Genomic DNA, 72,089 nt, shown 5'->3' with positions numbered 1-72,089 from the left:
TACAACGATCCCTCTCCCACTTGAACAGAGGCAGTGGTGCTGTAAGAATTATGTTTCTGGACTTCTCTAGTGCCTTCAACACCATCCAACCTCTGCTCTTTAGGGACAAGCTGACAGAGATGGGAGTAGATTCATACCTGGTGGCATGGATCGTGGACTATCTTACAGACAGACCTCAGTATGTGCATCTCGGGAACTGCAGGTCTGACATTGTGGTCAGCAGCACAGGAGTGTACTTTCTCCGGTTCTGTTCAGCCTATATACATTGGACTTCCAATACAACTCAGAGTCCAGCCACGTGCAAAAGTTCACTGACGACACTGCTATCATGGGCTGCATCAGGAGTGGGCAGGAGGAGGAGTATAGGAACCTAATCAAGGACATTGTTAAATGGTGCGACTCAAACCACCTATAACTGAACACCAGCAAAACCAAGGAGCTGGTGGTGGATTTTAGGAGGACCAGGCCCCTCCAGAACCCTGTGATTATCAGAGGCGACTGTGTGTAGAGGGTGCAGACCTATAAATACCTGGGAGTGCAGCTGGATGATAAATTGGACTGGACTGACAATACTGATGCTCTGTGCAAGAAAGGATCGAGCCGACTATACTTCCTTAGAAGGCTGGTGTCCTTTAACATCTGCAATAAGATGCTGCAGATGTTCTGTCAGACGGTTGTGGTGAGCACCCTCTTCTACGTGCTGGTGTGCTGGGGAGGCAGCATAAAGAAGAAGGACGCCTCACGCCTGGACAACCTGGTGAGGAAGACAGGCTGTATTGTAGGCAAGGAGTTGGACAGTTTGACATCGAGAGTGACGGGCGCTGAGCAGGCTTCTGTCAATCATGAAGAATCCAATGCATCCACTGAACAGGATCATCTCCAGACAGAGGAGCAGATTCAGCGACAGACTGCTGTCACTAGCCTGCTCCCCTGACAGACTGAGGAGATCATTCCTCCACCACACTATGTGACTCTTCAATTCCACCCGGGGGGGTGGGGGGGTTCATGGGGGGATGGGTAAAGGGTAACATTATACAAAGTTATTGACTGTTTTACCTGCATTTTTATCACTCTTTAATTTAATACTGTTTTTTATCAGTATGCTGCGGCTGGAGTATCTATCTATCTATCTATCTATCTATCTATCTATCTATCTATCTATCTATCTATCTATCTATCTATCTATCTATCTATCTATCTATCAAACCACCTAGGGAGAGCAACAACTAAATTATTATATCACTGCCACTCTACTTGTTATAAACCACTCCACTAGGGGGCAGAAGACTTGAAAGAAAGTGAGTTAAAGTTTGCCTCCCTTATCCTAATAGGCACTAAACTGTGAGAACTGCGCTGGCGCAAATCTCAATGCTGCTCGCTCTACTACTGTGCGGTTTTGGACTCATCAGGACTGCTGTGATGCCGATTGCCCAGGCTCTGTTGGTGGCATTGGCTCCTGTAAATATTAAGCTGTCTTAACCTAATAAAGTTAACATAATCTGAGTTATGATGCAGCGGCTTATCTCAGGAGAAATTCATTGCCTGCTGCCGCACATGAGAGTAAGACTGAACACAGCATTACAAATCTACCATCCTGCTGAGACACTGGCAGCCGGTTTGCTTAATAAAATTCACAACCTGTGTCGGAAATATTAGTCAAGAATTGTGGCATGGAGAGGGAATAATAAAAACAGCAGTAATGATGAGTACAGGGTCTGATCCTGGAAGCTGACACTTTCTGAGAATCTGCTAACATAGCAATGGAAAGGAACTTGGTGATCCCTGCCATTTCTTTTTGGTGTTTCCTTGAAGAAGATTTTTCATTTATGGTTTAAATCTTGGGACTTTATTTTTATTACAAAGTTGTAAGAGTTTAGATCAACAATGCAGGTTTCTAATTCAAAACAAAAAAAAGGTTTCTACTGTATTTTTTCAGTGTTCTGTAGCTGCATAAATATTTTTTTTCTTTTGGCATAGATCCCCAATTTACATTTTATTTAAAATTCAATACAGAATAAAATATGTTGGCTCATCACAGCAGAGTTAGCAGGTGATCACCGAACTGTGACAGACTTTTCTTTCTTTTTAGGCAGTCCTGCCTGAAACTCTTAGCTGAACAAAGTAATCACCTGGTTATGCCGCACTTGAGCAAACAAAGAATGATGATGGTGATGATAGTGTGTCAGCTTTCAGCAGAGTGGCACAACATGTCCCCCCAATTTGTGGGCAAACCTTTTTGGAGAGTCAAACTTAAACAGGATCTTCACATTTATTACTTTTCGAGCCAGTGCTCCTTGTTCATTATGGATTTTCTTTGTGAGTTCTGCCCAGTTTTGCTTTTCCACCTTTTCATCTAAGGCTGATTGGACAAGTGCCGGCTCCTGACCAAGATATGAAGGTTAAAAACTGGCTGAACGTTTTGATAGAAACAGCACTGTATTTGTTGGCTCTGTGATGCGCTGTTATGGTTTGGGTTGGCTCTATAGCTTGGGACTGCCGTTACTCATGATAAACCAAGATGAGCCAGGGCAATGAGGACAAGTAAGAGGAGGTGCAAAAATACAAGTACTGCTTTTATTAATCAATCCAGGCTACAAAATCCCAGGGTGCGAACAGTGCAGTGCTTCATAACAAAACAATCCAAATAAAATTTGGTATTTAAGGTGAAGGTTAAAATCAATAAAAACTCCAATAAATAAGTTAAACATCTGAGGTTAAAAATCACATTCATTAAACCCACAAGCCTCAGTACATGCTTTTCAATCCATATTCACATTTGCTGCTGTCCTCATGGTCTTCTCCGCAACAGCAGACATCCTCTGGCCTGCCATGCCTCCTAGTCGTTTGCCTGTCCCTTCTTTCTGCAACATCCCAATTTGTCTTTCTTACTCTTCTCCCCAGCTCACCTTTTTCAGGTGTTGCAGCAGGGTGGCTGAAGGTGTTCCTCACCATCTACATGAAGTGCTTTGAGTAGTTAGAAAAGTGCTATATAAATGTAAGTAATTGTTATTATTTATTTTGTTGAATTTGTTTTGCAGTGTTACAAGTCTTTTGGATTTGGCTTGAAATATAAATAAATACACTCTGGTAATGTTTTGTGTTTGGGATGAAATGTTACTTATGTTTAGCATTTGATTTTTAGTGTTATAAAATACAGGTTGATAATGTTCTCTTAGTAATGGTATTGGATAACAGATTGTAAGGCTGAGGATGCGGAGGGGTCCATTAGCATGGCTTTGTGTCCTGACATGCTTAAGGTGCCCCTGGTCAGTGCTACACACTGTTCTGCTAAGTAGAAGCTAAGCAAACCAGTTTCACTTAAGAAAGCTCATTTACAATATGGGGAGAACGGGCACACTTCACACAAGAGGCACATTAGCCCAGAGTCTAAAGAGTGCCCATGACACTAACGTTAGCCATAAGGTAATAAAAACGCGGTCAATGGAAAAAGCTACTGTATACATTAATAATAAGCCAAAAATCAGGAAAGTCTACTCCATCACGGGGCGAACCCTGCACACACTGGAAGCTGTTGTAGAAAAGGGGATGTGGGCAAAACTGGATGCCATCATGAAAAATACCCTCTATCCTCTCCAGGAGGCGCTCTCTTAGAGCACTTTTAGGGACAGGCTCATTCCACCATGGTGTGATAAGAAGCGTCACTGGGGGTCTTTTCTGTCCACTACTATCAGGCATTTTAATGCTTACTTCCAGGGCACTTGTTAAGTTTATTCTTAAATACCATTTTGAAACATCTAAATATTTATTTATTTTTAAATATTGATTGATTGATTGGCTGTAACTGGGCAGCATGGTGGCGCAGTGGTAGTGCTGCTGCCTCGCAGTAAGGAGACCTGGGTTTACCTGTGTGGGTTTCCTCCGGGTGCTCCGGTTTCCTCCCATAGTCCAAAGACATGCAGTTTAGGTGCGATTGGCGATTCTAAATTGTCCCTAATGTGTGACTGTGTGTGTGTGCCCTGCCCAGGGTTTGTTTCCTGCCTTGCACCCTGTGTTGGCTGGGATTGGCTCCAGCAGACCCCCATGACCCTCTAGTTAGGATATAGCGGATTGGATAATGGATGGATGGATGGATTTTCATACAAATAATGCAGTTCAAAGTGCTTTACATGATGAAGAAAGAGAAAAAAGACAAAATAAATAAGAATTAAAATAAGGGTGCACTAATTAACATAGAATAAAAGTAAGGTCCGATGGCCAGTGCAGAAAAAACAAACAAAAAAAAACTCCAGACGGCTGGAGAAAAAGAAATCTGCAGGGGTTCCAGGCCATTTCATGTGCTACCATTCCAGCCACCCAATGTACCTAAACCAGCTCAAGAGCAATGGATTTGACTCCTCAGAGAGTCTGCTGTCTTGTGCTCTACCGCTCTTTGATGCTTTCAATTCAGTTTATTTTGGTATGGTGATCTTCACTGAGTGCAGGATCAGAGCCCTGCAACAATTCTGAGGTAAAAAATAAATTACAAACTTACAAACTTCCTAATGCACACATGTAAAAATTCAGAATCAACCATTAAACGACACACATCACAGTTCATTTGATGGCGTCATTTTATCAATGACATAGGGCAACCAGACCTTAGATCATCTTTGAGAGATGTCCTGCCTTGACAGAATTCTCTTGTCTGTGTTGTATAAAGAGTAGTGATCCTAGTACATGCTGAGTGGGTGACAATGAATCCCCAAAGGTGTATTCTTTTCTAGCACTAGAAATTCAGTAATACTTGATGTAGTACTTTTTAGCATCTGTGTTGACTTGGTCTTAATGCATGACAGACAGAGGACAAACCAGTAATGAGTAATGAGACCAGGGTTCGCTTACCGGGTCCTCCCTGCGTGGAGTTTGCATGTTCTCCCTGTGTCTGTTTGGGTTTCCTCCAGGTACTCCGGTTTCTTCCCAAATTCCAAAGACATGCAGGTTAGGTGCATTGGCGATCCTAAATTGCCCTTAGTGTGTGCTTGGTGTGTGTGTGTGTCCTACAGTGGGATGGTGCCCTGTCCAGGATTTGCTCCCGCCTTGTGCCCTGTGCTGGCGGGGATTGGCTCCAGCAGACTCCTGTGACCCTGTGTTAGGATATAGCGCATTGGAGAATGACTGACTGATTGGCTGTAAAATTTCTCCTGTCAATCTGTATCCCTGTTTTTATGTTTCTGCTGCTATATGCATGTGAATTTTCCCTTGGGATTAATTTAGTTTATGTAATCTAATCTAATATCTAATCTAATCTAAAAGTAGTACAAGTCTGATGCAATATACAGCTGCCAAAACTGATCTATAACTTTATTCAGATGTGATAAATGTTACTGGTCAGTGAAAGCACATAAACATTAAAACAATCAAAACTGTCTAATAACTGAGTCCAAATTCAAATTGACAATGCAAACAAATGCAAACAAAGACACGCTATAGCAAGCATTATAAGTGAAGAAATAAGCAAATGAATGATGAATAAAACCAAATGCCAATTAACAGGTCCATATGTCGATTCTGTTAACTCTCTTGGCCCATGTTTATATCCACAGGGACTCAGAGTTTCCCCTAGAGGTACAGGATGCAAAAGTAGAAACTGACCAAGGATGAGAGGCCAGGTCATCACAACAAACTGACTGAAATAAATGCTACTTTACAAAACTAAGTAATAAATAGTAAAGCTGGACATGCTAAACAGCAAGAGAAGTAAAACTATCAAATCTGAAGAAGTGAATGATTATATAAAGATTCAAAACCAATTAAAAACAATACAATTTTACATATATTAGAATTAATTAGAACAGAATGATCAAAATCTTTATTTGTCATTATGTTTGTGTAGAACAAAATTTGGAATGAAATCAAATCAAATTATTTGGTTTGTCACAAACAAATGCTAAACTCCAATGACTGGGCATTTAAGAATATAAACTGACGATAACAATAATACATGACTTTGTAAATATCAATAAAAATTGTTAATAGATAAAATATGTGATAAATAATATGTATTAACTGAATGAATACCTGGCCGGGATGCCCCAACAATGGAAGGACCGGGGGAGAGTGCTTTTTTCAGGACATTTTCTCTCCCAGACCATTAGAGGGCCGCTCCCTTGGCTTGCACTGGGGCTACGGGTTTGAAGCATGGAAGCTTAACTCTGCCGGGGCCTGTGGCCACCTCCTGGGGGCCCCTGGACGTTTGCTGGGCCCTGTTTAGCCGCACTTCCATGACACCAGGAAGTACTGCTGGAAGAAGGTTGTTGGACACCTGGAGTTCATCCGGGTGTCCTATAAAAGGGGGCTAGTCACCACCACTCAACGGCAAGAGTCGGGAGGAAGAAGGACAAAGACTATGTGGAGAATTGAAGGCGAAAAGGACTGTGCTGTAACTGCTGGCATTAGTTGGATTGTGCTAAGAAGTGGGGCGCAAATAGAAAAGCACTTCCTCATAAAGGAATAAAGCTGTGTGTTGTGCTGGAACTTGTGTCTCTGCCTGTCTGTGACAGTTTAGGGTGGATGTATGCTCCCGGGCTACACACTTGATAGATTAATGTAAGAGAGTTAAAAATAAGGTATCATGTAGTCCTGGACATGCTCCTCCTCAGTCTCTCTGAATTGGACTTTAGGCAGCAGTGCTGTTTACCTGACTGCAGCACAAGGAAGTGGCCAGTTTTGGGTTGACTGACATCACTTAGAATTTTACTTGCCCTGCTCCAATATTGCATGGTGAAGATGTTCTCAAACTTATACATTCACCACCCTCTGTAGAATCTTGCAGCCCCGCTGTTGTTTCCAAACCAGGTCATAAAACTTCCTTTCAGGATACTTTCAATGGTGGATATCTGGACATAATTGGGAAGGAAGCCTGAAATCACCGTGGCATTTGAGATGATAAAGACATTGCCATGGTTTCTTCACTGAGGTGTTGTTATGTTTGGACCAGTTCAGGTCCTCTGTGATGTGAGCACCGATGTATCTGAAAGTGTCATCCCTCTCTACCTGAATGTTGTTAAAACTGAGGGCGTAGTAGTGCTGTTTTCTCCCAAACTTCACAATCAGTTTCTTTGTCTTGCTGACATTCAGAAGTTTACTGCTGTCCTGACACCAGTATGACAGACTCTCCACTTCATCCAGGCCAGCCTGGTCATTGTTGTAAGAGATCAGGCCCACCACAGCTACAGTGGTGTGAAAAACTATTTGCCCCCTTCCTGATTTCTTATTCTTTTGCATGTTTGTCACACAAAATGTTTCTGATCATCAAACACATTTAACCATTAGTCAAATATAACACAAGTAAACACAAAATGCAGTTTTTAAATGATGGTTTTTATTATTTAGGGAGAAAAAATCCAAACCTACATTGCCCTGTGTGAAAAAGTAATTGCCCCCTTGTTAAAAAATAACCTAACTGTAGTGTATCACACCTGAGTTCAATTTCCGTAGCTACCCCCAGGCCTGTTTCAATCAAGAAATCACTTAAATAGGAGCTGCCTGACACAGAGAAGTAGACCAAAAGCACCTCAAAAGCTAGACATCATGCCAAGATCCAAAGAAATTCAGGAACAAATGAGAACAGACGTAATTGAGATCTATCAGTCTGGTAAAGGTTATAAAGCCATTTCTAAAGCTTTGGGACTCCAGCGAACCACAGTGAGAGCCATTATCCACAAATGGCAAAAACATGGAACAGTGGTGAACCTTCCCAGGAGTGGCCGGCCGACCAAAATTACCCCAAGAGCGCAGAGGCGACTCATCCGAGAGGTCACAAAGACCCCAGGACAACGTCTAAAGAATTGCAGGCCTCACTTGCCTCAATTAAGGTCAGTGTTCATGACTCCACCATAAGAAAGAGACTGGGCAAAAACGGCCTGCATGGCAGATTTCCAAGACGCAAACCACTGTTAAGCAAAAAGAACATTAGGGCTCGTCTCAATTTTGCTAAGAAGACTTTTGGGAAAATACCTTGTGGACTGATGAGACAAAAGTTTAACTTTTTGGAAGGCAAATGTCTCATTACATCTGGCGTAAAAGGAACACAGCATTTCAGAAAAAGAACATCATACCAACAGTAAAATATGGTGGTGGTAGTGTGATGGTCTGGGGTTGTTTTGCTGCTTCAGGACCTGGAAGGCTTGCTGTGATAGATGGAACCATGAATTCTACTGTCTACCAAAAAATCCTGAAGGAGAATGTCCGGACATCTGTTCGTCAACTCAAGCTGAAGCGATCTTGGGTGCTGCAACAGGACAATGACCCAAAACACACCAGCAAATCCACCTCTGAATGGCTAAAGAAAAACAAAATGAAGACTTTGGAGTGGCCTAGTCAAAGTCCTGACCTGAATCCAATTGAGATGCTATGGCATGACCTTAAAAAGGCGGTTCATGCTAGAAAACCCTCAAATAAAGCTGAATTACAACAATTCTGCAAAGATGAGTGGGCCAAAATTCCTCCAGAGCGCTGTAAAAGACTCATTGCAAGTTATCGCAAATGCTTGATTGCAGTTATTGCTGCTAAGGGTGGCCCAACCAGTTATTAGGTTCAGGGGGCAATTACTTTTTCACACAGGGCCATGTAGGTTTGGATTTTTTCTCCCTAAATAATAAAACCATCATTTAAAAACTGCATTTTGTGTTTACTTGTGTTATATTTGACTAATGGTTAAATGTGTTTGATGATCAGAAACATTTTGTGTGACAAACATGCAAAAGAATAAGAAATCAGGAAGGGGGCAAATAGTTTTTCACACCACTGTATGTAATCAGCAAACTTGACAATAATGCTAAAGTCATGTGCAGCCATGCAGTCATACATGTATAGGATGTACAGTATAGCCGAGGACTCAGAACATAGCCCTGCGGAGCACCTATGTGAGGGGTGATGAAGTGTGGTCACCTACTTGAACTACCTGGGGTCTGCCTGTCAGGAAGTTAAAAGTCTAGCTGCACAATGAAGGACTCAGATGCAGGTCCCTAATCTGGTGTTGAGCTTAGATGGTTGTATTGTGTCAAATGCAGAACTATAGTCTTTAAATAGCTTTTGCACATAATTCTATCTCTTGTTGTTCATGTGGGCCAGTACTAGAATCAAAGTAATGGTATTCTTTGTGAATTTACTGGAGTCATATGAAAATTCTAATGCAGGGCTCCTCTGGAGAGCCACAGTGGCTGCAGGTTTTTGTTCTAACCCAGTTGTTTAATTAGAAAGCAATTCTTCCCAATGATTTAATTTCATGGCTTGTTAGTGCTTTAACTCTGCTATGTCATGTAATTTTCACATCCTAGATTTTCTTCCCCTTTCTAAGGATATCATCCAAATGATTCGAAGGCTAAAATGGAGGAGTAATTCTCAGTCCTTCACTTTTTTCTCTTTCCTTTCCTTCTAAGTATTTAATTAAACCCAATAGTGCACGATAAATGCACACAGGTTTAAATGGTAACAAGCTAAATGGAGAAATGCTGGTCTCGTTTGTCATTTGCATGTTATTGCTCATTAGGAGCAATTAAAAACCAAGAATACAGCTATTTAAGACTAAAATAAACAATTAGGGTTCAAAATCTTAATGAGTGAGGCAACAACAATGAAGCAGAGGTGTTACATGAGCAATAAGTGCTTCTTATTAAGCAATTGGGTTGGAACAAAACCCTGCAGCCACTGCGGCCCACCAGGACCATGACTGAGGACCCCTGTTCTAATGGATCTAGTACTTTTGGCAGAGAAGAACATATTTCATTTTTGACTGGCCTCTCAAAACACTTCATTGCTATGGGCATTAGTGCAATGGGACCATAGTCATTCATACTGGTTGGACTTGCTGTATTAGGTACATTAAAAATGATGGGTATTTTAAAGCATATTGATACAACAGCCAAGGCTAAAAAGAAATGAAATCTTACCCTGAATATTGGGGCAAGCACATATCTTAAACAAACATCCTGGAATGCCATCCAGACCTGCTGCCATCCTGGGGTTCACCTTCCTGATATCTGTTATAAAAGCAGCAATATATCAAAGAGAAGTAGCTCAAATTTAACCACAAATCTTACATATATGGGAATCAAATAAAGAAACTGGGTGTAACACCAACACTAACATGATTTTTGTTTGCTTTAGCATGGGGGAGAATGAGGGCCAGTGATATCACTTCCTCCTGAATCAACGGTTGCCCCACCTCTTCTGCCTTCACCTACTTATAAACTACCTGACCCAGGGAGACCTTTTCAGTCTGGACCTACAGCTCATGGAGATTGGAAGTCTGTAAAAGAGCTGAACCCTATACATCACGTTTGACATTATTATCATTTTTTCTCTTTTATTCAAACAACCCGGATATTAAATGGGGAACACCTGCTGCTGTCCTACCCCTTCTTTTCATGTCCTTTCAGCTTTTCACAAAATATAAAAGACAGAGCAGTAAAATAGTATCCAGCAGTAAATAGTAAATAGATTCATCCTTAGGGGGGTGAGTTGCATGTATGTATAATAAACCTTCGAAGGTGGGGTTTTAAATCAACTCTCAGTAGTGGGACAGGGGGGTGATGGAGGCCACAGCTCAGGGACAAAAGTTGTTTTTCAGGCTGTTAGTGTGGGATTGGATCACCGTATAGGGCTTACCAGATGGTAGCAGATCAAACAGTGAAAAACTGGGATGTGTTTTGTCTCTACTGATGCTGCTAGCTTTCTTCTCCAGTCAGCTAACATTGAAAGTGTCCAGATGTGACAGGGCTGTACAGATGATTCACTGAGCCACCTTCATCACACAATCCAGATCCTTCTGCTCAACGGCTCTGCAGCTGCCATACCACACTGGCATAGCATGGGTGAGGATGGTCTTGATGGTGCTATTATAGAAGTTCACCAAGATATTTTTTAAGATGTTGAGCCTGTTTCCATTTCTCGAGGAAGCACATTGCCATGCCCACATCTGCATGGATTTTCTTGTGTTATACTGGTTTTATGTGCAAATTGCAAAGTCATGTGAGAAATTATATTTGGAGACTGTGACTGTAGTAAATGTGAGTGTACAATAAATGTGCCATGCAACTATCATGCAGGAATGACGAATGGTTTGGCACCTGCAACCTTACACTGGATTTATCAAGTTTAATAATGAACAAATATTATTCAGTAAGGACAATCTTAATGTTGATTAGAAAGATAAAAATATAAACATGTGAAGAGCTGATGATGCTAGCAAGCCCCAGAAAAGTATCAACAAAAGTGAGCCAAAGTAACAGCTAATAAAAAATAAAACTATCAATAAAAAGCTTAGACTCAAACTTGAAAAAATGATATATAATGAAGTATTAAAATAAAATAACTATTAAAATGAATAAAAATTGGAAGTGAAAAGGAGACAAACAATATGCTGCTATAAATAAAATATAGTCTACCTTGTGGACCATAAAAATAAGAGCATCTTTGAATCACTCAGAAAATGTGTTGTAGTATTTCGGGGTGGGGACACTGGTTCAATCAAAACGTTCTTCACCTGATCCAGAAAATGTTATTCTGTGGTGCTGATTTTGTAAGTGGCCAAATGTTAGCCTATGTGTACTAACATTGTTTAGGTTTCTAACATGTGTGGTTTGTCCTCTGTCTGTCATGCATTAAGACCAAGTCAACACAGATGCTAAAAAGTACTACATCAAGTATTATTGAATTTCTAGTGCTAGAGAAGAATACACCTTTGGGGATTCATTGTCACCCACTCAGCATGTACTAGGATCACTACTCTTTATACAACACAGACAAGAGAATTCTGTCAAGGCAGGACATCTCTCAAAGATGATCTAAGGTCTGGTTGCCCTATGTCATTGATAAAATGACGCCATCAAATGAACTGTGATGTGTGTTGTTTAATGGTTAATTCTGAATTCTTACATGTGTCCATTAGGAAGTTTGTAAGTTTGTAATTTATTTTTTACCTCAGAATTGTTGCAGGGCTCTGATCCTGCACTTAGTGAAGATCACCATACCAAAATAAACTGAATTGAAAGCATCAAAGTGCGGCAGAGCACAAGATCTGGGGAGTCAAATCCATTGCTCTTGAGCTGGTTTAGGTACATTGGGTGGCTGGAATGGTAGCACATGAAATAGCCTGGAACCCCTGCAGATTTCTTTTTCTCCAGCCGTCTGGTGTTTTTTTTATTTTTTCTGTCCTCCCTGGCCATCGGACCTTACTTTTATTCTTTGTTAATTTGTATTCCCTTATTTTAATTCTTATTTATTTTGTCTTTTTTCTTTTTCTTTATCATGTAATGCACTTTAAACTGCATTATTTGTATGAAAATCCATCCAACCATCCATTATCCAACCCACTATATCCTAACTAGAGGGTCATGGGGGTCTGCTGGAGCCAATCCCAGCCAACACAGGGTGCAAGGCAGGAAACAAACCCTGGGCAGGGCACACACACACACACACACACAATCACACACTATGGACAATTTAGGATCGCCAATGCACCTAACCTACATGTCTTTGGACTGTGGGAGGAAACCAGAGCACCCAGAGGAAATCCACGCAGACACGGGTAGAACATGCAGACTCCACGCAGGGAGAACCCGGGAAGCGAACCCGGGTCTCCTAACTGTGAGGCAGCAGCACCTACCCACTGCGCCACTGTGCAGCCCATCCTGAGCTAATAAATTCAAACTGGGAGAAACAGAAGTAAAGTTCAATAACTGGGTGAAACTTGGATACATCAGTCTGACCCAGAATCAAAGGACATTTGAAGCAATGGGAGCAGGGGATTCCTTCATCAGCCAAGATGTTCAAAGCTGTACTGGCAATGCATGATTTTTAATAACACTGAGAGTTTAATTCATATTGCTTACATGCATCAAAAAGACCACATGTTCAGTAAATATATCTTTTAGTGTTTTTGGCACTCAATCAGTGAAACGTTGTAAGGAATTCTACCAACCATACCTCCATATGATAATGCTTCTGCTCGCAGTGCACAGGTTGCAAGGGCTGTTCTGCGAAACCAAAGTGGTGATAAACCCACCATGTTCTCCAGACCTGACCCTGTGTGACAACCACCTGTTTCACTGTACAAAGAGCTACCATCATCAGATCAGTTCTACAAAACACAAAACAGTGAGATGACTAGGATGGTTACGAAAAAGAAGAAGAAGGCTAAATGAGGACATCCACCCACCTAATGCCCATTTATAGATGTACCGCCTTAAAAGGGAGAGAGTACTAAATCCCCAATTAAACTGTTTTTCCATATATAGGATAAAAGAAAATGTAAATCTATTAAAAGGTCAAACTGAGTCACCTTCATCACATGATCCAGATCCTTCTGCTCAATGGCTGTGTAGCTGGCATACTACACAGGCACGGAAAGGGTGAGGATGCTCTTGATAGTGCTACAGTAGAAGTTCGCCAAGATTTGTTTAAGATGTTGTGCCTGTTTCCATTTCTTGAGGAAGCACATTGCCATGCCCACCTCTGCATGGAGAATGGCATTAACAAAGATGATTAATTGGCACAAAATAAGCACAAAATAAAAAGAGTCTGGCAAAAACTGGCACGCAGGCATGCCTCCAGCATGTAAATTGTAATAGATGCCTAATACTGGACTGAAATGCAAAACTCCCGCTGTGGGCTTTGGAGCACCACGCCAGAACCCCCCTAATAAAAGAGGCCCATTCTTTTGGTTTAATGCCGGCATACAGAACGCATAAATAAACGCCTGTGCTTGCATTCCAGCCCAGTCAACTAAAGGAGATAACCACTCTGACTGATCGTCACCATGAGATTTACTGGGAGCTTTTGCGTAGTACGCTTGTCACCTGGCATTTTACTTCTTGAATATACAATCCCGCAAGAGAAGCAAACCAATTCACGGGGGCATCCCAGTCCTAAATCTAGCTTTCAGCAGACGCAGATTGTTTTTTTTTTTGTACTGGTCGGTTTTCCGCATCGCTCAAGCCATCGGGGCACCCTGCTGCGCCACTGTCCACGCTCGCCTCTTTGCAGGGGCTGTAACTAGTAAGCGGTAAGCAGAAGCAGATTAGAATCGCTCCCGACAGGCAGCCAGGCACGCGCGCCCACGCGTGCACGCGCGCTCCTTGCCCTTTCATTCAGTCTGTCAGTGTACTGTCCTGGATCTCAGCGTGTCCCTCAGCTCGCCGCTCACGAAAAGAACTTCTTTTCTCTTTAAATGAATGCTTCTGCATAATTTCTAGATTTGCCGATTTTTCACGGTAGGCTTCAATTATACGTGACCTTGTTAAATTTCGGGAAATGTAATGTCAGCACTTTGAAAACTGTTAATGTAGTTATGAAATAGTTGAGAGTGGAAATATATACTGTGCCAGGTCACACTGGGTTAGCCAGGTGCCAACGGGTACCAGGTTACACGGTTTAACGAGTTTAGCGAGAATTCTCCAAATCGTGTCCCCGTTAAAGTAAATGAGTCGGAGTGACAACGACCTGCTATTAGAAATGGGGCAGTGGGGAAACGAAAGACATGTCGGGGCATGCCGGCTGCCGCACAAGGTGGGAAGTCAACGGCCAGACGTGCAAAACGAGCTTGCAAATCGGGCGTGGGGGACACCGGACAGGCAGAGTTAAGGGCACGAGAAAGCCGTGCAATGCAAGTTACCGAATAAGAGTTCAAAAATCACATTGATAAGAGTGCTGTTTTGAGAAAGTAAGTAATACCAGACCGATGCGTAGTTTTGTAGAAGTCGTTAAAAAGTTGAAATGCATTTGTAAAAGAGGTTAGCAATTGTAAAAAAAACTAGTAACAGTAATAATAAAAATAAATGACATATTGAAGGGAATCACACGTCCCTGGTGAAACGTTTGGCGTTCTGTCATTCGAAAGCTCTTCATGCATCGTTTATAATGTCTGTAATCTACTAATTGCGTCATTCAGTGATTACAGAGTGGTGAATAAATGCCTGATGAATTACGATCATCCAAATACCATCAGCCTGCTCTTCCCTACCGCCTGCTCTTCCCTACCGGACTACAAAAACGTTAGGGTTCGCTTGGCGTTTAGTCTGCTGCGTCTATTGACAACCTTGACGTTCGTATACATAACTGTAATTATGTTACAGTGGTAAGGAATCTGATATCACGAATATATTTTTCAAATATTGTGTTTTATATTATTTATTTATCTGTCTTTTATTTATTTATTTATTTATTTCCCGGCCCAATTTTCCTTACAATTACCGGATTCGACTCGCGTTGGGAGATCGTCTAACTCGGAAGCCGCGCTGACCGTGTAAACCGAGGTAAAAGTCGACAGGAACTGCGAGAGAAATTAAATTCAGTGAAGTTTATGAAATGCATTAAATCAGAAGCGTGCATGGGGAATAATTAATAATACCGCTTTTAAAGTGCTGTAAAAAGGTAACTGATTTAAAAAGTGTGATATATTTTGAAGGCATTCAATAAAACACTCTTAATAACTCTGAAGAAAGTTAAACGATCACATTTCACTGCTTGAAAACGTGATTACAAAAGTAAAAAAAAGTCACACGTAACAACGTATAAAAGTCTCATTAAACGAATCCGAATTAAAAAAAAAGTCACATCTTTAAAAGAAAACTGAAGAAATAGTAAAGTTCTGGAAAGTTATGTTGTGAAAATGCCAAGGCTGTAGATTTTAAAGGCTTCACATATATAAATGTAAATTATTTGTAAGGAGAGAAATGATAACAGGATAACAGGGATCAAAAATGTAAAAAGTTGCTATAAGATAAAATTTACACTATATAAAGCAAATGTCAAATGACAGCAAATTATACTATTTTAGGAAAAATAAACAGTAAAATAACTCCATTCAATTAAAACATATGACACAGTTTAAAGAAAATCACTGATTATAATAAAAATATGAGATTCTGAATAATTCTTTTCTGAAACACCAAACTACTCTGCATAGCTTTTCTTTCCCATATGCCAGTTTTCTTCAGAAACCCCTTAGCAACTGTTATTCATAATTAGGAAACAGACAATGTCAGCTGGAAATACTAATGGTTGCTTTATACGACTGCCAAATGAAATACAGTATTAATGCTTATGCAAATACATTGGAATCACAGACTGTGATAATAACAACCCACAGGACTGATAATCTGTCCAAAATGAGCAACACACATCAATTTTGATTCTTCTCTCAAATTTACCATTGATGCACCTTCCACCGCTCTTTTTGTCTGACATTATGTTTCTGTAGGGTCTTCTAGATAACAGGGCTCTGTTGTATATGACAAAATGCTGACCTTTTTATAAAGGCGCAAAGTTTGTAAGTAGCCAAATTAGGGGAGTAGCTAGAGGCTAGTTATTGAATGTGTACCTTATTATCATTTACTCTGTATCGATTTAGTCCACGGATCAGTTTAAACCAACTCACTCTGACAGCATATTGTGCAAGACAGAAAAAAAGCCTATGAAACAAACACAAGTTTATTTCAGAATACTAAAAGTACATGCACATGTCCACATCCTTTACCTGCTGTTTTAGCTCAAAGAAGTGCATTGAGATAATTCTGACTAAGAAAGATCTTTTAGGAAAAAAATGCATGAATAAGTTGACTTCTTCACTTCATATGCTTATCCAAAAGTAAAGTTATTGAATACATTTAATATAATTTAGTGGCATAAGGACCTGAAGTTTATTCCAAGAGAAGTAGGTGCAAAAAATGAACCAATACTGGACAGGAGGCTCATGCAGTCCCACAGTACTATCTATCTATCTATCTATCTATCTATCTATCTATCTATCTATCTATCTATCTATCTATCTATCTATCTATCTATCTATCTATCTATCTATCTATCTATCTATCTATCTTGTACTGTGGTGCTGAAAGGATTTGGATGAAGCTGTTGATTTACCAGTCAGTCCACATTCTCTCCTCACCTACAGTTATGAGCTCTGACTAAAACAATGAGATTTAAGGTACAGGTGGCTGAATGTGCTTACTGGTCAGGTTACTAGACTGGTTCACTGTGATTCGATGAGGTGCTCACCAATATGGGAGCAACTTTGGAGTAGAACCACAACCTCTCTGGACTGAGAGAAGCCAGTTGAGGTGCCCTAGGTGCCTTCCATGGCAGATGTGAAAGTTATATGACCCAGAAGTGGAAGACTGGGGAGTAGACCCAAGACATGCTGAAGGGATTACATCTCTCAGTCTCTCAACCTAAAACCACTTAAGGCATGTTAGTCTCATGACAGAGGCTGTTCTGTCAGAACTGGATGCAAGGCAGGTGCCAGCCTTTGATGTGTTGTGATTCCATTGCAGGGAACACTCACTTATACCAGCTGTACTAGAGTCACTGGCATCTTTAACCTGGTATCTTTAGGATACTTATAAATGTACACACATAGACACTGTGATGGACTGGTGCACTTACAGGGTTGCATTTCACCTTGCATTGGATGATACTGTGACGGGCTTTGCCCATCTGTGATCTAGAAATGGATAAAATGGTTAAGGCGTTGCTTTTTGGTTTTCTTTTCAAATGCTGTTATGGTTTACTCTGTTGCAGATCATGAAGTGGCCACAGGAGTGGAGACGACACTAAAATAGCCTCTATTATGGGACATTCATTGCCACTTCCATCTGTTTCAGTTATTTGTTAATTGCCAGTATTTAAATACAATCAATGCAGAAAACTCTGCATTCATAAGTGAAGTATGAATAAAGAAATATATTGCATACACACCACTGGTGTATAAAAATGAAACCAATCAGAATAGTTCCAAGTTAAAGATGAGAAAGTCAAGTAAATTAAACAAGGAATTTATTTAGGAGCAGTGATCACTACTTGTGACAGACAGTGGCGATCAACAAGGACCAGACACAAGAGCACACAAACAGCAAGGCCTAAAGAAGAGTCACTACTTCAGTGTTATCTCCACTTGCACGATCAGTGCAAGATATTTGAAAAGATGTAAAAGTAAAATTTTAATAGGCAAAATCAGGAAACCTGCTGAATTTGTTAACATATATTTATTTTAGTATTTTTTGGGGGATTAATGCAATACAGGTAAAACTCTGAAATTCCAGCTTGTTTAATTAAATTAGAAGTAAGAACGAAGACAAGAACTGCTTGGAGTAAAGAGTTTCAGACACTGTGACCATTCAGGTCAGGAGTGGCATACATGTGTGCTTTTCAGAATTACCACCCATTGCCTAAGATGGATTGCTAAGGACATTCTTTTTATACAGCGAGGCCAGTCATTCAATTACATTTATAATATTAAAAGATAATATACCACATGGAGCATTGCTCAGGTCACTTTAGTACAGCAGCTGTGTGAGTGCCTGATTGCCACATAAAATGTGAGTGGATGAAGTGAAGAACTAATCAAGCGTTGGGTGGTTAATGAAAAAGCCAAGGGCAAGGTCAGTGCAGTAGCCAGTAGTGATCGTATAACCACTGCCAGTAGGTAGTTGAGATGGAGACGTGTTAACCTTTGGTCGTGGCCCACTGTTGTTTCTCTAACTTTAAGCACACATTACCTTTCACCTACAGGAGGGCACCCAACCTTACAACACCTGCTGGTGTTTCCATCCACTCCCATTTCTAATGAAGAGGTCAAGAGTTAGGGAAAATGGGTTAAAGCACAGGATGCCCTGTTCTATTAATGTACAATTATTTCATTATTATTGTGTTTCTATTTTTAATTAGCATTTGGTTGTTTATGAAATGTTCCCTTTATTTATTGAAGACAGAAGTATTTTTTTAACATTCACAGTTGGTTGGCGGGCTGGCAGTGGTTAGAAAGCATTTTTATGTTATCACATGAATCACAGTGTGTCTTCATCTTGTGTTCTGCTTTCGCTCCTTGGTGCCACCCAGAAAATGGCAGATTGCACCATTCATGATATTCATTTGTTTGCTTAGGTTTCTCAGGGATTTGTGCCTCAGTATGGACTGCTTAGAAAATGAATACATGGACAATAAAAGACAGTGTCACCCATGCAGGACCTGTGGACCTGGACTAGAGCTGTCCAAGGTAAGCATTCCATTTGTTCTTTACCTACCAGAGCCGTGCATAACAGTAACATTCTTGTTTGTGGTTGCCTTTCCAGAATGATTTGCACATTCATTTAAAGATTTAAGTTTAAAAAATTCTAACTGAGATGTATTTTCACCTCTTTTCACACTCTCAGTAGGCATCACCTTGTGTCAGTTGCTTATTATCCCATATCCATAATATGCCAGTACAGTATCAGGCCGAACCTTTAAGTCAGGTCCATACCTTATTAGTCGTTGGCCCAAGATAGTTTGTCTTTTCCTTTGTTATGCTACATTATTTAATTATTGGACATGTACCATTATTGTTTGAAAGTGGAATATAAAGATTTCCTAGTGGCTGGCTTAAATGATCGATTAGAAAACTGTTCATTTTGGGTGTTTTCATGCCAGCTTTATCTCTTTACTTTGTTCTCTTACTCTTAGTCCCATTTTAATTTGTCTTGTGCCTCAGGCTTTTTATCATCTTCTCTGACTTTGATTTATATGATTTCTAATTCTTTTTATGATCTAAGATTGCCGGTAAATTGAGTATGCCATAGTAAAACTAATGTATGCAATGAGTATCAAAGGTGGGAATGTCTGCACTCAACATAAATGTGGTTGATGGTTTAAGTGGCTTAAATACTCAGATGTTGCCGTAAGAAGAGCAAGTAACAAAATGGTGATGGTGTTAGAACTACAGCTGAGCAGATGAGTGCAAGAAGCTCGATAGATTTGAGGCCAGTTACAGCAGAGTGATCAGCCGGGACAAAGATGAGACTGAAGAGATGAGCCCGAGCAGCAGTGAGACCACAGAGATATGTGAGGAGTACTGGACATAAGAGACTGCTGAGATGGGTGTGAGCTTTACTTAGAGTCATGAGACAGAGGAGATGAATTTTGAGAAGTAGTGACAACAAGAAGATGAACATGTGTGTATGAGACTGAGAAGATGAGTTTGAGTTTTACTGACAGTCATGAAACAGTAGAGATGTGAATGAGAAGCAGTAAGACCCTAAAAGTATACAGTATGTGAGCAATATAGGTCACAAGAGACTGACAAAATATACATAAGCTGTACTGACAGATTTGAGCAAGCAGCAGTGAGACATATCTGAGCAGTAGGGGACATAAGAGGAAAAATGGTATGTTTGAGCTTTACTGAGAGTCATGTGACAGAGGAGGTGGAATGTAAAAAGCAGTAAGATGAAGGATATTTATGTGAGCAGTGAAGGACATAAGAGACTGTCAAGAAACATATGAGCTGGACTGAGAGATGGTAGACCAATGAGACAAGTGTGACAGCAGTAAACATATGCGAGCAGTATAGGACATAAGAGACTGGTAAGATGAATGAGATATTCTCTGAGAGTCATGAGACAGAGGAGGTAAGTTTGAGAAGCAATGAGACCAAGGACATTATGTGAGCATTAAAGGACATATGGTAAGGGTGTACTCACACTGGCAATGTATTCTGTGCCCGAGCACGTGTGTCTGCATATAACCCTGCAAATTCCAGTTTATTTGACTAGTGTGATCACTCAGTGCTGGGCCAACCACCTGAGCATGGTTCAGTAGCATTCGGGAAACAGTGTGATCGCTAAACATGCACAGAAAACAGACATGTCGTCAATGATGCAACAAGTCAGATAGTGCAATTCTTATTTCATTCAATATCATTTGAGTTAAAAACAGTTTTTTTTTTCTCACCTTACACATGAATCTGTAGTTGGTAAGAAAAGCTGAAAATTCTTTCCTTAACATCATTGGTCTCAGTAAAAATCTTCTCATATATGCAGTACAATTAACAGCAAAACACTGCTCTGCACACTCAATAAATAGGTAAGAGGTGAGAGTGTTTTCCTTTCCTGCACGACTCCAAACCAACCACAAAATAAGTAAAATCATTTTCACATGCATGCTGTGTGTTCGGATCTTACTTTGGCTTGACACAAAGTCGTTTGCTCATGACGAAAATGTGCCCGGGCCCAGAATGTTAAGCGCAGTGTGAGTGCAGGCCAACAAGGAAGTAAGGAGGGGGACAATTGCGCTTGGGTATGGTACGAAACAAATGTGCCTAGTGTGAGTGCACCATAAAACACTGAAAAGTTGAATGTGAACTGTGATGGAGTGAGGAGACAATGTGAACTTCACAGGTGGAAGTTCTACTAAAGATATACTCGTGAGCCTCACAGATAGATGTAAAACTGAGGAGATGATTTTGATCCACACCGTTTGAAGCAAAAAAGGAGGATATATATGTGAGCAGCACTGTATATAAGAGACTGATGAGATGAGTATGACTTGCATTGACAAATAAGAGATGTGAGATGTGTGTGAACTTGAAAAAGGTGGAAGTCAAGCTATCTAAGAGAAGTAAGACTAATTAGATTTAATTTTAAATGGGGCCCTGAGGAGATGAGAGAGAGATGCACTGATCAAAGTGGGACTAAAAGGATAAACTGAGGTCTTGTGATCACGAAAGATGAGTGGGAGCTGCTTTGTTAGAAGTGAGACTGATGACTTTTTGTGAACCACACTTCTAAATGAGACCATGAGAAGACTGGAGTGAGCTACACTGATGAATTCAAAACTAAAGAGATGAGTGTGAACTCCTCAAATAGAAATGTAACTTGTAAATATGGACTGTACTTGCATGTGAAGCTGAGGGGTATACTCTATGTGAACCTAATGGATAGATGTGAGGCTGTGATGACAGTGATGTTGTGAAGGATTAAGTGTGAGCTGCACTGATAAACGCTACACTGAAGAAATAAGTATGAGCAGCTTTGACAGAAATGAGGAACACTCTTAATTTGCAACTTTGGTGAATAAATAAAAAGACAGGGAGTCAAATTGTAAAAAGTAATTTTATAAGCATGTCATTATTAGAATAGAGATAAAAAGAACTAAAACACTTAATGGCAGATTTAAAAAGAGGTTCAAAAGCAAATAAGTGACAAATATTGCTGCTGAAGTACAAAAGAATCTGGTAGTGCGGTTCTTTGTATTGTACTGGCACAATGTAATGTCTCTGTCTATTGCGAGTGGGCACTGTGTACTATTGTCATCATAGGACATTTTATTATTAATCTGGCAGATGTGTTTATCCAGCATGACTTACATGGTCAGGTTTACAATTGCTTACATACAGTATGCTTTACAGTTGGAGTAAAGTGACTCACTCAGGGTCCCACAGTGATTCAGATGCTGAGAATGACCTGGAAGCCTCATATTTTAAGTCCAAAACCAAAGCCAATAGGCCATACTTCCTACCAATTTATGGATGAACTCCATAAGTAATGACAGGCTATGGACATGGTAAAGAATCTCAAGTCCAGGTTTAGTCTATTGTTTCTGTGAACAGAGTTTACAATCAGAAATATTTTTAATTTAATTTAGTTTGAAGTCTCCACAGGTGTGCTAAATGCACAGGTGAATATCTGCATTAGGGTGTGCTCTTGTAGGTTCCTGTTTATATGTGCTGTCATGTGTCCGAATAAGAGGGTGCTGCTGTTGGTTTGAGTGTGTGTTTGTAGTTATGTGGAGTGTTACTATCAGTGCATGTGATTAGATGGGATTGTGTGGGTGTGTGTGTTTGAATTAGTGCTTTTATCTGTGAGTACCAACAGTGTATGGTATGACACTTGAGGTAGTATTGCATGCTGTTAATGCTAAATAATAGCATTCATTATAAAATAAGGATAGCTGAATAAAATAAATAAAAAGATGCCTGATTGATTGAGTTTAAATGCTTATGCACATGGATGTGCATTTGTATCAGAGGATGAAGACAGCGTATGTTTCTACGTGTTTGTATTTAGTTGCAGTAGGTGTGTACATTATTTCCTATGCATTTTAGGTACATGTGTAAATATGTGCATGTGTTTATGTTGTAACTAAAAGAGGGTTCTAAACCACAGACACAATTTTGCCCAATGAAATTCCAGAACAAAGGTTTTTATTTGCCTCCAACACCTTTCTTACAGAAATAACAGCCACAATGCATAAATATAAATGCTCTCCTTCCACCTCCCATAGGAGGCTCTCTTTTAAATCGTACCCAGAAACTGCTTCCAGTGTCACACCCAGGTTGTCTGGACCACTGCTGGGTTGTGAGGAAACCAGTGCAGTCCTCCACTGGTAGAACCCACGAGACCCTGATAGGACTGTGTTTCTGGATTCCAACTAACAAGCCAGAGTGAGGTGTCCTAATCGGGTTCAGTCCTAAGGAACACTGCCACCTGTTGTGTGGCGGACTCAACTGCCACAAGTATGCCCGTTCAGCAGTCCATCCTTTATGGCCATCTGTCTGGGCAAGAATCCATCCTTTATCCCGGCAAGGATGCCTGTCCTTACTCCATGGCCCCTACAGTGTGTATATCGAGTGTGCATTTATATTTTTAGATTTAGCAGGTGTTTACTACATATCTAAGACTTTCTTTCAAATGTTTGGGCTTGGGTATGACAGCACAGTATCTTCTTTATGTATAAAATGCTAAGGATTGTCTGCCTGTCACCTGTGAATCACTGGGCCTTTTATCTTGGCCTTAATGGAGAGCTTATGAGATGGTATGTGTAACTCAAACCCAAAAATTGGAGGTGTGGGCTACTCCAGCCACATAATTGAGCTTCTGGTTCTTCTCACAGCAAGCGGCACTGAAGCCAGGTGACATGGGTGATGGGAAAAGAACTGTGGCGTGGGCATGCATCATGGCTAACAGAAAAAGAACTTATTGACAGTGAAGCGCATTGCACAGGCTCACTGATCGTTTTCATTTCAAACTCAATTCATACACTCCGAGTGCAAAAGGCAGTCTTATATATTCAATGAATTGGATTAATAATGTCCAGTGAATGAAATGATGAATGGATGTGTAAATAATTATACATGTCTGAAAAAGTTTGTGTGCATTGCTAAACATCACTATCGGTGTAATAATGAGCTTAGGAAATGTGTATGTCAACATTTGTGCACAAGTTGAATGTTATAATACATATTTATGTACAGTGTTTGCTTGTGGGGATGGCACTGTAGTAATGCTATTAGGAAACCAGAATCCACGTCCCAGTGCTCCCTGTGCGGAGTTTATGTGTTATCTCTGTATGCATTTCTTCCAGGTGTTCTGGTGTCTTCCTGCAGTCTAAAGACATGAAAGTTAGGTGAACTGGAGTTAGAAAATTAAAATATTAAAATAATCTAGATGAGAACAGGCCATTCAGCCCAACAAAGCTTGCCATTCCTATCCACTTAGTTCTTCTCAAATAACATTGTCTAGTGTTGAAAGTGTGTTTAGATTATTTGTGTGTGAAAATGTCAATCTAAGGAACTGTGAACCTGTGTGCATATGAGGCACATATGTGATTTGTGCATGTGTGTACATAGTTGTGCTGTATATGTATGAGCACGTTAAAGTGTCTGTTTAAACGGCTGTTGTCCTGTCTACACATGTGGTCTTGTATATGTGTGCATGGGTTTCAGTGTCTATTTCTGAAGCTGTTTCCCTGGTACATGCTGGATGCATTACACATGTGATTTGTTTGTCTGGATATGTCCGTATATTGTGAATAAACTCTTTTTAGAAGAGCTCTTTACTTGTATAAACATGGTGATGTGATGCTTGTCTGGCAAGATGTTGTCGGGAAAAGGAATAAGTTGGGACACAAAGACACATTCACAGGTCATTGCAAAGAAAACCTTGGTGACAGCATCTGTGGAAGGGCAACATAAAGGGAGTAGGCCCATTGACCAGCACTGTCGCTCCATGAAACAAGACATTGTATGGTCAGGCCCAAGGGGTAGCATCTTTGTTGGTTTTTTTTTTTGTTACTTGGTTTTATTTTTTACCTTGCCCATTCTGTTACTTACTTCTATTATAACATATTTTTTATTTTTCACCTTGAGTCTGACATTTATTGTAAAATTAGTAGTAGTAGTAGTGGTAGACCTAGTAGTCATATTGTCATGTGTTCAGTGTACATTAAAATTCTTACTTGCATGTCCAACCAAAATGCAATACTCTCTGGCATCATGATACACAAGAATATATTAAAATAAAATGAAGAACTTTATTGTGATTAATGAAAATCACAAATTACTGTATACTATATGTCTATATACAGGGTGATCCAGATCTAATTCTGAATTACGATAATTATATATTGTCTGGATGAATTTGACTTATGCGGGGACAATTCCAGTCGTCATGTCGTCAGTTCACACACTTCCCGATGGTCCAGGATTTTTCGGGTGATTTTCTATTTAATAAACTTAATAAGTTATAGTGTAATGAAAATTGCATAATTAGATCTGGACCACCCTATACTGTACACAGGTGGTAAATATGTAGTTAGCAATGTTTCTGGGTATATAAGTGTGTTTGTGTCCATTTGAGAAGTTTTGGTTCTCTGTGTATATGTGATTGAACACAAGTTTGTTGAGCTGTTAAGTCATATGCATGTGTGTGACACAAGTGATTTTTTTATGTATGTTGTGGCCTGCAAGAGGGCACTCCAGCTCCCCAAACCCAACACAGACAGATGCAGCCACAACTTCAGCAACACACATTTTATTTTTTCTGTGGGAAACGCTTCCAGAATTATTTCCTACCAATGCAGCACAGCACACAGGCACAACAGTTAAAATAAAGGACTTCCTTTTTCTCGTTTTCTTCCTTTTTCTTTCTATCTCTTGTCCACTTCCACTCCTCCCAGCCAGCGTTGTCTTCGTCTTCCCAACTTTGGCTCCTGGAGCAGTGGCAGCGGACTTGTTTTATCCAGTGCCCAGGAGTACTTCCGGAGGCCCATTAGGGTGGTTCAGAATCACTTCCAAGTAGGGCTCCACAGTCCCTGCAGCATCCTCTGATGACATCCACGGACCCCAACAGGGCTGTGCCAAATTCCAACTCACATGAAGCCGTGTAGGAATCCGAGGCACTGCTGCAACCGAGTAGGGGTGGTAATGCCTCCTGCCTGTTTTATACCCCAGTCCTTCCATTATTAAGACGTCCCGGCCAAGTAAGGACCACAGTGTACATGTTAGTATATGGGTATAGTTGATTTTTTTTCCTTTTATACACATGTACTCTGTATATGTCTGTATATATGTTTCTGCAGATTTTCTGTGAATGTGAAAGAACTAAGATGGATAGCTGACAATTTTCTAGATCTTAATCAAATTAAAATAGACGTGCTAAGAGCTGGCCCTGCAGCCAAAGCTCGTATTGGTTTTGAACTTCTTGGCTCTCTTGTGGATTTTTCCACACCATAAATTCATAATTTTGGGATTATTTTTGACAGTAACTTCTGTTTTGAGAAACAGATTAATTCTGTGGTCAGGAGTTGCTTTTTTCAGCTTCATCTTTTAGCCAAAGTTAAGCCTTTTTTTTATTTACTATGAATCTTGAGAAAGTTACTTATGCATTTATCTTTTCTCGGTTTGATTACTGTAACTCCATGTATTACGGGAATAACAAATTCCTGATACACAAGTTGCAGTTGGTTCAGAATGCTGCTGCTCCTTTTTTTTTGTTGTGCATCTCCCATTTTAGCCTCTTTACACTGGATGCCTGGTAGTTTCAGAATTGATTTTAAAATGTTGCCGCTGTGTTTTTAAATCAGTGCAAGGGTATGCTCCTGCCTATTTATCCAAATTGTGTGTTTTACATAAGCCATCCAGAGAGCTTAGATCTACTGGTCAGTTGTCTCTTGTTGTTCCTCATACTAAGTGTAAAACTATGGGGGACAGGGCTTTTACAGCTGCTGCACCTCGTCTGTGGAGTTCTTTACTTACTGTAATTACATGAAGGAGTCTCCTTCAATTGATCTGTTTAAAACTAGATTGAGGATCCATTTCAATTCTCTAGTGACTTGTTTGTTTCATTTTACTGCTGGTTGTATCATGTTTTATTTTATTTTATTAATGCTTAATGTATGTTTTAATGTAAAACACTTGGGCTACAGCATTACTGATGTTGTTTTAAATGTGCTGTATAAATAAAGTGACAATGACATTAAATTGACATTATATTGTAAAGTAAGCACAAATGAGAAGTGCAGAAATGGTTAGGGTGAGTCTCAGGTATGACATCCCCTGTTTATTACTCAGGTTGATGGAGTTTGGCAGAATTAGAGGCACAATTTAGTCAAAGAGCAGTATGTTGTCTTCCCTGGTCTTTAGATGGAACTGATCTTTTGAGTTCAGCCATTTATATTGACAAATTCATGGGCATTGCAGTAGGCGGGGAGGTCTCCAAAGTCAGGCCATCCATCTTCAACCAGGTCGATGACTTCTGGATTGTCATGCAGCCTTCCTGTGTTCCTTTTAATTTTTTTCCCAGCCAAGCAGTCATATTTCCCTATAAGTGTATAGCTGTGCTTTGTGCAAATGCATGTGTACGTCAGCAGGCCTTCCAGTGAATGAGGGACAATGACAAAGAGACGTCCTCACAAAATGATCAGCTACTGAACATATGGCAATGTATTCATTTAGTAAAATTCTTCATTTTCACCCAATGTGAACCTTTTTAGCTAAAAATAACAAAGAAACATAAAACACCATGTCTAAACTGTTTCCAGTCTTGAACAGCAGTTGCACATAATTGGCTCTTGGTAAGAGTTTTGTGGACACGTTTACTGAGTGCCAGGGACAGCGTCTCCCAGCCTCCTGACTGCAAACAGCGAGGCATCAGAAAGTGATTGCCACCCCTGGAGCAAAAAACGGTCGTTCCCTCCGTTGCTCCTAAACTGAAACTGAAAGCACTGAATGAAGGCTTCTGCTGCTCCTGCTGTCTGGTGGGGCACAGGGAAAGCTCCTGTCACTCTGGGCATGGCAGCACAGCTGGTGTGAGAGTGAATGAGTGACGTGAGTGTGAGTGTTTTTGGGCGTCTCTCTGCCATGTCCTGACACCTAGGTGCGGGAGGGCGTTGCTCAGTACCTGCACGGTAGCAGTAATTGATGGCATTATTGTCTGCTGCATACCAAGTATTGCGGTTCCTGTATGTGGGTGGGTGAAATGAAGGCATTTCCACCTTGTCTAAGCTGTAATTAAAATCATTGCACAACAACTATAGGCAAATTTTGTCATTAGAAATTATATCCATTGTTCGTTTCCTTTTTTACTCTAATTCACAATGTGGTTACTAAGTGTAGGTTTGCACAGAAAGGAAACTCGCAACATGCCAATCTTCAGTAAACTGGAATGATTAAGTGTAGTCCTGCTTCGAGGGGGCGCTGCCAGTTTTTTTTTTTCTCCCCACCTCAGCTTAAACCCCACCATATAATGAAGGCAGGTGTGAAAAAAAGGCACTGCGAAGATAGGAGAGGGGTTGGAGAGAATCAGCAGGGGGTGCTACAGCTTCTAGCCGTGCCCTCCCTCAGTGGTGGGGCACTCTGCCAGCTGTGTGGATTCTGCAATGTCATCAGAATTTTTATAATATTGTAAGCACAATGTAAGAGTAGCACTATATAAAGTAAAAATGATCTATAAAGACATAGGAATGATAGCTCCTTGGTGCTCTTCGTCTCTCTCTGCCTTTACCTTCTATGCCCATCACTACTCTGTCTGCTCTTTTTTTCCTACAGGAGTGCGGATATGGCATAGGGGGTGGTGCTACATGTGTGAGCTGCCAGCCAAGGCGCTACAAGGAAGGCTCAGGATATCATGGTTGTAAACCTTGCCTGTCCTGTGTGCTTATCAACCGAGTTCAGAGGAGCAACTGCAGTGCCACAAGCAATGCTCTTTGTGGAGAGTGCCTGCCAGGGTAAGTGCTAACTTATCGGGTGGAAAGACAACCCATTTTACTTGATGTGCCTTTCTTTGACTTCATTGTTAATTGGAAGCCATTCTAGTGATGGAAGAGTTTACCTGGCCATGAAAGAGTAAGTTGGGACTTGGAAAAAGAAGTTATAGCAACCTAGTACCACCAGTCAAAGAGCATCATGAACATATTTGGGTTTGGGTTGCCTCTCTTATTTGTACAATGCCACATTACTCTCAGAAGGGGGACGGTGGGACAGATGCTGCACTGCAGCCACTTAATCTATGGGGCTGACCTTTAGCTGGCATGATGAAAGTTGATAGACAGAAGGAATGAGTAATTGTACTTCATTTAAAATATTGTGTAGTCATGAATTGAATAAAGAGGTAGGAAGCCCCAAGTCACATTTAGGGCTTTACCATACAGTGTCAGAGCTCATCTTGTTGTCTTCTTCTAGCTCTCTGCCCTCCATATGTGTGAAAGTGCATATGTTTAAAGTCTTCCCTTGCTCTTTATTTAATTAAGATTTACTCTGTATAATGCCATTTTTGTGATGCGCCAATGTCCTTTATATGCACAGTGTAACACCCCTTCTATATCTCAAGCAGTTGACTCCCTGGGGCCCCCTCCTATGCCATGTGGTGAGTCTTATGGTTTTTCATTTGTCCAATTAACATTAGGCAGTTGACTGCCTCCTGCTGGCACCTTTCTTTCTTTCTTTCTTTCTTTCTTTCTTTCTTTCTTTCTTTCTCATGGTACTTGATGCATAGCTTCAAAAATGCTTCAGAGAAATGCCATCTTGTTACATCTTCTCTCTTCAGAGTGCTCAATGAGGCACTACTTCCTCTTCCTGGTGAATGTGAAATGTGCTGCATAGTACTACGACCCAGTGCTTCCTACAGAATGGCACAAATTATAGATAAAAGTGCTGGGAAAGAGGTCAAATATTAAACATTGACATTAAATAGGCAACAAGGAGTATCGTCCAAGGCTTTGATGATCAGGCAACAGTGTCCTTTGGCTGTCATTGACCTTGTTCACCCAAGACACTTACAATAAAGATCAATCAATCAATCAGCATTTATTTATATAGCACATATTCATACAAAAAAAATGTAGCTCAAAGTGCTTTACAAAATGAATAGAAAAATAGAAGACACAATAAAAAATAAACATAAGTCAACATTAATTAACATAGAATAAGAGTAAGGTCCGATGGCCAGGGTGGACAGAAAAACAAAAAAACTCCAAAGGCTGGAGAAAAAATAAAATCTGTAGGGGTTCCAGACCAAGAGACTGCCCAGTCCCCTCTGGGCAATCTACCTAACATAAGTCAAACAGTCCTCTTTGTATTTAGGGTTTTCATGGAAGGACCTGATGACGATGGTCACATAGACTTCTGGCTTTCAGTCCATCAATGTTGGTGCATCATGATGCTTTGAGTAGGTGGTGGTGGCGCAGGCCGCCACCACAAAGAAACCGGAAAAAGAAACAGAAGAGAGAGTAGGGGTCAGTATGGATTTTGGAGCCACTGTGAATAGTTATTATGAAGAATTGAACATACAGAGTATCAGTATTAAGTTAAAGTGAAGTTATAAAAAGGCCATGTTAAAGTAATGTGTTTTCAGCAGTGTTTTAAAGTGCTCTACTGTATTTGCCTGGTGAATTCCTATTGGCAGGCTATTCCAGATTTTAGGTGCATAACAGCAGAAGGCCGCCTCACCACTTCTTTTAAGTTTAGCTTTTGGAATTACTGTATAAGGAGACACTCATTTGAAGATCTAAGGTTACGATTTGGAATATAATGTGTCAGGCATTCCGATATATAAGATGGAGCGAGATGATTTAAGGCTTTATAAACCATAAGCAGTATTTTAAAGTCAATCCTGAATGACACAGGCAACCAGTGTAGTGACATCAAAACTGGAGAAATGTGTTCGGATTTTCTTTTCCCAGTTAGGATTCTAGCAGCTGCATTCTGCACTCGTTGCAAATGATTTATGTCTTTTTTGGGTAGTCCTGAGAGGAGTGCGTTACAGTAATCTAGTCTACTGAAAACAAAAGCGTGAATTAATTTCTCCGCATCTTTCAATGATATAAGAGGTCTAACTTTAGCTATGTTTCTTAAGTGAAAAAATGCTGTCCTAGTGGTCTGATGAATATGCGATTTAAAATTCAGATTACAGTCAACGGTTACCCCTAAATTTTTTACTTCCGTTTTAACTTTTAATCCTAGTGCATCAAGTTTATTTCTGATAACCACACTGAATCCATTATTGCCAATTACTAAAATTTCAGTTTTCTCTTTATTTAGTTTGAGAAAATTACTATTCATCCATTCAGAAATACCAGTAAGACGTTGTGTTAGTGTATTGAAAGAGTCAGAGTCATCAGGTGCTATAGATAAGTACAGCTGTGTGTCATCAGCATAGTTGTGGTAGCTCACGTTGTAACCTGAGATAATCTGACCTAACGGAAGCATGTAGATTGAGAACAGCAGCGGACCCAGGATAGAGCCTTGTGGAACACCATATCGGATATCATGTGTTATCCATCCATCCAGTATCCAACCCACCACATCCTAAGCACAGGGTCACAGGGGCCAATCCCAGGGTGTACTGCAGGAAACAAACCCTGGATGGGGCGCCAGCCCACCACAGGGCACACACACACAATTTAGGATCGCCAATGCACCTAACCTGCATGTCTTTGGACTGTGGGAGGAAACCGGAGCCCCTGGAGGAAACCCACTTCGCCACCGTGCTGCCCCAATAAAGTTATCAACATAGGGAAATATTTCTTTATATTATCTATACTAATAAAAGGCAAAGCCCTCACTCACTCACTCACTCACTCACTCACTCACTCACTCACTCACTCACTCACTGACTCATCACTAATTCTCCAACTTCCCGTGTAGGTAGAAGGCTGAAATTTGGCAGGCTCATTCCTTACAGCTTACTTACAAAAGTTGGGCAGGTTTCATTTCGAAATTCTACGCCTAATGGTCATAACTGGAAGGTATTTTTCTCCATTAACTGTAATAGAGTTGAGCTGGAAAGACGTGGGGGGGGGCGGAGTTTCGTGTGACATCATCACGCCTCCCACGTAATCACGTGAACTGACTGTCAACGCAGTGCGTAGAAAACCAGGAAGACCTCCAAAAAGCGCTTAAGAAAACATGCATTATATAATTGAGAAGGCAGCGAAACAATAAGAAGCGAGCGAGTGACATATAGTACCATATTCATGAGTGCTGCTACCTCGGAAAGAAAGCAAGGTGTAAACCTAAACTTTAAATTAAGTTCATAGACAGGCTACCTGGCGTTTCACATGCCCACAGGTAATGCGGGATACAAGTTTAATGAGAGGCGGGATATAAGCGAGAGTTTTGATCACTTTGTAACTAAGTTAAAATTGTAGGTGAAGGGTGTGCTTATGCAAATTCCGAGAGACTGTGTTTGTGGGGATTGACAGTTAAAGCGGGTGGGGGAGTCACGTCATCATCTCCCCTCCCATTTCCTCATTTCGCTCTGAGCTGAGCTCCGCAGCTAACGCCGTCTTCCGAAGCAACTTCATCAGACTGCCACCAAATACTCACAGAAAAATCCACAAGTTAATACACACGCTGTCTCTAGAGTTTCTCCACACTGAATCCTCCAGGCACTACTTACAAAAGGTCACATTGACAATCGTGTTACGTTATTTTTAAAATCTTTCCTTTTCTTAGCACAAGCACAGCTGAGAAGCTTGATGCATGTGCTCCATAACGCGTTAAAAATAATGCATTTAATCACACTTTGCATTACAAGCAAAGGGAGCTTTTGTCAATGCATGATTTCCTGGTACACGATTACATTGATCAGCGCATCCCGATTCATTTTACCCTCGCACCACCTTAGTTTGAGAAGAAGTATGAAAAAATATGAGGTTAACACAGAAAAACAGATCACCAATTCAAGCTTTATGAATAATCGATTAATTCGCCATCAATAATTGTTTTGGTAAAGCCATCCTCCTTCCATTTTATAATTTTTCCGCCACTAGCCATGATTAAATGAGCGGTAAAAAGTAAGAGCAAAGCGAGGGTGACTTATTTAGGCAGGCATATATATGACAGCAACACTCATGACAATGTCAATCATGTTACGTTATTATTAAAATGTTTCCTTTTCTTTTCATTACTTCTTTAACACACTACTTCTCCGCTCGGGCGGGTATTTTGCTATATATATATATGAATGACCTCCAAAGAGCGCTGAGACTTTTGATATCATGAGCGTGTCTGCAAAACTGGGGTCTCCTGCCCAGCAAAAGTCGAGCAGCCAGCGCGCGTGCATAGCTGTGCCGGCCCTTTGAGACGCTGACTGCGCTTCTGCCTTAAGTCAAAGTGAGCACTTTTAATTTTTCATCCTCCCCTGCGCTATAGCCCAGACAAGTGCAAACACGGGACCCCTTTTCTACACCACGGCAAAATAATATTAAGGCGATTCACACTTTCTTTTGCACGTATACGATTATGAGGTCCTCAGCTCGGATTATGAAGACACGCACAGGAGTGGAGGACTGACAGTGCCATCACAGCCGATTAATGGCGGGGCGTCTCACCAGTCTACACAAGACCCACGACTGTCCCCAAAAGGCGATCATAACGTCAGCGAACACATCTCTCTATACTATATAAAAGAAAAAGGCAACTTTCCTTTCTTTACACCTTTTTTCCTTTTATCCCAAACCAAAGCCTTTCTCTCTTAACACTGCAGAGGACACAAAACTAATTTTCTTTAAATGCGGTAAGGCACATTACCAGAGGCACAAATTTGAGCGTTCACATAGAAAATGTAATTTCAATGTACCTGTACTTCTTAAAACGTTAATGTTTTACTGTTTAATAACTTATAGACTATAATTTATTATTTTTCCCTTGCACTCAGTGACCAAACCTATACACACACATATAGACACATACAAACATACACACAAGTATATGTATGTGTATATATATACACACACACACACACACATACATACATACATACATACATACATACATACATACATACATACATACATACACACATATATATAATTTGTGTGTGTGTATGTATGTATGTGTGTGTATATATGATGTAGATAGGTATGTATGTATATATATATATATATATATATGTGTATATGTAGATATGTATATAGATATGTAGATATGAAGATATGTATGTGTATATATCTATATATGTATGTATGTATGTATGTATGTATGTGTGTGTGTGTGTGTGTGTGTATATATATATGACAGCAGCAATCCAAGCTGTGAGAAAACAGTAAAAAGGAGGCGTGTCAGCGTCGTGGTACATTTTCTGATGCAGCTACGAAAACAACTTTGTGACGCTGCCGCCAAATACACAAAACAATTACTTTGACAATCATGTTACATTATTTTTAAAATGTTTCCTTTTCTTTTTCATAACTTCTTTAACACATGACATCGCTGCGAAGCGCTGGTATTTTGCTATATATATATATCACAGCGACACTCATAACAGTGACAAAACAATTACATTGACAATAATGTTATGTTATTTTCAAAATGTTTCCTTTTCTTTCTCTTTCCTTCTTTAACACACTACTTCTCCGCTGCCAAGCGCGGGTATATATATATATATAGATAGATAGATATATATATATATATATATATATATATAGATAGATATGAGAACAACACTCATATCAATGACAAAACAATTACATTAACAACCATGTTACGTTATTTTTAAAATTTTTCCTTTTCTTTTTCGTACCTTCTTTAACACACTACTTCTCCGCTGCTGCTTGGTATTCTGATATATATATATATATATATATATATATATATATATACAGGTATATATATATAGATATGACAACAACACTCATATCAGTGACAATACAATTACATTGACAATCATGTTACGTTATTTTTAACATTTTTCCTTTTCTTTTTCATAACTTCTTTAACACACTACTTCTCCGCTGCGAAGCGCGGGTATTCTGCTAGTATAATTATTATAATTGATTCTCTACAGCAGGTTCTACCTATCTCAGCTCCTGCAATATTTACTTGTAGTTCTGGAATCAGCTTAGTTGCTCTTCTCTTGAGTTTCCCTAGTGCTGCTATGTCTTCTTTGAAATATGGAGACCAAAAATGCAGACACAGGTGAAAGCCTCACTTGTGTGTTATAAAGCTTATCCATAACCTCCTCACATCAAGCTATTACACTCCTTAATTTCTTTTATCAGATTAAAAGTCCTCCGAGGAGTTCCATCTAATAAAGAACTACTGTGTGTTTCCTACTGTTGGAGTAGGATTCCAAATCAGGAGACTGGTCTCGTCAAACAGCAGTGCCACTCACTGTGCCACTGTTGCAGAACTAATACTAATTAATTAATTAAATTAAGTAATTAAGGTCTTTAATAAAAATATTGAAACAACATCATCAAACTTGCTTAATCTTTTTCTTTGTTACTGGGTGCCAGAGCCATTGGACACAAAGCAGGAACCCAATCTACTGTAGAATTGCAATTTAAACTAATGTAGATAGTTTTGGGATGTGAGGAATAAACCAGAGAACCTGGGAAAAAATCCACACAGGCACTGGAAAAATGTGCTGAGTTCACACAGAAAATTGCAATAATATCTGCGTCCATTCATCAGAAGAGGGAGGCTTCCTGAATATCAGCGCACTCCATTAGGTCAGGTGTTTAATTGCGGAAGGGAGCTTAGTTAGAATGAACACCAGTACTCAGCATGGACTCCACTCCTGTTTTGCACTGTTCTTTCTGTTTTCCCTTCGGCTTTCCATCCATACAGTCTCTCTTACTATCTGGTACCCTGCCTCTGAGGATTTTCAGTATACAGTAACTGCAAGTGAGCATCAATCACAGCTAACATGTTTATTGGTGTCAGGCGCCTCGTTAACTTGCTTCGCACTAATTGTGAGACGCCTGAAGCATAGGCAGTAGTTCAGCTTAGCAATTTTTTTTTATCTTATCACTTAAATTAACTGGCTTACTAATTTAAGAACAAAAAAAAAATTAAATGTGAATGAGTCGTATGGGCAGTGCCATTTGCTGGCTTGAAGCGGTTCATTTCACAGAGGTTGTCTCTCACACACTCTTCTTCTTATAGCAGTCTTTCTTATTTTCCTCGGCTCCCTGCCCCGATGTAAGGAGACTGGCTAAAGGTAACACAAATCTGTTTTGCAGTGGTGACTATCATGAGCCCTAACTTTCTTGTATTATTTTATTCCACCAATGAGTCTTACTGCTGCTGGTCAGGTGAAGGTTGTCACAATGCAAATGTAATGTGTGCAGAGAGTTAACGTGTTCTGCTTGCCTTTCTGTTCTTTCCCTTTTTTGTTTTGCCAGCTTTTACAGCAAAACCAGGATTGGGGGGCTGCAGGATTTGGAATGCATCCCTTGCACGGCAATGACCTTGTCCAACAGCACACCGCAGTGTAAGGAACTGCTTTTAAATCTTTGCTTCCAGGCAGGTGTCCAGTAGCAGGCAGTGGTGTGTAAATTGCTGGCGCTGCGCCACCAGATTGTGTTGCATTGCTGAGTGAAAATTAAACCAGGATAGAATTACTTTGGACAGGCAGTCCCCATTCATATTCAGGTTAACAGCTTGGGGGTCAGAAAGTCATTGTCTCAGTGCCCACTGGCCCTGCTGGACTTGTCAAAGATTCAATTGAATTGTACACCTCCTACTGGGCCTATGAGCCTGGACAGAGATGATTGTGCAGACGCAGGCACGGGGCAGCAAGACAAAGTAGATTTTGACCCAGTGGAGGATTGAGGGGTTGGAAGAGGCAGGGAGGTATGAACAGCCAAAAACATTCAAAACAAATTTGGCCCACTGAGAACCTGCTGTCAGTTCCTTACTGCCTTTTCTCCTAGATGCACACCGGGGGCCACTTCTGCTTTTCATTACCTTTTTGCGTCTCTCAGTTAAATTCTTTGCTTGTGTGGATGCTTGCAGTGTTATCCATTCTAGTTTGTGTTCTGGCTATCTGACCAGAATGCCAGCCCTTTGTGTTTTTCACTTGTGGGGCAGTGGACAGAGCTCCTGCTTTGGTGAAGTTTAGACTCGGACAAATGTGAAGAGTTGGCACGTTCTCTCTATGTCCTTTTACCCCCCATTTTGTTTAAACATGGGAAAAAGTAAACAAACATGTGCTTTATTCTGGCAACTCTGTAGTTGTTTTTTAAGAATAGATAACTGAGTTTTACAAAAAATAAGGGCTGAGTGATTGACTTTTAACTCCCTGTTTAGTGTAATGCTCGGATTTTAGTGAGCGTTAGTGTAAAGTCCTTATCTTGATGGTAAAATGTAGTAAGTGACTGTGCATGTTCTTCACATGAGTGACCTAGTGAGCGAGAGTGACTCAGTAAAGTATTTTATATGGTGTCCATGAAGAGTATTCACTTCTTAGAGGTATTCTCATTTTATTGTTCTACGACAGTTGTTTATTTAATTTGTTTGTTTTAACATTAATCAACAGGAAAGACTGTTTAATGTTAAAGAAGAAACAGGTCTCTACAACTTGGTCTAAGCTAATTACAAATATAAAACACAAACTAATTGATTGCATAAGCATTCATAAGTATGACAAATCATCACTCGTGCAGGCAGCTGGTTTTAGAAGTCACGTCATTACTTAAATGGAGATCAACTGTCTGTAGTTAAGAGGTTTCTGTTTATACAAATGGATTACAGAAAGTTTTCCAGAAGACAGGTTCTATGGTGACACCGCAACTGATCTTTTTGGCCGTCAGACTAAGGCACCATCTTGTGAAGTATGGTTGGTGGTAGCATCATGCTGTGGGGATGCTTCTCAGCAGCAGGCTCGAGAAACCTTGTGAGAGTGGAGGGTAAAATGAATGCAATACATTACAGAGAAATCCTAGAGGAAAATAGGATGCTATCTGTTTGAAACCTGCACATCGAGAAAACAAAGCTACATAGGAATGGCTTCAAAACAACAATGCTAATGATTTGGAGTGGTTTACTTAGAGTTTAAGGGCCTTATGTGTAAATCTTTTCTTAGATGCATACTAACATTTTGTTTATGCATGAAAGGCAAAAATGAAGAACACACACAAAAAAGGATTTATATAGAGATAGATAAATAGGCAGAGCCTTATTAGTCCCCAGGGAAAATTTGGCTTTTTACAGAATCTCTTTAGATAAATAAATATTTTAAAAGAAAGAAAAGGAAACCTTTGGCTTGGCATTCCCAGCTGCAGTGAAGCGTTATACAGGCGTATTGCTGCTGGTATAAAGGACGCTCAGTCATGTTTCTTGACACACTTCTGCTGAATGGTTTGTTGTCTGAAAGTTCTCAGTGTTAGTATGTCAGAGAGAGGATATGCAGCATTCCTCATAATGGCACTCAGATTTGTTTTAACTCTCTCTTTTGCTACTACCTCCAGGTCTCTAGAGTGCATCTCATACCTAAGCCTGCCCGTTTAATTAGTTTGTTAATTAAGTAGGCATGTCCTGAAGTGATTTTTACAGCCATAAGTACACAATGTGCCACACCAATTTCAACTTGAAACTATGCATGCGTGCATACGCTTTTAGCCACACTCCATCAACTTCTGTCAAGAACCATATATGGAATAAAAACACCTTTTTTGAATATTTATAATCTAATCATAATATAAATTTGGTCATGTTTCCTGTGTGACTTTACTACAAACCATGTTAGAACAGATTTAAAAAAGACAGAAAATGAAAGTTGTGTGAACATACACTTGAGGCATTAGTAACTAAAATGAAGAATCACAATAACATTATTTTTGTTGGCTTCTCTGTGTATGTCACAAATAAAAAAAATAAATTAAAAAACAAGAGTAGGAGTAGCTGAGTGAAGAAAGAAATAGAAATGTGCCTAGAGCACCAGCAGTACACAGCAGGAATTGACCAAGACAGTATGTGCAGAACTGTGAGATATTAAAAGCATTCCTATTGACTTTATAAAAAATAAAATCATTTTGCCAGATAAATGTCAATATTGCAGTACATTCAAATTACTTTACATTCAACATACAACATTAAAACATCTTTGAATTGCCGTTGTGTTGATATCCTAAGACAGTCCATGTTTGACGGCAAACCTTTGTGAGGCTGTACAGCAGCGTGACTCCTGACGAGTCCAAACACAGCCATCTACCTTTAAATGAACTAATGGTCCATTTTATCATTAATCCTGCCTTTCATTATATCTAGTCTCATGTGGTGTACCTAATATCACCTGAAAGAAACATTACACAAGTTGACTGTAATGTACTAAACTTAATTGCAATCATGTCAGCCAGGTTTAACTACAAAGAAAATGACCAACATACATAGAATGACGTTGAAGTCTACTTTCCATTCTACTATTTGATAAAATAAATTCATCCTGGGCTGTGCTGAACAATTACTTTTGAGTATCACATATTAATTGTATATTAATTGATTGAAAGTGCTTTCTGTTACCAAAGGTAACTTCATGCAGTGATGTTGCCTTCATTGCAACATGTATACAATAGATTTTGCAGATTACATTAGGAAAATTAGCAATCTCTGCAAATTGCCTTTTGATCTTGGCCTGATCACCCTGATGGCATGGATATCGGATGTGTCTGGGATGGCATGACGTGACACAGGGATGGCTGTGAGATACCTGATATGTCAGCTGGTTCATTCTGAAAAGCGTCTGTTGGATTGTGTGATTTCAGGGTGATGGTCTCTGTGATGTAGGCTCCAATTCAGCTCATCACTCGAAGAGGATAGCTCTAGGAATTGGCGTATAACCCAGTCATCATCATTTCCCAAAAAATCATTACAGTCTTTGAAAAGTTGCTTTAGCCTGTCATTGGTGAGATCTTCCTAAACAGCTAACGCTGCCATTGCCAGTTATGTTGTTCAACAAGCAACACACCCATGTTATAGACAAAATAGATAGTAGATAGGCTACACACTAAAAGCAATTGACATTAAGCGAATGTGTGAGGCATTATTACCAATATTGAAGACAGCTGTATTGAGAGAAGATGTCCATAAAATGTGAAATATAATTAGTTCAAGAGCATTAGAACATGTTTGAAATGTTTCTGATACATCACTGAAATGTGCAATGAAATGAGATTTTCTGTTCACTTCATGGAGTCTCTAAAATGCCAATACCAAAAAAATTTGCATAGTACTTGTCCATGGTCAAAACTTATAACTTTATGCCAATTTACACACCAAGTCTGTGTTTTATAAGTCCAGACTTTTGGATGAGAAATGGCTTATGCACGTTTCTAAGCGTGAGCAAGTTTTATAGATGAAGCCCCAGATCTCAATCTAATATAGAATTTGTTGGAGAAGTTAATAATGGCTGTTCATTCCTGATGCTCATACAACATGACAGAGCTTGGGCAATTCTGCAAAGATGAAGGGGAAACATGGCAGTGACCAGAAGTGCAAAGCTGATAAGAGCACACAGACTCTAGGCTCTCATGGCCATCAATGGTGCATCTGTTGAATCCTAACTTGAAGGGGGTGAATCAATTATTTTGTGTTTTATATATCTAAGTAATTTAAACCATTTCGTAGGGATCAGTTTTCACTTTGAGATATAACATCATTTTTGAGTTGATCATTGTTATAAAAGTGACATTAAACCCACTGTCATTCAATGTTGTATAACAATAAAATGTGAAAACGTCTAAGGGGGGAATACTTTTAATAGGAAATATAGACTGGATGGATAGAGTCAAACATGACATACCGAATAGGCAATCAAGAACAGATTGTCAAAGTCAGGAATTAACCTAGGAATTGCAGAAAACTAAGGAGTAGAGCTGGGAGTAGACCATCAAGAATTACAGAAAAAGCATTTGCTAGAATAGGGAGGCTGGATGGGTAAAAATAACATTAGAAAGAATTACAGGAATGAAGGTGGGAAAGTAAGATAATGAACAGAGAGTCAAGAAGGGAAGAGGAATATTTAATTTGTAGATTGCAAAATGGCAAGCTTTACAAGAGGGAAATAAGGATTGGATAGTCAGGAATGGCAGAATAGACTGTGTGTAAAAAGGCCAATATGTTGAAAGGATGGAATTAGGAAAAATAAATATTGCATACGTACTATCAGACATGAAAGATTCAGGCTGAACAGGGTTAGTGTTAGAGGGGGCTGAAAGTTAATTCTTTACAAGAGAAAACCCCAGGAACACAGTGTTCAGTGCTTTCTGCCTTTATCATGTTTGTAAGTCCTGGCAGTTTCATTCGGGTATAGTAAGGAACAACATATAGGATGGACAAACAGGAAAAGCTGATACTGGAGGGCTGGAAAGAGGAACAGTGGGTAATGAATGAGCAGAATGAAGAATGCTCGATGGAAGGAGGGAGGAAAGATGGACTAGACAAGTAACATAAGGAAGTACAGATATTAGATGGTTAGAATAAGAGATGGTGAATATTAGATGGACATAATGAGGAAGGGCAAGCACTAGATGGGTGAAATTAGAAATGGCAGATACTGCATGGGAATAATGGATTTACAGTAGGATGGCCAAAAAGTTGAATTTCAGATGAGCAGTAGCACTATAGTTAGATAATAAATGAATTGGAGTAACAGACTAAATGTGGTCAGGAATAAGAAAAATTAGACAAGTGGACTCCCGAATGCAAATAATGAATGAGGCACAGGTCCATCACATAGCACACTCACGCTCCCACCCTCACATCATGCTAATTCAGAGTTTCCTGTCACTTTAACCTGCACTTCTTTGGATGTTGCAAAAAAGCTATGGAAACATTCAGGGAATGTGCCAACACTAAAAAGATATTGAGAAGGCCAGGCTTTAAACCAAGTCATCTAGAGCTGTGAGGCAGAAGTATTAGCTGCCATGGCATTCAGTACAATTCTAGGAGATGGAAATATAAGTGACCAGTAGAGTGAACAGTGTTAGAATTAAATCAAAGCTGTGGGAGAAAGTGTCTACAAAGTTTTAAAGAGTTAAAACATAACATAACATTCTCACACATGCTTAATTCCAAATGGAAACAAAAAAAAAGTTTCCTCAAAAGTGTCAGTACTGGTAGATAATAAATAGAGACAAGGACAAATTCAGTTCTGGGAATACTTAATGGCAAAACCTGAGACAATTCAGTGTTCAACGAAAGCTTCTTTGTGCTTTGTACTTAGTTAGCCTAAACTGAGATTTGTGACCTTCTTGAAAATTATTCCAAAAGCAGCATTTTTGAATGCTATTTTAACATTCTATAACCCTTGTGTTTGCTTTAGACCTGCCATTGAAACACTCTATTTTGCTCTTTTGTAGGTGGCGGAGGTGCTCACAAGGTGACATCTGGGCAGACAGCAGCACCTCAGCTGGACATGGCGGTGGCAGCAGTTGTGTGTAGCGTTCTCATCTCAGCGGTGGTGGCATTGATGGTGATGTTGTTTCTTTACTGCAGATGTAGCTGTTTCAGGAAGTGTGACAAAGGTTTGAATCCTTAGACCACTGAAGCCATGACTGCAGTTGACACTATTTATTTACAGACAAAGTTGTTTTCATAAAAAATCTGTGACTTTTTAACAACAGAAAATAGTTTTGAAAAAAAAAGGTTTGGTTGAAGTTTTGCTAAGTACATTTTCTCCTGTTGTATGCAAGAGGCTTGTCTTTGTGGATTATCCAAAAAAACAAACAAAAAAAAAATCAATAGAAATATATTAAAGTGACATTTTATCTAGGTTTTCAAGTCTGTGCTAATTAATATAATTGTGCTTATTAGCTGGGGCAATTATGTAGGGGCACAGCCTCATGTAGATGACAGCATTCTTTATTTTTATCATTGTAAAATATTTTGCCATGTTCAGGACCTTCCCAGATCCAAAGCAATCAAACCACGAGAACTTTGCAGTAAAGTCCTGGGACCTCATGTATAAATGGTGTGTATGCACAAAAATGGTGCGTACACCCCTTTCCACGCTCATGATGATCGTGATGTATAAAAACTAAACTTGGCGTAAAGCCACACACATTTTCACGCCAGCTCAATCCCTGCCATACTCAAGTTCTCCACTCGGTTTTGCAAACTGGCGGAACCCAGCGTCAAAGTTGTCCTTTTGTTCCTGTGTGGTTTCTCTTTCTTTTTTAGATCCACATCCCTGACGTGGCTTTATAAATACACTGAAATGAACCGCATATTGTTTATTAGTTTAAGGCATTTGATTTTAATTAACCTGTAACAATATAATGGTCCACAGAATGGCCAAACTATTCCAAATACCATAGCTGGTTTAGCGTTGTTACTCTCAAGTATGTATCCCACTGTATCTGAGTGTGGAATCACAACTCTACAGCAGCTGATCAGAAAGAGAATTATCGGTATACAGCATCAAACACACGCTGCCTCAGCCATGCGCTATTTGAACTGCTCTCGTACGACAAACGCTTCAGAGCCTTTCCTGTACAGGCCTCGCGGTTCAGAAACAGTTTCTATAACTAGAACTATAAACGCATTCAATCAGTCCATCAAGTGCTCCTTGTAGAACTGTTTGTACTTATTAGTACAATTACCTCACTGTAAACTTGCACTACAGTTATAATATTGCACAACCTGAGCCACTTTATAAAGGCGTATTTACATATGATGACGATATCATTTTTAAGACGAAATGCAGCAAAATATGTTTATTACATTATAAAGATAAAATGTTAACATCATTTAAATAATCTGTATTATTAATAATTAAACATGTGAGGACATGATGTTGCAGCGTTAGGAAGAAGCAGGCTCTCTATTCAGGGATTTTTCCTGCCTTACACTGTATTCTTGCTGGGACTGGCGCGACACTGGAAGCATAGAATAATTAAACATGTACTACGAAGATATTTCAATGTTCCTTAAAAGTTTTGAAGAATCGGCATCCTAAGCTTACAGATGGCTTGACATCTATTACAGAGCTGATTGTGTGGTGATTGGGTACTTGGAGAAAGAAAAGTAAGGACAGGAATTGGGGGTTAGTACGTTTGAAAGGGACTGTACTGCTGCAATAAATTATTTCATCAAAGGTTGTGCACCACGCAGCAAGCATCTCGTGGAAGGCAGGAACAATCTCTGGACAGGGTGCCAGCTCATCATTATCACTGTGTTCCCATATTTAATAACATGATTTAATTCCTATCATCATGATATCAAGTATACATCTCGGAATTTAAATTATTCAGAGAGCTGTAATATCATGAATGTAATGGATTCTGTGTCCTGTCAGAGGAAGAGAAGGCCCATTTAAGAAGCATGTAGTGATTCACACACACATAGAGCACACAGAAAACACATACAATACAAAGCATTTAATGTGCTACTTTAGTTATGATGGTATTTGAGAAACTAGTAAATTAAAGATTTTAAGATGAAGTTTGTGATGTTTTACTTCAATGACAAAATAAACTACATGGTTAAAGTGGAAATTTGGAGATTAAAGTTCCGTGCTTTTTTCCCACTGTGTGCCTATTTTTTTTCTTTTCTCTGTGCCCTAATAAGCTTCCATATGACTCTCAGACAATGGGCTGCGACTCGCCTTTTCATGGTCACTTTGATATCTGACGACTTCTTTTTTGTTTCGGGCACTGTGTGACTTTATGAACTTGAACTTTCGAGTTTCTCCAACACTCTGTCACTCTATTTAATTCCTTTTGTTGTTTATACCAATGTTTAAACCAATACATAGTACCTTTTTCCTTGCCTCCTCTTGGTATTTGCTGAAATTCTTATACTGTATTTTTCCCCTGTTCTTTTGCCATTGTCTTTTCACAGAACGCTGGGCTGTTTATATTGATTTGCATATTCAAAGAGGTGTAAGTCTGGGAGGAGTTGGGGAGTGGCGGCAGGCGCGTGTATGTGCATCACTTTTATGTAGCGGAAGAACGTGGAAGTTGGCATATGCTTAAATTTATGTATCTGGATTTTTTTTGTGTGTATGCACATTTCCGCTCTTGTCCGTACTCCATGTTTTAGTGTGAATTCTATGCATACTATTATGCATGAGGCCCCTGCTTACTTCTTACTACATACAGGGGAGGACCTTTATGGCTTCATCACAGTGACAACCCCTTAATAAAGACAGGTTGTCGAAAGACTTTATGGAAGGAAAAGGGGCGCTAAAAAGTCTTGATAACTGGAAAACTAGTTTCCTTTATCTCTGAACAGATTTTCTAATTGGTTTCTTGTTATTGACATTAACCAATCTTGATAACTATTATTATTGCTTGATAGATGATGCTATATGTGTACAAATTGTCTCTAGGCGTGTCAGATTGTGCCCATAGTTCTCTATAAGAAAAACTAATTGTCCAGTTCCTGTAGCAGTCTGAAGACTTAATAGATATTTTCCTTTGGTTGTCTATAACATGTCCTAATGACTGGAGTCCTATAGTTCACTTAAATTAAACGTGGTAGATAGTTTGATTTAGCTATCTTTAACAAGTCTTGTTACAGGGTAGATAAAAAGTATTCATCCCCTTGGAAATTTTTACTTTTTGTGTTTATACTAACCATAGTACCTGTCGAAGGCAAGTAATATAATAATTTTTAAAATTTGCTATCTCTTGCACTATATATACTTCAGCCCCTTTCCTCTGTATTTGTGTGTGGGAACGCCTATTCACCAGCGCTCCATTTCTCAAGCACGTTCCTCCAAAGCCTATTTCTCAGACTCTGTCATTATTTTCAAGGAGCATTTCTCACCTACTCTCCTTTGAGGGTGACTCTCAGAATGCCTCTTATGCCTTTACTCCTCCTCATGCATCTCACACTCGCACTTCCTCTTTTGTTGTGTTACCAAAGGCAAACTGACCAATCACACCAAACTAACCAATCAGATTGCTTTGACGGACTGGACACACAGACAGCAGTGTTTTATTATACAGTAGACAACACTGAATCACCATAGATTAAATTTGCCTTTTTTTTTTACACTGATCAAAAGAAAAACACACTTTAATGTCAAAGTAAACGCAAATCTTTACAAACTGGTCTATATTAATTATAAATTTTAAACAACACAATTGAGTACATGAGTAAGCATTCACTCCAATGTATGTACATTACTGTAGTGGCCTCTAACTAGTCTTATTAGAGTGTCTGTAAAATTCAGTGAGAGGCCAATTCCTTTAGCTGGCCCTAACTAGACATACAGTTTTCTGTAATGTCTCTACCATGTCTTTACAACTAAAGCTAGAACTGCCTTCTGTTAGGCCATTTCCTGTAACTACCTATAACATGCGTTAGTACTCTATCATAACTTTTGTTAAACAAACTTTTACAAATCTTTACAATGGTCTTCACCTTTAGATTTGGTGCTGTCAAAAGATCTACAACTAACAAGTAAATGATTTATAAAGAAATAAAGTGTAAAGTCCCACATAATTCTTTCAGTGTTACAAAACAGGTAGAAATAAGAAATAGTCAGTTTTACAGAAAATGCAGCTTGAGAACAAAAAACTTGAATTTGATATATAAAGCAGGTGTAATTAGTCTTTAAAAACATTTGTCACTAATCATCTAGACATTAAGGAATTATTTCAAAATATGAGTAATGCATTACTGAATGGTGGAAAAATAGTTAATTGTTAATTTGTTGGATCATTTGTAAATGATTAAAAACACAAGACCTTATCAATTAATGACATGTATAGCTATTGGAATGTACATAAACTATTAATGTGTTAAGCACTGTATAATGTTTGCTAATGACTTATTCATGAAAGTTATTATAAAGTGTTGGCCTAGTCATAACGACTAAGTTCCTGGAGCTGTCTCTTTCACTGGACTTGTTAGTCAGTCTTCTCTCATCTATATCAGGTCTTGATGCCTAGATTGCATTAACTGTCTCAAAGTAGAATTGTCAGAAAGCTTCAAATAGCTGTCTATAAAAAGGCTGATAGCTAAATTCCTGCATTTGTCTTTAATTGGACTTACTACGCAGTTTCCTATACATACTGTATCTGTAACAAGTCTTGGCATTCAGATCTGTGGCTCCCAAACTCCTAGAGACTCAGTGCAGGTTGTCTGCAGGTTTTTGTTTCAGCCAGATTCATAATCAGTGATAATGATTGATCTCATTTACTTAGCTGGTCTTTTTCTCTTCTCCTAATCAGCATTTAAAAAAGTAGTCATATGAGTTTTCCATTTATAAGACATATAGAAAAATTTATGTTTTTCCTTGTAGCTTTAAATGCTGAGCTCTCTTTTGTTGTTTTCGTACTTTTTTGCCATTTGTCTGTGTAATTTACTCACTTCATTGTATCCTAATAATGACAAATAAAAACAGAGCTGACACCCAGACAAACGAAACTGAATGATGAAAGCCTAGAAACTACTTCAGCGTCAGACCCACTAATAAGTAAATAATGGATTAAATAACCAGAAAACCTGGAAAAGCAGAATGAAAATTATAATGAAAATACTGTTAAAAGAGATAGATAGATAGATAGATAGATAGATAGATAGATAGATAGATAGATAGATAGATAGATAGATAGATAGATAGTCATTTCCCAACCAAACTATATCCTAACACAGGGGTCTGCTGGGTCAGCAGGGCAGGAACAAATCCCCAGGCAGGACACCAGCCCACTGCAGGACACACACCAGGGACAATTTAGGATCACCAATGCAGCTAATCTGCATGTTTTTGGACCATGGGAGGAAACCAGTGCACCCAGAGGACATAGGGAGAACATACAAACTCCACACAGGGAGGACCGGGGAAATGAACCCAGGTCTCCTTACTGCGAGGCAGCAGCGCTACAACTGCGCCATCATGGCGCCCCGATCAATAGATAGATAGATAGATAGATAGATAGATAGATAGATAGATAGATAGATAGATAGATAGATAGATAAAAAGATTATCCTCACATAACTACTTAGTACATTTTAATAAAGACTGACAAAAATTAGTTTTGTATTTTATACATTGACCCAGAAGCCGTGAAATAATAGCTAATAGCTAACTTAATTAGGCTATGAGTTCAATTAAAAACAGAGATTGTAAGAAATATTGGACCCCCAGGACTGAGGTTGGGAACCAGTGCTCTAGAAGCTTGCATCTGTCTCTAATCAGACTTGCCAAGTAGTTTCCAAAAGTTGATATTAAAAGTTTTGCTGTCATCTCCTAATTAATGTGTTAGGCTTTTTCCTTGTAGTTGTCTATAACGCACCTTTCAGCTTTCTCAAAGTAAACTAAATGTCACGATCCTTGGCAAGTTAAATGTTGTACGATGGGTTATTTTTCCATGTTTTACTTCTTTGAAAATTAATTTTATATTATCGTTAGTGCTCTTTTTGCTGCCATCTTGATGAAGTCATGGTGTGTTTTGTTTTGTATCCAAGGACGCATGCCTGTTGCAACATTTTGCTTAGCGTATGCCAAATGATGACGCCTCAAATTCTTCCTTTTCAAAAGCTTAGGGTTACAGTAAACCATAGTGTGTATTTTTGTAAAAAAAATGAAGGAAAGTCTTTTCAAATATAATTTAAAACAGATACTTGTGTTTAGAATTTCATGTTTCTGACTTTAGACCATTTTCTCCAATGTGGGTTACAATCCACTTTTATATTGTGGGTCGCCATCACTGATTGAGAATGGCTGCTACTGGGCTGGGAGTGACTGTCTTTGGGTTGCAAGCAAATGAACTATATGAATATGAAAAATAAAATTGTTTCAGTGATTAACTTGCTCATGGTATAATCCTCACATTTCGACTGCCTCCGAATGGATTGACAGTACTGTGCAATATTTATTTTCATTTCTAATAGTGCTCATTTTCTGCTCTTTGATTATATTTTCCATTTGTGTTCTCATTCTTAACACCAAGATGGGACCTCCGCCTCCGACTTGTCGATTTTTTCATTCATTCCTCAAAGCGTTAATTTTACCACATAGTAAAACACCCCAAAGCACTTGATTTCTGCAAGTGGGGCCATCAGTTAATCGTGAATAGATAAAACTGGGTCCCAAGTGCGTAAAAGCTGAGAACCACTGCTTTAGACCATGATTTCTGGTTTTGGTTTGCTCTTTAAATGAAAATTGTCTTGATCATTTGTCCAAAACTCTTAATACAGCGTGTGTTTAGTGTTTCCAGCTTCTGCTACCCTCAAATAATTTTACTAGAGACTTTTTCATATTTCGTGGAAAGATGCTCTCTCTGGTCACACAAAGCCCCCCATTTTCCTGTAGCTCTCTAAAGCAAATGTTAATATATACACTTTTATAGCTGCCTCAGACTTGGCTTTGCAGGTTGTTTCTTGTAGTCATTTCCAGGAGGCCTTGATAAGAACATTTTTTGATGCTAATGTCACATTACACAACTTTTAGTCTTGGGGAATGTGAACCTTGCCAATTGCCCCTGCTTGGAACTGAAAATCTCTGGAAATGTCACATTTAGCGATTGTGTATTGACTTTCAACACAGCTGTAATTGCCCCTTTTTATGACAGACAATAGCGTGCTGCCTGATGGAGCCCACGCTGTATGAAGGGTTTACAGCTACGAGTTCAGCTGCAATCTCAAAGCTTTTTTTCTTTTTTCCATTCTGACATGGTACATAAAACACAGGATATCAGACAGATGAGCTTCTTTCTGTCTGCGAAGTCCAAAACACCCATGTTCCTTATTCCTCGTTGCTGCATTCATATGCATTGTACATCTGGATGAGCATTAATTGGATGTCAGCTCATGTGCACACAAGGCCGCCAATATTTCTAAAGACAAAATCAAACCCTTTTGAACTAGTTGAAATGAGTCATTGGTCATATCACATGAGGCCTTCGCGGGTACACGCTGCCAACTGCCTCCAACCATGTTAAGACTATGTAAATAAAAGGAACAACTGAAAATTGCCAGAAGAGTCATGTAATATGACATGGCGTTTGGCTATCGACAACCAGAGTTGTCAGACTGTTTCCCATAGTTGTCTATGACAAAAGTTGATCGGCCGTTTGCTGTAGCTGTTGATAACAAGTCTTACTATGTACATTACTTTAGTTGTCTGTAATTAAACTTGTTAGTATTTCATGGATGTCAAAGTAAAATGTTGACTGGTATATTAATGCAGTTGTCTCTGACTAGAAGTGTTAGACCTTCTCCTGTAGTTATCTGTAACATGCCTTCATGGTTTAAATGTCTGCAGGGATCTCCAACTAGACTTGGTTTGACAGTTTGCTGTAGTTGTCTACATCAGGTCTTGACAAAGTAGATTCCTGCAGTTGTCTCTAACTAGTCTTGTCAGGTGGTTTCTCTTTCTTATTTATTAATACACTTTTTAAACTACAGTAGTTTTCTGTAGCTTTCTCTAGCTGTGCTTTTACATAGGATTCTGCAGATGTCTACAACAAAGCTGATAGGTAGTTTCCTTTGGGAATCTCAGTAGTCCTGTACTTGTCTCCAACAGATCGTGACAGGCAAATTTTTGTGGCCGAATCTGATACATTTTGCTGTGTTTGTCTATATTAATAGCCAGCCTCCTCAGCTTTCTCCAGGCACATTCTTTTAGCAGTTCAACAGGCTTTAATGATTACATACTCTGTTGTGGTCTTTAATGTTTATTGATAGATAGATTTACTGTAGCTGTGTTTAATGAATCCTTACAAACTAAAAAATCATAACATACAGCTAGGTGGTCATATCTGGCTCATCAAATAAATCTATCCCACCCGTGAGTACCGCAAAGAACACTGCTTCTTTTGTAATTAGCAAAATTCCCACCCACAATGTCTGAAGTTGCTTCCAAGTGGCAAGATTGCAACAACTCAATTAGCATCTGGACAGGCCCATTTTTCTTGAGTAATACTGAAGTGGCCTTCACCAGTCTCCCCCTCCAAGAAATCACTTTCTCATTTAACTCATCATGAAACTCAAAGCAGTTGTGTACCACACTGTAGACAGACAGGGTGTTGCAAAGCAGCATTTCAACAAAGTCTGTAAGGAAAAAACAAAAGAAAAGCATAAACATAAAAACAGAAGCACTTGTATAAGTTTGTTTAAGGAGTGAATCTAAGGCATGTTCTTTTTTACTGAAGACCCTGCCTCCATTATTTAAATATCTTACAGTCTTATTACAATCCACAGAGTATGTGACGCCATTTCTGTTACAATTATGACAGCCTGTTCTGATCTCTCCAGCATAATCAGAGATAATTGAATTGTTATTACTGCTCCAACCACCACTTAATATGCTGCAGTTTGTTTTACAGTCCTCTCTGCACGTGCTGCAGTCTCTGTTACAACCCACAGCCTACATGACACTCTTTCTATCACAATTATGACTGTCTGTGCTGCTCTCTCTAGCATAATCAAGGCTAACTAAGCTGCTGCTACTGTTACAATCACTGTTCACTTTACCAAAGTTTGTATTACAGTCCAACAAGTTACACAGTCTGTATTACAATCCACAGTCTGTATGCCACCGTTCCTGTTACAATAATGACTCCCTGTGCTGATGTTTCTACTTCAATCAAAGCTCATTGTGTTGCTCTTGCTGATACATCCACTAATTCCCATGTTGCCATCTTTGTTACTGTCTACTGTCCATATCCTGCTACTTCTTTTACAGTAACGAGTCCCTGTGCTGCTATCCCTGTTACAATCACAACTTACTGTACTGCTCTTATTGTTACACTCAACTCTCCCTGTGTTGCAATCCACTGTCTCTATTTCAATAATGACTCCCTGTGCTAATGTCCTTTACAATCCAGGCTCATTGTGCCACTGGTATTAATTTATCTGCCATTTCTCATGTTGCACGTGTGAACGGTTGACAGAATATCACAAGCTGCCTCAAATGTTGGGCCACCAGCCAGATAAACAAAAGCCGTGCAAAAAAAGATGGTATAATAGCCCAACATATAAAGGTTTTCCCATGTTAGGGAGGCACAGAACTCACTGGTGCTTGCTCCAGGTTCGGTTTTTGATATAAAAGTCAGACGTCATCCTCTGGGGACCATCGGATTTTATGGAACTCTGACCAAAAAGAGTGGGGCCAGCTCTGGGTGGTGCAGCCAGGTTAGTTGTCCTCACTGAGTGGCTATTTGGAGTTGTGGGTGGAATAGGAAAGACGGCATGAACTCTTGTCCCATAGTGGTACCACTTACCTCAGCAGAGCCAGGAAGGTGATCCCAGCCACACATATGTGATAGCAGTCTTTATTAAAATCCACAGTCCACATTCCATAGTCTCTGTTATGGTTATGTTTTCCCATGCTGCTGTCTCTTGTGCCACTGTAATTGATACATCCATCAGTCTATATCACAGTCCACATTGCCTGGGCTGCTGTCTCTTGCAGTCTAGACTCATTGTACCTCTGTTACAGTTATAGTCATGACTCTAAATGTTGCAATGTCTATTACAATCCACTGGTCACACGCCATTGTTTCTGTTACAATAAGGACTCCTTGTGCTGCGTTCTCTAAATCACCAATCACTGTGTCACTTGTACTAATGTATTTGCTTTCTCCCCTGCTAGAGTCTCTATTACAATCCAGGTTTCTATCTATGTATGATAATGTGTTCCCATGCTGCTTTCTCAATTACAATTAAGATTCATTGTACCACTGTTATTAATACATCCATCATTCCCTATATTGTAGTCTATATCACAATTCAGATTCCCTGTGCTGCATGCAGTCCCTGTTACAGTCTAGACTCACTGCTACAGTTACAGCCATGACTCTAAATGTTGCAACGTCTATTACAATCCACTGGTCACGTGCCAATCTTTCTTTTACAATAAGGACTGACTGTGCCGCTGTCTTTATTTAGATCATCACTCACTGTGTCACTCTTACTAACACATTTGCTTTTTCCCAAGCTGGGGTCTGTGTTACAATCCAGGTCAGTGTTTCTCTGTATGACAATGCTTTCCCATGCTGCTGTCTACAACTGCTGTTAAAATTAAGACTCATTGTGCCTCTGTTACTACTACATCCATCACTCCCCCATGTTGCAGTCTTATATCACAATCCAGATTCCCTGTGCTGCTCTCTCTCTGTTACAGTCCAGACTCATTGGTCTATTGTAACTCTTACAGTCACCAAATTCTCTATTAGGTCTCAAACTCTCCATGTTGAAATCTCTATTGCAATCCACTGGTCACATGCCTCCAATTCTGTGTGGCTGCCTCTATTTAAATCAGTGCTCACTGGGTAGCTCTTATTAATACATCTTCTTCCTCCCGTGTTGGGGTTTGTAGTATAATCCACAATCTACAGGGTGTTGTCTTTGTATGATAATGTTGTCCAATGCTGTTGTCCCTATTACAGTTAAGACTTGTCATGCCGCTGTTGTTAATATATCCATCACTCCCTGTGTTGCAGACTCTATCACAGTCTACATTCCTTCTGCTGTTGTCTCTATTATAATCAGACTGACTGTAACATGTTATTCTTACAGCCCCCCCTCCTTAAGCAGCAGTCCGTATTACAATACACCGTCTTTATCACAAACCACATGACTTTCCATTTTCATTCTAGACTCATTGTACTGCTGCTATTGTTACAGTCACGACTCCCATGTTGGTCTCTGTTATAGTCATGTTGCAGTCTGTATTACAATCCACAGGCCACAGGCCGCTGTTTCTGTTACATTAATGACTCCCTGTGCTGCTGTCTCTACTGTATTTAAATGAACACTCACTGTGTCACTTTAACTAATAAATCTTCTCTTCCCCACTTTGGTGTCTCTATTACAATTCGCAGAATACAGGCCACTCTCTCTGTTACATCAATGACTCCCTTTGTTTCTACCTCTGTTATGAACATTGTGCTGCTCTTATTGTTACAGTCACCACTCCCTGTGCCAGTGACTCTATTACAATTGACGGTCACTCTTACGCCGTCACAGTTTCAAGTTATACTCTCCATGCTGAGAGCCCTCTTTTACTTCTCAAGTTTGTTACTTCTAAAGTACAGTATGTGTATGTCCAACATAATAAACACATATTCTGCATATTTTATGCATTTACATTTTGAATTTTATTTATGTTACCTTACTAATATATATTTTCTGATTTCTGTAGAATTTCAGGTATCTTTCAAGAGAAATACAGAAGAGAGTGGTTCAAAATCTGGCAGGAATGTTCCAGAGGAGTCAGTTAGCCACACTGGCACACTGGGACCCGAGGGTGATGCTGACCCATCTACTGGTAGGAGACAGATGAACTCTTTGTGCCTGTTTTTTTCTGCATTTTCCTGACATATTACAACTTTACATTTGTGAAAGTAAAGCACAGTTAAATGGGGGTGAACTTCTGCCAATCAAATGAGAGGTTTACAGACTAAAACTAAGGCCTGGGCAAATGACGATAGAGGAAGATAGAAACTGGGTGTGGATAAGAAGAATCACTATGTATGCTTCTCTTATCTGTGGTATATCCTTTTTCCCATTTAAGAATTGTTTCTTAAGTAGATGTCTCTTGAATAGCTGGAGAACTTGAAAACTTTCTAAACAGCATAAAGTTGTGATCTGGTTATGCTGCCCCCATGCGGTTGTTACCACTTTGCATCCAGGTCCGTTGTATATGCATCTTTTCAGAATCAGAATCTGGTTTATTGGCCAAGTATGCACACAACAAGGGATTTAACTGTAGTAGTTTTGATGAATCTCAAAGAATAAGTTACATAATCGACATACACATAACTGTTAATCACAAACCTGAGATAAACAAAACAAGACATAGAATGCATATGTATACATATATACATACACAGTGCAGAGAGTAAATCAGTGCAAGAAATGCTGAAATAAACACTGAAAAATATATATTAACAATGTATAAACAGTACTGCAAGACCCTGGGAGGCCTGAGGGGTAGGGTGCTCAGCCTGATTACGCTGAACTAACCATTTGTGCACTTGATGGCCTGTGGGATAAAAGAAATTCTTCTTATTTCTGCTTGTTTTGGCATTTATTCATCTACAACACTTGGCCAATAGAAGAAGTTCAAAATCTGGATGTGAGGAGTCAGTTTTGATTTTCCCTCCCTGTTGGGAAGACTATCACCAATGTTATTTACCAATGTTCAGCAGACCTGAACATTTATTGTAAACTGTTTTTGTCATGTTTAGTCACTGATCCAAACCACACTCTTATGGATGACCTGAGATCAGATTCTGTGCTGTGTAGAACTGAATCAGCAGCTTCTGTGGAACGTTGAACTTCCTCAGCTGTCACAGGAAGTACATTCGCTGTTGTGCCTTTTTTATGATGGACCCTACATTGGTCTCCCCTTTCAAGTCCCAGGAGATTATGGATCTTAGAAATGTAAAAGTTTCCACAACTGTCTCCTAAAGTCCACTGTCATTTCCAAAGTTTTCAGAGTGACTACACCAAAGGGCCATCTGATCAACCTTCCATCTGTATGCAGACTCATCACCATTCCTGATGATCCCAGTGATGGTTGTGTTGTTTGCTTATTTGATAAGTTTGGCAGATAGGTCCTTAGAGGTGCAGACATTAGTGCAGAGGGAGAAGATCAGAGCACTTATCCCTGGGGGTTAGCCATGTTGATCTATGATAGGTAGATCTGAGTTTCCCCTGTTTCACCAGCTGTTTCCTGTTGGTCATGAAATTGGTGATCCATTGACAGGTGGAGGTGGGTAATAGAAGCTGGGTGAGTTTTGAGTGGAGGAGGTCTGGAATTATTGTATTGAAGGCAGAAAAACCAGAAATCCTTGCATATGTCCCTGGATTGTCAATATGTTGCAGGATGTAGTGCAGACCCAAGTTGAATGCATTGTCCACTCTTGATAAGTAAACCAAAGGGGGTCCAACAAGGGAGCTGTGATGTCCTTCAGGTGAGATAACACCAGTCTTTAAAAGGATGTCATGGCCACATATATCAGAGCAACAGGCCTGCAATCATTCAATCCTGTTAAACTGGATTTATTGGAGATTGGTATGATTGTGGCTTGTTTGAAGCATAAGGGAACTTCATACAGCATCAATGATTTGTTGAAAATCCAAGTAAAGACAAGGACCAGTTGATCAGAGCAGATTTTTAAGCAGGAGGGTGAGACGCCATCTAGATCTGTTGATTTCTTAGCGTACTGTCCTTTGAACAGCCGACACACATCCATTTAATGCAGACTGAATGGGACATTGTGTTTTTGTGTGTGTGGCCGGTCAATAGGGCTTTCTGCTTTGTGAGAACACCAGCATGAGTCCCCCTTGATGTGGCTCTTCATTGTGTCAGCATCATCTTGTAATCAAAATTCACATGAATTCCTGGTGCCAAATGCTGAAAGTGATAGTGCCTACCTTAAACTGTTTCCTTTTGATCCTTCCACTGCCACCTGTTAGTAGTTGGGGGAATGGGGTCAGGACACACTCTGTCATAGAAACTAAGTTAGAATTATGCTAGAAGATGGGTCTGACTCTTACCAAGATAAATACATTCATGTTTGTCTTTCAGATCTGCACCACAACTTCACATCTTGTATCCAGTCATTGGTTCCTTCTGACAAGGAGCCATCAAGCTCAGAATTCAGGTCCTCGCACATGCTCAGGTTATCCGAGACGCAGCCATTGATGAGAGCCTCTGTTGGCAGCAATGGCTCAAGTCCAACCGAACTGACCTATGCCCACCCAGCAGTTACTTCCAAGGAAATATTCTGTGCTACACTCTGGGACAAATGTAACAAGCACATGCCAGTGGAATGTACCGAGCTAGACTTCCATTACCTAACCCCTGGAGAGAAGACTCAGCCCACCAACCCTGCTGAAGGAAGCAATGCAGGGACAAGCTCCTGCAGTTCAACCATTGTAAGTGCATTACACTTTCTGAATGTCAGCTAGGGGACAGCACTAGAGACAAGTCTCTTTAGGGCTTTCTTTTCCATTTTTAAGTAGCAGGGCTGAAACTCTAAGATGGGCCTACACTTTTATGATCTGCTTTCTCACAATAAGAAGGATAGCCGTCTCGACAAAACATGTGAAAAAAGCACATTCAATTGATTTATTCTAGAAGTCCCTTGCACCATAGATGTACGTGCTGCTCTGAGTAAAACATCGATGAGGTTGGCATCATGGAGCACATTCCAGGCTACAAAACCCTGCTAGTGATTTCTCAGAGGAACCCATTATTGCTTTTGGCAAACAGGCCTCCTGCAGCTGCAAGTTTAAGAGAAGCTGAGGAGCAAAGTCTCAGGAAGTACGCATAGGGAGTGACTATAGCAATGGGGGAAAAATGTTAGCTTTTAGGGACTGGGCTCTTATCATGGGCTGCAGGAGGTGGACAGCCTCCTGCCAAATATAGGACCCCTAGGAACAGCAGTCTGGTGACTACAATGTAAAGTAAATCTGTTCATGGCAAGCAGAAGATCAGGCAGCTGTACACAGACCACCTAAAAGAGAATTGCTTGTGTCTTTTTAAGTGGTGAACTGCACCCTCGTTCTGTGTATGTGTGGGGCAGCATGTCAAAAATCAAATAAAAGGTGACACAATTAAGCAAAAATGATTTCTTTATAGCATCTTTTTACAGAAAATACTGAGCCAAGATGTGATGCAGGTATGTTATCTAAGAGTATGTTTCCAAATTTCTATAGTAAGAGTGTTGCCAGGTTAAGTGATTTACTTTAAAGTTACTGATTGAGTCAGAGATGAGGATCAAACCAGCATCCATATTCTTTACAGTTTACCACCAAACCAGTAGGCCACAGTGAAGACCTTTCATTTGTTCAAATCACACTTATGGAGAGCCAATGAATCAGAAGTAAGCAATGGAAGGGTGTCCTTATGGTTTATAGCTCATCAGGAGCTGGCAAGCCTCACTAAATACTTTTCAATTGTCCTAATCAAGAGAGGCCAGTGAATAAAAGTAGGAACTGAATTAGTATCCTGTTTATTAATTAAGTGTCCAGGCCACACTGCAGAGAATTGTGTCCCCAAAATAACATTTGCCTGAGTTTGGGCAAAGAATTAAGGGTGGTGATTAAACTAGCATTCTCTTTACTTTCAGTCCATTACCTTTGTCGTTCTGGCAATCTTCCTGTTGCCCAAATAAAAGTTACTCAGGGTCTACCAATAAGTCGAACTGAATTGGCATCTAAATATCTTACAGTCCATCACTGTAATCCGCCTGTAATCTACGTGAAAGTCAATTCTCTTTGCCACTTGGTTAAAGTCAGCTACTACGACTGAGGTTAGGATTAAACCAGCATCCTCATAGTTTACAGTCCAACACCTTAATTACATGGCCACGCCATTTTAATTCCCAAATCAAACTTGCGCACGGTCATCTAATTAATCAGAGAAAGAATTGAACCAACATCCTCATGGTCTACAGTCTAACAATTTACTTACTAATCCACAGTATAGATCATTTTATGCCACTGATCAACACACTCAAGGCTACCAGTGAGTCAGATGGAATAATTAAACAAGCATCCTCGTAGTTTATAGTCCAGCACCTCAATTACTAAGCCACATAATGAATATTCTGTTGCTTATATCACACTTAGTTAGAGTCAGTTACATGATTAGAGGTGAGGACTGAACACATCCTCTTAGTGTGCAATTTAGCACATTAATTACTAAGCCACAGTAATTAATGATCTTTCTGTTGCTTGTACCACACTTGGTTAGAGTCAGCCATTAGATCAGCACTTTTATTCACAGTTCAACATGTTAGTCACTAGGCTGCTGTAAAGGCCATTCTATTGATGATATCCTCGGTTCATTATGATCAGGCACTGGGTTATAGTTGGGGACTGAACAAGCACCCTTATAATTTGCAGTCCAGCACCTTATTTATTGAACCACAGTTAAAGACTGTTTTACTTCCCATGTAAAACTTGCTCAAGAAATGATTCAGAGGGAAGGACTGAACCAGCATCCTCCTTGTTTACACTGCAACACCTTATTTACCAGGCGTCAGTAATGACTATTCTGTTGCCCGCATCAAACTTAATTGTCAGGCACTGGTTCAGAGGTGAGGATTGAACTAGCATCATCTCAATTTACAATCCAAGCACTTACTTAGTAGGCCACGGCAAAGACCATTCCGGCAGACGTGTGATGCTAAATCCATTTTCACATTATGTGCCTTCTAGTTATTGGGTATACCAGACTTGCCAACTCCACTTGCTGATCTCATTGCCAGACTATGTCAGTTTAAGTGACGGAAAATCACTGGACAAGTCACATTTAGTGACTGCATGCAGACCTCATAGCCCAGACATGCTTGCCCCTTTTTGTGGCAGCCAATAGCATGCTGCGTGACAGAACCTTTTCTGTACCATCTGTTAACAGGTATGGTGAGTTCATCTGCAATCTCTGCCTTTATTTTGACCTTTTCCTATTCTGTCATGGTATGTAAAACATGAGGCATCAGACAGATGAGTTTCTCTTCAGTTTGTAACGTCCAAAACACCCACATTCTTAATCCCTAAAACTGAAAATCACTGGAAAAGTCATGTAATGTGACATGGTCTTTACTCATACTCAGCCACTGAGTCAGAGGTAAGGACTGAACAAGCATTCTCATAGTTTAGAGTCCAGCATCTCAGTGAGTGGGTAAAGATTATTCCGGCTCCAGAACAACAGATTAGCAGCAGTTCATATTTCCAAGAATGGCATTCCAAGCTCCTGGTACAATTGTCCAGTCAAGCAGTCAAGCCAGGGGCAGTGGGTTAGCAGAGGACAAAGCTGAAATTCAAAACTTTTTTATCCTCAGGATGTTCTGTTGGCTTTTCAAAGACATAGTGAGACGGTATTATAGACAGTGAGGTCGAAGTGAGTGTGTTTGTATACATTGGGCAGTTCTGATATAATTAGGGTGTTCCTGTTTATTCAGTAGTCCATAATGGTTCCTGACCTGCAGCATGTGTTTCTCTATCATCTAGTAACCTTCTATCTGAATGCGCCTTCTCCAGATTCCCTGATTTCTTATTAATGCTGATGTACAGAGCATCACCTCATAATAATCCAATTGCTATAAAAAGAAGGTGACTAGTGAAAGAGTTTCATGCTATTCCTTGACCTGATTTGGTGGCAGAGCCCTAATAGCCAATCCCCAAGCCTGATGTGCTTGTCAGCCCAACCCAAACCCCATTTCCCTACTGGGTAATTTTTGGCCATGCCACAGTAGCCTCCCAAAACATTTGTGCCTGATCCTAAAAGGTGCTGGGTGGAGAGCGTGTGAGCATACTCTTGCGCATTATCTGTAGAAGGCGGAAAGATGACAGTTATAGATACAAAGTGCCTCATATTTCTGTCACTTTTCCCCAATAAAATAACTTTATTGTAGTTCAGTGCCGACATACATCATCGACATAAGACTCGGAAATGTCTCCCAATCAGAGTTATTGTCTGCTGCAGATGCCTGAGCAAAAAAAGAAAATTCGAACCCTTTACTGAGCTGCATTGGCGCTGCCAGCATTCCCTCTAATGAGCTCCCCGGCTGGCAGCTGTCAACATGAGGAAGGAAACGGTTCTCCAGCTCCCTACAGATGTACATACCGTGAGCCTGGGGAGCAAATTAGCAAAAAAACCAAAAGGGGAAAACTATAAAGAATCATGTTAAACGACATACTTCACACGCAGAGTCAGACGCCCACCTCTGCGGTGCCGTTACACCTCTGGGCACTTCCTGTTTGGTTTTGTTTTTATCTGAGGGAGGATTCTCCCGCCACCTGCCCTGTAACTGATCTCAGCACTGGATAAATGAAGCCAGCATGCACAGCATTTGACACTTTTACAGTCACTAAGGGAGCAAATTTAGTTAATCAGCAGTCATTTTCAAATAATACATACAGACACACTCACACATAACAGCCCATCTCACTGAAACACACACTAGCTCTGCTCACAAAGACTTCACTCACTCAGTGTTACTCAGACCAGAGCTCACTGAACTTGAAATGGGAGATTACACCATAAAGTGACACTCAAAAACACACATGACAATACCCAAAACACACTCGGTGAAACACATGCTTCCTAAAGTAAAAGGTGCTTGAGCTCACACATACACAATCACATGTACTGAATACAATCATAATGCCAGTTGGCACACACTTATTACACTTTGGTGTGATAAAACGCCCATCCATCCATTTTCTAAACCTGGTTTATTTCTGAGCAGTGTTGCAGGGAAGCTGGAGCCCATCCCTGCAAGCATAGTGCATAAGGCAGGAACCATCTCTGGACAGGGTGCCAGTCCTTTGCAAGGTGAACACACACATTCTAGGATGGATTTAGCATCACCAATCCACCTGCCCTGCATGTCTTTGGACTGAAAGAAGAAGCTGGAGTACCCAGATGAAATCCAGGTAAACATGGGAAGAACAAGCAAACTCCACACACAGCTTATTGTAGAATACATTTTTAATTTATAAAGAGTCTAGAGGTTTAAGGTTTACTTTCCCTAATCAGACACCTTTAAAATATTTTGAAAAATTTAGGTTATTTTTGGACTTTTCAAGCCAAAAATAATCTTTCTGGTCCTGTGTAAGTTAAAGTCTACCAATAGAGTTTTGGGTCCAGCTACCTGGGATGTGGCCTATTTCTAAGCAGTCTAGGGAAGTTCCTGACTTGGTTTATAGGTCTTATTTGAGGCCTTACACCCTCTGGGCATTTTATTGAAACACATGCTCTTGCGGTTTGACCACATATTTAACTGAAATCATTCAAACCCATTTTTCCTCAAGTGCCCACTTGAAATGACAGTATTCAGCTTTTATGGAGATACATTCGTCTGACCTTTAGATTACAATGTCCATTGATCTCCTTTGTTATGACACTAACAATGATTGGCTTTTTTTGTCGTTCAGGTTTGCTTTTGGGATGCTGTTCTTTAGAACTGATCACTTCTCACACATGTACACCCACACCCTCCACTCTTCCTATACAAACGTACCCTAACCATATCCCTAACGACGCATCCCACTGAAGCACACTATGCACAAAGCCTAATGGCTGACTAAATCCTGGCATTTTACTGCACATGATCCTGTGACCTCCTCCACATTGCCTATTTATTAGTTATATATGTATGCAAGTATTTATTTATTTTTGTGTTATACTTTGCTAATTAATAATATCTATTGGACAGCATTGTCGAAGAGTTCATTGTTGATTAAAGTTCAGACATGACACAGTTCACTGGCCAAGTTTTTTCATTTCCTTCTTTGTCTTTCCTTGCAGGCTGAGCACGTGCAGGATCTGGTCAGCCGGTGCTGTGAGGCCACCCAAGGTCAGTGAATATCAGACATTTGTAAAGGGCAGAAGGCTGCTTTGGGGTGCAAGTGGCTGAATTACCTGCTGTCCTCCCAGTCCTGAAAGTCCCCATTCTTACAATGGTGTTGTGTACGGGGTTGGGTAGAAAGGTAGGCAGCTGCCAGAAGAGCAAACATTACACTTGGAAGGCTGCAAAGCCCATAGTGAGGGCTCGATGAAATGCATGCCTGTCTTCTTTGTAGACATGTCTGTGTACACATGTTGCTGCCGATAAATATTGGCATTTAGAATGAAGGGAAAGGCAAATGCTGCTCTGCCAACCTGTGCACTTGGTGAGAAGTAGAATGACTTTAAAGGCACACTGCCACGTAGTGTGTCCTTATATTGCCAGAGGGATGCAGCAAGATTTGCACTGCGTTAAAAAATATAAAGTATCTATCTATCTATCTATCTATCTATCTATCTATCTATCTATCTATCTATCTATCTATCTATCTATCTATCTATCTATCTAAAAAAAAAAAGTTGAGTACTAGAAAACTGTTACTTTCATTTCAGAAGAGTCAAGGGCACACCTGCTTGTCTCTTGCCTTCCACTCTCTGCTGAGCATTACACATTAACCACCTTAAGGCCTGCGGGTAAAAACTAAAGCAAATCAACATGTCAGTATAGTGCTGAGTGGGCATTTCTGCTGCCAGCTGGCCCCCTATGTGCTGCATTTGGCATGAAAGACGTGCCAGGTTGTTTCACTTTGTTATGGCATTGACAGTGATTGGCTTCTTTTTTGTCACTCAGGTCTGCATCTGGGATGCCTTCCTTTAGAGCTGGTCACTTCTGCGTCACTGAGACTTGATGCATTTGTTCCTGGTATGAGAAACTATCGCCACCTTGGAGAGGAGATGGGTATACCCACCTCGGTGCTCAGTCATTTGGAAGGTTTTCAGCAGGTGTTTGCCTACCTCTCATCTTGCACTTTGACCACCGTGCCTGACTTTCTGGAGGCCTGCTGTCGCATTCAGAGATTCGACATTCTTTTTCTGCTCTGTGACACCCTGTCCCTGAAGCAGCAGGTGAATTGAGAAATTGTTTAGTGGGCCATTATCACCACCAGTCTTCATCGGTCTACTGCCAGTTTAGAACGCTTTTGTTTTCTTCACATGCCAGGGGTCTCAAAAATCAATGTATAGGTCATTAGGCTATTATAATGTTCAGTTGGTGGCAATTTTAACGTCTGTGCAAGTTTAGAGAGTTCAATGTCATGCTACAGGTGTGCCATAAGAACTGAATGCCATACTGCCAGTGCAGATGCATAAATTAAATGCTAGACTGAGCCCTGCTGCCAGTTCAAGCAGAGAAGCTGGCTGCCACACTGCCAATTCAGAAAGAATCTAAGTGCCATGTTGTAGGTTTGGACAGAATATCTGAGTGGCATGTTACCAATGCAGAAAGAAAACTAAATGCCACACTGCTAAATTCCTTAGAAAGTCATTGTGCTATGCTTACAGTTCAGAGAATGCCATGCTGCCACTTCAGGCAGTAAGGCGCCACAATGCCAGTTCAGTCAGAAGCTTAGTGCCATGCAGCTGGTCTACATAGTAAGACTACGTGACACTTACAGTAACAAAAATGGAATGTTTTTATGTAAAAAAACATCTAGACAGAGTGCAGACAGAGAAGTCAAGTGCCATGTTGTTACTGAAGAAGCGGAGTGAATGCCATAAGGAAAGTTCATATTGAAAGGCTATGTGCTGTACTGACTGTCAAGAGAGTGCCGAACTAGTAGTTTAGACACACATAGTAAATGGCATTCTGCATGTGCCAGAAAGACAAAGTGAATGCCATGTTGTTAGTTAAGCCAGATGGATGTTGTTTAATGCTGTCAGGCCAGAATCAATGATTAAGTGTCATGCTGCCAGCATGGTAGACTTAGTAGGTAGACTTAGTGCCATGCAACAAGTTAATTTACAGAGACTATGTGCCACACTACCAGTTCAGACACAGACTGACTGTTTCTCTGCTGCTTTAGAGACTACCATCCTGTCAACTCAGAGACAGACACTGAGGGCCATGCCCTCACTTCAGGTATGAATTCTGTACTGCCAGTTGAGATACAACAATGGATTGCAGTGTTCCAAGGTCAGAGAGAGACCGCCTACCATGTCACTCCTGAAACAGTAAGCCACGATACCCACTTAAATACAGAGACTGATTTCCAGGCTGTCTACTCTCACAGAAGAGCTGAATGTCACACTGCCTGGTCAGACAGAAAGGCTGGGTGCCATACTTGGACTTTACACAGTGACAAAAATTATTATTCTACAATTTTAAAAATTAGGTGTCATGCCACCACCTCATTCCCTGAGAATAAGTACTACATTGCCTGTGTAGAGACAGAACATCGTATTGTAGGAGATGGAGTCCTATGTTTTCATTCCTGAGTTTTTCCTACTTTGCCAGTTTATATAAAAACACCAAGTACCAGTCTTCAAGTTCAGATGTAGATGGACTGCAACTCTTCATGTTCAGTAGGAGAGGCTGGGTGCCTTTCTGCCCTTTTATGCAAGTTGGCTGAGTGACACACTACTATTTCAGACTCGGAGACCAAATGTCATTCTGTCAGTTTACAAACTGTGTCATGCCCTAATGTGCAGATATGTGAACTAACATCCTACCATTTCAAGAAAAAAAAAATGTCATGTTACCAATTCAGACTTAAAGAATAACTGCCATCGGACAGTACAGTCCTTGAAGTTCAGATATCAAATTGTAGCCTCAGACAAATGGTGACCACCACACAGCTGGTTCATGCTAAAACAATGCCGCTAGTTCAGACAGACACTGAGTGCCACACTGCCATTTCAGACGCCAAGATTTAAGTATGACACTCCTAATTCAGATCAAGAATGATTGCCACTATGTGTTAAAAACCTGAGAACCATGTTTTCAGTTCAGGTACAGTGCCCCGACTTTGTACCCAGACGTTGTGTGCCAATCTGCCAGTTTTGACACAGAGAATGTACTGTTCTAACTTTAGTCACAGAGGCTGGATGTTGTTTTGCCAGTTGAAAAACAGAAACAGGGCACTGTACTTCCACTTTGAACACAGAGGGTAAATGCCATGCTGCCAAGTTCATTCTGACAGACTGAGGACTACTCTACTCGTTCAGACAGAAAAGTAGAACCATGCTGTCATCTCAGACACCAAAATAGTGCCATGTCCACAATTAGGACACCTATAATCAATGCCTCACTACCATTCCACAGACTACCAGTGGTCACCTCAGTCTACCACACTAGCCCTCTCTATCCGTATCTTCTCTGAATCCAGGCAAATGGAAGTGCTATTCTACCAATCCAAATGCAGATTCAGTATACCAGTTCAATGCTTTGTGCTGTTATTTTAAGCTTCGAAAATGTGTGCAAGACTTAAGAGTCATTCAATGAGAATGCCTTCACCTAGCGCTCCCACTCTAGGTTAAGGTGAGGTCTTAATTCTCTTCATTCAGAATTGACAGTTAAGCCAGTGAGCATCTTTGATGCGTGTGAAGTGCTGCCCGGCGGCTGACTTCCTTCTGCAGCAGGTTGCACAGTTCTTCAATGTTTTATTAAGTGTCAGGACTCAATCAAAGCTCCCAAGAGCAGTAAAAAATTTTATGATCATGGTGCTCCACAAATAACAATGCAAGTCTTCTGTCAGGCTGCTGTACCAGGCAGGTCTCTGACTGTGTTTCTGACAAGAAACTTGAAGAATGGTATGCAGAAGCAGATGGGATATACAGGTAGGGAAAGGGGTGAGGCAGGGTAGGGGAAAGTCATACCTACAGTGGACAGAAAAGGGTGAAACACAAAAACTTTCTTTGTCAGGTCTCTGGGTTGTGTGAGGCAGACAAGGAAATGATTAGTAGGCACATGCAAATACCCACCTTTATATAAAGTTCAAAAGAGATCACACGTTTCAGACCACTGGGTCTCTTTCAGGGCATCAGGCTCTTCACCTTCATTTATTTTTCCTCTGCAGTACTGTTATAATCAAAATTATTGAGCCAACCTTCTGATTGGGTAGCAGATTGTGATTAGTTGCCTTATATAAGTCAGAGTTGAAATGTTCTGTTCCCTCATGCTGTCACTGTTCATTTCTCATACCTATGCCAAGTCTCCTTAGATCAGTGCTTGCTTCCTGATCCACCATCATTTCTTCTCAGTTCAATGCTTCTCTCTTCTACCTACTTCCAGTATTCTCAGGCCTGTACTTATCCCCATGCCCACACCCTATGGTGTTAGGTCAGTGCTTGTCCCTAACTGTATACCCATATTCAGTCTTCTGTATACTCAAGTTTGCTATTCTTCTTTGAACACATCCTGTCTTCTGAGCCCAGTGCTCCTCTTCTTTATCACACAACTTCTGTTTCTGTCTCACTCTGTCCTACTCTCTTGTCCTGTACGTGCATACATGTACACTTTAATTGTGCTGCCTTTGCTATCTTCACACTCACTAGGTAGTTACCTCCCTACTGCCTTGTAATGTTTAGGTTTGGGCAGCACCGATTTCTTGGACAGCAATGTGCATTTGACCCTGTGTGATGTCCATGAAGCCATAACTACTGACTGCTCATGAACAAAGAATCAAAGACAAAGAGACTGTAAGCAGCAGTGAGACACAATTCCTGTGGCCTTCTCCTACCAGAGCTGTTTTCTAAAGCCTTGATCTCACTTATATTCCTTAATCCCCACCTCACCCTAACATCCTGTGTCTCAATCTAACATCCAATGCGAAGGAGTAACACAAACACCAGAAAATGAGGACATAAACAGAGTACACTGATAGAGTGCACTTAACACTACACGTTATCATATGGATCCTCTCCACTAATCATTCATTTATTAATTCATTTTCTCAACAGAGAAACTGAAGGCAACTTTGACATCATCAGGTGCAAGGCAGGAACCATTTCTGAACAGGATGCCAGGCCATTGCGGAGCATACTACTCACATTAGATCCACTTAATTGGAATAAAGCTACCTTAATAGGCAAAATGTACATAGATATTGTCAGACCATGCAAACTCCACATAGATGGTGGTCTTGGGCTGCATGATGAAACCCACAACACCAAAAAAAAAGTAAATGTACATGGGGTGGAACTTATAAGCTCCACCTAGACATAGGTTCAGGGTCTGTTGCTTTGAGACCATAATGCTATCCATTGTATCACTCTTCACTCCAAGCAAACTATTTTAATCAATTATAAAATAAAACGGTACTGTCCGTGTGTGTGGGTGTGTCCAGTCCCTCTGAACAATTTGATTGGTCAGTTTGACTTTTGTCCATTTGCTCAGTCAAATACGATCGAGACAGAAAGTGCTGGGCAAAAGAGTTTGACATATACGAAGATATTGAGGAACGGCATAGGAGGAACACTAAGAGTCTCATTCAAACACGGGAAATACTCTCAATAATAAAATTAGCTTTCACAGCAGGTGATGCTGGTCCAGCTACCATTGGAGGTTGTCAAAAAATGGACAGGAGGTGGGCAGTGCAAAATGACAGAATCTGAGAAGCAGGTTTTATGGGAATATGAATGAGAGAGACAGGCTGATCTACACGAGGATACTGGAGAAAGGTCAAAGGACAAAGGCTGAGGGTACACGTAAGGCAAGAGATATCAAATATTGTAAAATGTATTCTTGTACCTATCTTTGACAGGTAATGTAGCTGGTAAATAATAAATGATATATCAATTGATAACTCTTCTCTGTTAGGTGTAGGGTATGTGGCATTGCATGAGAATTCCAAATCCTTCTTGCAGAATCTGAACCTTTCTCCACCAGCTTTGTGAAGGAGTTGCGGCAGCACATGCCAGCACTATTCCAAAATGCTCTTTGTTTTCAATCTGCAGTCCTCACGTCTCCTGAACTGAGAAGCCGGCCCCTTTTAAGACTTGATTCCGAAGATTTACAGACTTGAGAATGGCTTATCATGTAATGCTGCCGGCAGAACCTGGCGGCACTGGCTGCAGCACACAGGCTGCCTTGCACCCCTTCCCCCCTGCATTTGCTTCAGAAGGAGAGCATGGCAGGATTCGAGAGCAGGTTCAAAAGAAAAACTTTTCCTGACATTGATTCGCTGTTCTTTATAGTGAATTTCAACAAACTGAGGTGTTGATGTCGATTTTTTTTATTTTCGCCACTTGACGCAGGGAAGAATGTTAAATTGTTATCTAGAGGCATCACTGACGTAAGGGCTGTGCTTTAATGGGTTGCCGTGCTGCTTATTAAAAACCCATTTGGATCGGCAGGAGTTAAGCCAAGTGAAGGCATGAGGGCTGGCATACCAGTAGGGTGATCTGAGCCTCCTGTCTCCTAAGCAGCCCTTCCTTTTCTGTCCGATATTTCTATAAGAGTAACATTCAAATTTAAAATAAATTATACACATCCATGAAAGACATTCTCTCTTTATGTGATTTTTTAAAAATAGTTTATTAGAGTGTTAGAAGTGCTTTGGCAGGGGCTCGTCCCATATTGTGAAGGTGGTCTAGTGGTCTTTCTGTCTTTTTTGTTAAGGCCATCTATGTGTTTGCCAGATGGCCACTTTTGGAACGCATGATGCCAATAAAAATGGAAAGCAAGCAATTCACACTTAGTTTGATTTAAAAAAAGTCCCTAATTTAACATACTACCGTAGTTACTTAAATTTGGTGAGCAGAAGAAACGATTCAAGATGAGCACCTGCCTGAAACTTTAGGTGTCTAACACTTAGGGCAACGCAAGTTTTTCTCACACGTCCCAAAGGCATGTTTGTTAGTTTGTTTAGCAACTCTCAACTGAACAATGGACTAGTGCGCCATCTTAGGGTGATTCCTAGCTTGCACTACCCCATTCACCAGAGTTGTATTGATTTGGTTTATTAATGAATGACTGAGTGTGTGTCATTATAGTATAACGCACGCTGGTACAGTGAGTAGCATGGCTGCTTTACAGCTACTGGAGACAGGGCATGTGTTCTGTGTGCAGGCCCGCCGCCAGGTGAGGACAAACAGGACTCTGGTCAGGGGCCCTAACGGAAGGGGGCCCCTTCACGCTTGATTTTTTTATGCTGATGTTGTGTGTGTAGATATATATTCGGACAATTATTCAAGTTACATGTAATAGAAAAGTTAAATCATTTAGCTTACAACAATACAAGTGAATGTTTTAATAGCCACACGCTCCACACAAGTAGATATCGTGCTCGTGTCATGTGAAACACGCTTGTCAAAGGGGGCCAGCAGCGGCAAGCTTCTCAAAGACAAAGGAGAGCCGATGCCGACGTCCTTGAGCTTGACGTTGAGTAGTATGTTTGTTGTACAGGGTACGTGGATAATGAATTGACTTCGCTGCTGTAATTGAATACTTCCGTTTCACACACACAGGCGCTGTTCTGTCTCAGACAACAGCGATATTGTTGTGCACTATTGTGGATGTTGACATGTATGGTGTAGCAGAAGTCCGTCTCTGTAGTTTGATAATTCGTTAGCTTGGGTGTTTATTGTTGCTTTTAAAGCAGTGACGAGTGTGCGTTGGTTTTGTGTGTATCACTAAGAAGTCTGATACAGCAAGTTACCATACTTGTATACCATGTAGATAACCCTAACCGTTAGTATATATTAAAATGTTCAGATGTTACTCCTATTCATTGCATTGGTATAATTGTACCGTTACATGTTAGATAATACATAGGCCTATCTCATTAATGTATTGTTTCAATTCCGCTACGAGCTTCCGTTAGCACTGTCTTTCCTTCTCGCAGTCAAACTTTGATGTGCGAGAAGGCTTAACTCATCAAGTATGGTATTCATAAATGCAGCATTGTTGCTATAAACTACATTTCGATCATTTTGTATACATATTTGAAGGTTTTGGCATGTGGGGACCCAGGGGAAGTTAGAGGGGCCCACACGTACCCAGTTGGGTATTTCTGCCAGAGGGTCTGCTGTGTGACATTTGCATGTTCTCCTGGTGTCTTTGTGAGTTCACTTGCTTCATGTAAACGATGTGCAGATTCAATTGATTGATGCCTCTAAATCAGTGTTTCTCAACCTTTAAGTATTTGCGACCTGAGTTTTCATAACATTTTTAATTGCGCTCCCCTAACGTTGTTTTGAAACCCTAATAAAATTTTTCCTATATTTTGTGCTGCCAATGCACCAAGTTTTATTATACCTACTTAACTTTTATCGACATTTATCTAACTCTATATTTATTTTTCTAGTATCAGAATGTAGTTTAAGTTCATTTGTTTTGGTTTCAATAGATGTATTTTTCATATTTTCGATTCGGTTGAGAACCGCCGCTCTAAATGGTATTGTGTAGGTTATTGTATACCATGTGACGGAATGATTCCCTGTTCAGCATTGGTCCCAAGCTTGCCCCTGATGTTGCTGGGATAGACTCCACCCAACTTCATTAAGCAGGTTTGAAACTGAGAACCGGATAGTTTGCCATTATAAATGTGAAGGGTGTTGCAGTGGTTAGCACTGCTGCTTCCCAGCTCTAGGGGTCTTATATTACTTTCAGTAAGGTATTTGCATCTACTTTCCATGTCTTTGTGGACTTTCTTGCTTGTTTCCAAAGATGTGCATGTTAGATTAATTGATGAATCTAAATTAGACCAATGTAGGTGATAGTTAGAGTGTGTACCCTTTAGTGGACTGTTTTATTGTTTAGGATTAGTTGCTGTCTTTTACCCAATGCTGTTAGAGCAGGGTCCTGCTCGACCTGATCGCACACTGCATGAGCTGTTAGAGCAGGGTCCTGCTCGACCTGATCGCACACTGCATGAGCCATTGGTCTACCTGAACCCTGGATGGCCAGTTAACCTAACATATAGGAGGTAAAAAAAATCAAGCACTTGGAGAAAATCCTTAACCAACATAGAAAGAATATGAAAAATACACAGGGACTTTGACCAAGCCAGGCACCTAGTGTTGGGCATCACATCAACTAAACAACGATGGGAATCACAGAAACTAAAAATTCAAAATAGTGGAGCTATGTGAATAATGATAAATATATAAGACAATTTTTTAAATTTGAAATGGTATGATCTCTGCTTAAATTTGACAGCATATAAGATAAAACTCTGACTTGGGGAGAAACCCACACAGACACAGCCAGGCAGGGATCAGGTGCTGGATTCATACCTGTAGTGTTGTAGCCATATGTCAACAGTGTTATTCACTGAGCTATGGTGCTGCTTCACTTTGTTTAAAAGTGTCACCTAAATAAATTAAACTAAAAGTAACAAAGTATTTGACATTTCAGCCCTCTGGCATATCCCTTCCTGACCCCCGAGGATCCTTTAGGCTGTAGTAACATCAGTGCGGCTGAACATCCTACATCCTATGCTACTTTCCTGTCCTTAAGCTTTTTGGTCCCCTTCTTAGGTGCTCTGTCACCATAGTACCCAGGGACTTCCCAATATTTCGTCTACAGGCATGAAACCCAGAGGGGAGCAATTTAATGACACCACTGACACTAACAACAATTACACATGCAATAGATGCTCGCTTTAAACTTTTATTAATACTTAATTGCCTTTTGTCAACAGAGTGAGCGGCCCTTTGGATGTGATCCATTTCAATTTCTTCTTTCAACTCCCAGCTACAGTAAGTTGTGAAGAGTGGCCTTTCATTAAAAATCTTAATTAAAGAGCTCATTGTGCTTTTCATCTGAAGTTGCTGAAACATAATGATTTAATTCGGCTACACGGCTGCTGTTTAACATGCGGCACGGGGAGCCTTTTGCATTTAAACCACGGAGGCGTCTCTCTCCGAGCGCTTTTGCTACAGGCACGTTATTAACTGTTAAATATTTTAACAAACATTTCATATCACGGCCTTCATTTTTAATAACGGTCCGGCCCCTGCAATTTCCTGTCCGTGGTCGTGCTTGGGAGTTTTGTAATTGTTTGAGTACATCTTGGCACGAGTTCTTCTTTGCCGGAGAGCAAGGTACATTTTCCCTTTAAACTATTATATAGTGCCATGAATAAAAGAAACATTCAGCAGCCATAAGTGGGCAGTGTTAGCGAAGGA

At 40.2% G+C, this 72,089-nt stretch overlaps 2 protein-coding genes across 2 annotated transcripts; both read left to right on the top strand.

The window, feature by feature from the left end:
- Nucleotides 1–14,116: 14,116 nt before the first annotated feature.
- On the top strand, nt 14,117–42,225 carry eda2r (ectodysplasin A2 receptor). The gene is made up of 6 exons (XM_039767673.1): nt 14,117–14,213; nt 18,883–18,994; nt 28,580–28,758; nt 36,160–36,248; nt 42,115–42,176; nt 42,211–42,225. Exons 2-6 carry the CDS (start codon nt 18,908–18,910, stop codon nt 42,223–42,225), a joined length of 432 nt encoding a protein of 143 aa, XP_039623607.1. The 5' UTR covers nt 14,117–14,213; nt 18,883–18,907.
- Nucleotide 42,226: 1 nt separating this feature from the next.
- Nucleotides 42,227–63,195, top strand: LOC120536255. The gene is made up of 5 exons (XM_039764576.1): nt 42,227–42,279; nt 53,856–53,981; nt 56,250–56,599; nt 61,983–62,031; nt 62,812–63,195. Exons 1-5 carry the CDS (start codon nt 42,231–42,233, stop codon nt 63,093–63,095), a joined length of 858 nt encoding a protein of 285 aa, XP_039620510.1. The 5' UTR covers nt 42,227–42,230; the 3' UTR covers nt 63,096–63,195.
- The last annotated feature ends 8,894 nt before the right edge of the window (nt 63,196–72,089 follow it).

Source organism: Polypterus senegalus, chromosome 10 (genome assembly GCF_016835505.1).
Source record: "Polypterus senegalus isolate Bchr_013 chromosome 10, ASM1683550v1, whole genome shotgun sequence".
Classification (NCBI taxonomy): domain Eukaryota; kingdom Metazoa; phylum Chordata; class Cladistia; order Polypteriformes; family Polypteridae; genus Polypterus; species Polypterus senegalus.
This window is presented reverse-complemented; position numbering and strand designations above follow the sequence as displayed.

What these genes read in the sequence shown, in the direction of transcription:
- eda2r (XM_039767673.1), top strand. Translation starts at nt 18,908, where the DNA reads ATGGACTGCTTAGAAAATGAATACATGGACAATAAAAGACAGTGTCAC. An exon ending in CTGGACTAGAGCTGTCCAAG is followed by an intron (nt 18,995 to 28,579) that starts GTAAGCATTCCA and finishes TTTTTCCTACAG; the next exon opens with GAGTGCGGATATGGCATAGG. An exon ending in TGTGGAGAGTGCCTGCCAGG is followed by an intron (nt 28,759 to 36,159) that starts GTAAGTGCTAAC and finishes TTGTTTTGCCAG; the next exon opens with CTTTTACAGCAAAACCAGGA.
- LOC120536255 (XM_039764576.1), top strand. Translation starts at nt 42,231, where the DNA reads ATGTTGTTTCTTTACTGCAGATGTAGCTGTTTCAGGAAGTGTGACAAA. An exon ending in TTTCAGGAAGTGTGACAAAG is followed by an intron (nt 42,280 to 53,855) that starts GTTTGAATCCTT and finishes TGATTTCTGTAG; the next exon opens with AATTTCAGGTATCTTTCAAG. An exon ending in GTGCTGTGAGGCCACCCAAG is followed by an intron (nt 62,032 to 62,811) that starts GTCAGTGAATAT and finishes TTTGTCACTCAG; the next exon opens with GTCTGCATCTGGGATGCCTT.